This window comes from Phyllobates terribilis, unplaced genomic scaffold (assembly GCF_046119375.1).
Source record: "Phyllobates terribilis strain yellow unplaced genomic scaffold, ASM4611937v1 Scaffold_13__5_contigs__length_258822181, whole genome shotgun sequence".
Lineage (NCBI taxonomy): Eukaryota > Metazoa > Chordata > Amphibia > Anura > Dendrobatidae > Phyllobates > Phyllobates terribilis.
In genome coordinates this window covers 232,147,703-232,219,791 of record NW_027362773.1, presented here as the reverse complement: position 1 = coordinate 232,219,791, position 72,089 = coordinate 232,147,703, and positions in this window count along the sequence as shown.

The window sequence follows — 72,089 nt, the reverse complement described above, 5'->3', positions numbered from 1 at the left end:
TACACTTCAACCCATGCGGCCCTTACAGGGGAACGTGAAGTCTCCCATAACCATTGGCTGGAATGCCATGAGATGCAAAAATGAGAAGTGCAAGAGAAATTAAGTGTTATTGAATGTAACTGAGAAGTGCCCATGTATGCTTCATGCAAGAGAAACCTTTGTGAAGAAACATGCCTAGAATCTGATGTACATATTTGTTATCAAGTTCATGTTCAGTAAAAAGAAGTTTATTTTTAAACTTTGGTCTCAATCAATTCGTTCTCTAACATCTGGTCCTGGCCTGCCCTATCTAGTGGCACCATGCAGTCTGCAGAAGAGTATCGCTCAGGTAACAAGAGCACACACACAGCCAGGCCTCCATTTTCATGGAACATGCCAGGGTGTGGAAGACGAGTACCTCGCCACGGCTACTGGCATCATGATACAGGTCCATACTCATGTACTGCAACACTAAACTGCTATTTACTGTACTTTTCGGACCATAAGAAGCACTTTTTTTCCCTCAAATTTGGGAGGAAAATGGGGGGTGCATCTTATGGTCTCAACGTAGCTTACCAGATAGTTGCATTGGTGGTGGAGCGGGAACGCAGGGCCCTCTGGATAAGTCTTATGGTTCGGTGCGTCTTATAGTCTGAAAAATTGCGGTACTTGTGCTACATGTATAGAACCGTACTATTCTGTACTAAAGAACATATTGTAGTTACACCTCCTTGTACTATATTTACTGTAATGCTCTCTAACTGTACTACATTTATTGTACTGTTTTCTACCTGCACTATATGTACTATAGAGCTATTTACCTGTATGACCTGTACCATACTGCTCTCTACCTGCACATTATGTACTGTACTAATCTGATGCAACATGTATTGTCATCTACCGATTTGGTACTACTCTCTATGCTACAAGTTTAGCTGTTTTTTCTGACTTTTTATTTGATTTACACACTGTGTATACTTTACAGGACTCATAAGAAGTTTCTGTTCTCGACAGTGATTTACAGCTTCCAGTAGCGTTATCTGACTTAGATGTGGAAGGATTGTTTTAGCTCTACTGATGTCTGTACAGTTTATCCAGTTTAATACAATCGGAGAAAAGGATTAGGTTAATACATTTGTTTCACTCATTATCAAAAGACGAATATTGTTCATCTATACATAATAAAGAACACAGCCTTATTATCACATACAGTATTCATTTTACCATTTTGTAGAATAAATAATATTACTTTCACTTGCCAGAAGCATTGTCACAAAATGCAACAAGAGAAAATAAAATCCCATTTTCATAAATCTTTCTGTATATCATTTAGTGAAATACTGGCAATTATTTCCATTTTTCTTTTATTTCAATCAGAAGAAACACAGGTAATTTTAATGAAAAGTACTAGGGTTCCGTTAGCAATGCAATTTATTTGCCATCAACTTTTTACTATGGTTAAAATGACAGTCATTTACAAGCTGCCATAGATGTTCATGGCAGTTTTGTGAGCTAAATCTCATTTTGCTTTACATTCCAATGGTTTAAGTCAATTGAGTAAAATATTGTATTGTCAATTGAAGGGTTTCTTTCTTCTCTATTAGTCTTTCATCTTCAGTTATCAATTCCAGGAAAATTGTCCATATAACTATCACAAATAGCAAGGCAATTTCAAGTATAATGCATCTCTCCCTCACTGTTTTACTAAGTGCTGAGGAGAGCTACATAGCACGCTACAAAATAAAAATAAAGCATTTAAAAATCCCAGAGCTCTACCATCCCGCCTTCAAAAATCTAAAACACGTCTGTCAAAAATAATGCTTTTTGTTTAGAAAAATCTGAACATTTACATCAGCAGCTGCACCAGTTTGTTAGGCAACATTCATTTTAAAAATAAACCTTTCTACTTCATTGCCTGGAATTTTCAAAAATGTAAACATTGCATTATATTCTGTTATAGTCGTACATGCATGTTATGGATCCTAATTAATTCTGTTATTTATATTAAAAAACTTTGCCAATAATAATAATTTTAGTTATAAAGCGCCAACATATTCCACAGAAATTTATTGTTATGAACATGACATGTACAGACAACAAAGACATTACACATAATTCACCAGTTACAGGAGGAGTGAGGGCCCTGTTCGTAAGCTTACAATTTATAAGGAAATGGGGGGAAATAATAGGTAAGAAATGCTTATCGTGTATGGTCCAGCTAGCGATTTTCAAATAAAGCTGCATGATCCGGTCATCAGCCAGTATCTGTCTACGTGCAGTTACCAAGTGCTATTCGGCGCATGGAGGATGTGGAGACAGATGAAAAGGAGGGACCATATTCTCAAGAAAGTTTATAAAGAGGTAACAGGGAAGAGTTACTGTAGATTAGTAAAGTGAGGTGAGGTGATAGGCCTTAAAAATATAAGGGCTATGTATTAATCAGATTGTCTAGGGCAGTGCATTCCATAAAACTGGTACAGTATGAGAGAAGTCTTGAAGATAGAACTGGGAGGTTCAGATTATGGAGAATGTTAGTCTTAGATCAGTTGCAGAATGAAGAACATGGGTGGGGTGATAGAGAAGAGGATGGAGATGTATGGTGGTGAAAAACTGTGGGAAGCTTTGTGAGTGAGAGTGAGTTATGGTAGAACCACACAAGAAAATTGCAATATCTTGTATAGGTAGGTTAGTAGAGGGAGGAAACCCAAGAAGTTCAGTCTTGGAGAGATTCAGTTGAATTAGAGAGAGGATATGTTTTTAGAGACAGAAGACAGACAATAGCTGGTATTTTGTATTGAGGTGGGGGTCATGTCAGGAGACAATGTGTATAATTGGGTGTCATCAGCATAGAGATGGTAATGGAAATGAAATTGGATGTGTAGATAGAAGAAGAGGGGGCCTAGGACTCAACTTTGAGAAACCCAACACTAAGGGCAAGCCGAGAGGGAGAAAAGCGGGCAAATAATATACTGAAAGAGGGCTCTGAGAGGTAAAAGCTGAGCCGAGAGAGAGCAGTTTCTTTGAGGCTGAAAGAGAAAATCATAGTAAGAAGGAGCTGTTGGACCACAGTGTCAAATGCAGCAGAGAGATGCAGGAGAATCAGCAGAGAGTAGTGATCATTACATGAAGCTGCTAATAGATCATTAGAGACTGTCATGGCTCGACTCCGGGACTCGATCCAGTGATCTCTGGCTGTAGGTCAGTTTCCCTCTTGGTTTGTCCCATCACATCTTGGGATGGGCTATTTATACTCTCCTGGCACATGCAGTCTTTGATGATTATATTCCAAGAGAGATGGATGTTTGGAGTCCCAGCTCCCCAGTGAAAGTTTATCTTGCTGAGGTTTTCTCTATTGCTTCTCCTGCAGTTTGTTTGCATATTCCCCTTCTCAGCTTTTTTCCCATTTTATAACATTCAGGGTCTGGGGGTTTTCACATATACCAAAAGTATTTTTGGGTTCCTTTCTTCTCCTTCTGTCTTTCATTTATGACTGTGTGAACATGTCTTTAGCCCCTTGTCTCATCCTCTATCTGTGTGCACTCTTTTCTGTTTTTGTGGTTGTGCTGTGCTGTGGACCTCAAAGAAAGAATACATAAGAGATGATACTGGGGAGATAACCTGGAGAGCACATTGTGATGAAAGGAGCAGTCCAATATCTCCACCCTGTTTGCTCTAAGATCTGGGGGTATGGAAAAAGTGTAACCCACCATACAGGAGAGCAGCAGAGGAGGAGGTGTCTGACTGCTTGATCCAGGTTTCATTGAGAGCCAGAAGATTAAGAGAATTGGAAAGGAAAGAATTGTGGATATAGGTGAGTTTGTTACACAATGACTGAGTTCCAGAGGGGACAATTAAAAGAGACAGGAAACATTGTTAGAGTCGGTCAGAGCGCTACGGGATCACACTGTCAAATGTCAGTGTGATCCCGCAGCTGTCACTGTGACCCACGGTAAAAAGTTTACTGCAGATCACAGATGTGGGCTAATGAGACTACTACCCCCATCAGCTTATGCCTGCTGTCACTGTAAACAGCGAGCGCAGGTGCCGCTGATTCATCAGCCCCCCCCTGTGCTCTAAGTAAAAAAAAAGTTAAAATTAATATATATGTTTTCAAATAAAAATAAAAAACACAGTTAGGCTGAATGCCCACGTAGCGTTTTTCAAGCGTTTATGCTGCGGAATTTCCGCAGCGTAAACGCTTGTTAAACGCATGGTAATCTGCACCCCATGGTCCCCAAGGGGATTCTGCATGTTCTATGCACATGCTGCGGATTTTTCCGCAGCGTTTATGCTGCGTACAAAAATCCACAGCATGTCATTTAATTTTGCGGAAGCGCAGCGGAACTCCCGCCATTGACTTGCATTGAGACGCATAGAAACCGCGACTGTACATTTTTACCATCGGCTTCTATGCGTCTCTATGTGCAGATGGTACCCAGTTCTGGAGGAGAGGAGACTCTCATCCAGACCTGGGTACCATTCTACCTGTAAAAAAAGAATAAAATAACAAATAAAGTTTATATTCACCTGTCCGGCGGCTTCTCTCTGAATGCCGGCATCGCTTGAGGACCTGCGGTGATGTCACAGTCATGTGACCGCAGGCCCTTCACCGCTCTGTCTCGCGATATGCCGGCAGCCGGGAACCAGCCAGGAAGCAGCGCTGCAGCCACGCCGGGCATCGGGGGTGAGTATAGCTTTATTTGTTTTAATTTTTACGGTTCACACTGTATAAATCCATGCTGTTTGCATGGATTTATACAGTGTGACCTAGTTGTCAAGCACTTTCCAAGTGATGCTATCGCATGGAAAGCGCTTGTCAATCTGCATGCGGAAACGCAAGTGAATCCGCATGTGGATCCGCATGTATTCTGCAGGAAAAACGCATGCACAATCTGCATGCGTTTTTCCTGCCAGGGAGATGCAGAAATGTTGCAGAAATTTTCTGCTTCATTTCTGCATCGTGGGCACATAGCCTTATACTCACCTACACCAAATCACTGATGCACTTGTCCCCTGTAAAAAAAATAAATAAATAAAAATAATACTCACCTTAACACTTAATCCCTGATGCGCATGTCACCTGTAGAAAAAGAAAAAATAATAAACCATCATAATACTAACGTATCTGCTGTAATCCAGGTAATCCACACTGTCCCACACCAATCTCACTTGTCTCACTTGTAGAACAGTCACAGAAGTGACTGTTCTACCCAGCCGCCGGCTACACATTGATAGGTGCGTAATCACTCCCGCAGTGTATAACGCAGAGCTGCCGTGAGAGAGGTCACAGGAGTTTATCAGCTGATGAGCTCCAGTGATCTCACTTAGGGCACCACTGCTGCGTGAGAAAATTCTCACGCAGCGGTGGTGCCATAAGTGAGATCATCTGAGCTCATCAACTGATAAACTCTTGTGACCTCTCTCATGGCAGCACAGTGCTACACACTGCCAAGCGTCAGTGTGTAGCCTCCTGTTCTGTAGAGCAGTCACATCTGCTGATGTGACTGTTCTACAAGTGAGATCAGTGTGGGACAGTGTGGATTATTTCATCACGTCGGACAGGTGAGGGATATTGTTGTTTTACAGATGATAATTGCTTCAAATGGATTGAGCGTTAGGAGGTTATAAGGTTGCTTTTTTATTTTCTGCTTTTTTTACAGGGGAATGTCTTCAGGGATTAGGCATTAGGTAAATATAACTGTGTTTTTTATTTATAAATAAATATGTAAAAATGGTGTGGACTTTTATTTAAAATAAAGGATTTTATTCTTGCCATGTCTTTATTTAAAAACTTTTACTATGGGTTAGTAATGGGGGTTTACCATCACCGTTACTAACCTGGGCTTCATGTCAGCTCTCAATACAAGGCTGACATGAACCCCAACCCTATTACCCCAGCATGGGAAACCACAGATGTTCGGGCCTCCCATTCATATGAATGGTGTTTGGGTTCGAGTACTGCTCTAATAGCCGAACCCAAACTTTTAACAGTGTTCAGCTGAACCCATCGGACCCAAACATCCAGGGGTCCGCCCAACTCTAAAAAGGATATAAAAATATATTATGGGCAATAAACAATCTTCAAATATTACCGCAGCAAGAGACTTTTTTGAAGCAGCACAGCCAACCTTTTAAAGTGTTTTTATTCTGTTTTGTAAAGATGAAATCTTGGAATAACAATGGGAGATGTTCCCACTTGACAGGTGTCAGGCAGAAGAACAGTGAGTATATACCTGTATGAAGAGGAGAGATGAGTATTTTTTCAATATGTTTAAAAAAGCAACTGATTTTTAAGGGCACCCTCATTTAGCCCATAAAAGTCAAAGGATTGAATCTAAAAGTTAATGTGTCGGGATTCAATAGTTAACATGTCTGAATTAGTTATATATTTGTTTTTATTTCTGAAACATTCCAAAAACAGAAAAAAATAACTAAACAGGATATTCTGTATTGCTGATGTTGGCACATACCCATTGACAGGGGTGGATATACAGAGAAAGCAGGTAGCTGACAGCGCTCACATAGGTGGACGCACATCGAAATTCTCCAATGAACCCACTTCGAAGTATTCAGGCATACATAAAGGTAGACAACGTCCAATCCACTATAAATGTGAACAACGTTTTGATCTATTACAGGTCTTTATCAAGTACAAACAGTAAGACTGCGGGTGCATATAGTGTGGTTTACAGACATAAACCAATCACTTCAAAGAACCAGCCCGCTCAAATAAAATCAAGACATCAAATGCATGTATATTATATTACAAAAGACAAAGCCCCAACTCTAAAAAGAACAAGCGACAAAATGTAAAATAAATAGGTGAAATAATCCCCATGCAGAGTAACCCAAATATAATTTATTCAGACAGAATGCAAAAATCAGTCAATCTAAAGAAGATATCAGTGTTGCCATGGTGCAATCATTCAATCCTTGCATAGTACGCCATGAATATGCACACTAATTGTCACGATTCCACCCCTCAGTGTGTCTGGGATGCAGTTACTGATGGCTCAGCTGTCCAATCTGTCAGTACTTTGTTTGACAGCTCAGTGTCCAGTCTGGTGCAGGGGCGTGCTGAGCTGTCGGTGTTTTAATTGATAGCTCGGCCATCCAATCTGAGACTGGGAGGTGCTGGCTGTCTCCAGGTGTTCATTGTTTCAGGTGATTGCCCGGCTACTTAACTGGGCTGTTAGTCCCAGACCTCTGCCAGACGTACATTCAGCTTTTGTGTGGCTTGTATCTCTGTGCCTTGTGTTCTGTTTGTTGATCTTTCATTGCCTGACCTTGAACCTCATTCTGACCATCTGTCTGTTTAACCCTTTTGTTCTGATCCGCTATCTTCCTAGTATTTTGACTTCGGACCGTTACTTGACTACGCCTTTATCTCTACCTTCTGTTTATGATGTACCCTCCTGACTTTTTACCTCGGGCTCCTTGACTAACCTGACTCACGGCTTGTCCACTCAGCGTCACATTACGTCTGGCCGATACATTTTTCTTTTTCATCAGTAAGGATCCTGTTCACATGCTTAAAGCATGGATGCTACTGCGCATGCATTGGCCGCCGCAGCCATTTTGGGGGAATGTAAATTTCAATATGACACATAAATTACGCAGTCAGTACTTAAAATAGTAGGCAGGTCACTGAAAGCACAGTGACCTGTCACCAGGAAGAGATAGGCATACATGAATACATAATGAGAGCAACAGAGCACATGCATATCATTATGTCAGAAATGAAAGTAAAGATTATAAAAAGAACCACTGTACGGATTTCATCAACAAAGGTATCATTTTACTCAGTATAACGGTGCCCACCTGACAGTGTATGTGGTTTACTAAGTACAATCCTGCTGACAGGATGAGCTTTAATGACCAGGTGGAGAATTTGATGAAGATGACTCAGGATCTGGCTAAGGAATTCCAGAGTCTAGAGTCATCACAAAATCAGTTGCAGGGTCAGATAATAAATTTTATAAATATCTCCTATAGCCCTCCACTGCCGGCAGTGGCTGTGATGTCAGTACCCTATGATGTACAGTTGGTCTCTCCCGAACCTGTAATGGCCCTCCCTGATCAATTTTCAGGTGAGAAAGACCAGTTTATGTTATTCAGGGAGAACTGTAGGTTAATTTTTACCCTGCAACCCTGGTCATCAGGGGATGAGTTCTAGAACGTGGGAATAATCATGTTCCTATTACGAGGGATCCTCAGACATGGGCATTTTCCTTGTCCCCACAAGCCCCTGAACTGTCTTCTGTTGATGCCTTATTTGACAGTTTAGGTCTGATCTATGATGAACCCAACAGGATCCAGGTCACTTAGGCTAAGATCACGAATCTGGCACAGGTGGAAAGCACAGCTGAGTACTACTGCACTGAGTTCCGGCAGTGGTCCACTGAAGTTCTGTGGAACAATGCAACTCTCAGGTACCAGTTCCACAAAGGTCTTTCCAAAACTATTAAGAATGCTCTGGTCCTTCATGACTTCCCTACTTCTCTGGTGGAGGCCATGACCACAGCCATACGAATGGACCGCAGAATCCGTGAGAGATGTGGTGAACAGCAGGCTGCCTGTCATACTTCCCCGCAGTAGGTCCATTTACCAGAGGTGGAGCCATTGGAGGTTAGAGTTGCCAGTCTTCATGTTGTAGAGAAACTACACAGATAAGATCTTGGACTCTGTCTGTACTGTGGTCTCTCTGGACATTTTCTCAAGAATTGCCCAACTCATTCTCAGGCTAGCAAACCGTCGGGAGAACGTCTGAATTTGGGTGACAGCTGAGGAGGTTACCTTTTTCTTCCTCTGATAAAGTACTGATAAATATAGTGTTAACTTTCAATAACCAAGTGTTATTAACATTGGCGTTCATTGACTGTGTGTCTTCTGCTAACTTTTTTGATTTGGGACTGATTCTGAAGTTAGGATTAGGGATAGTTAGTTTGGAAAGACCCATTCAAATCTTTGCCCTTGACAAGACACTGTTAGCCTGGAATTTGGTCAAGAGGGTAATGGTGGATTTCACACTCCAAGTGGGAGCACACCACTCTGAATCCATCACCTGTTTTGTTCTGGATAATTTATCTTCTGGGTTGGTGTTGGAGCTTCCATGCTTGCAGATTCACAATCCTGTTATTGATTGGTGCCAGAAGAAGATTGTTAAATGGAGCCCCAATTGTTGCAAGAAATGTCTAAAATCTGTACAATTATGCTCTGCTAGTCTGAAGGGTCTGCAAGGGTACCTGAAGGACTTTGGAGATGTGTTGTCGAAAAAAGAAGCAGAGATACTACCTCACCATCATCCTTATGAATGTGCAATTAATCTTCTCCCTAATGCCAAATTACCTAAAGCTCGACTTTACAATTTGTCTGGGCCTTAAAGGAAAGTCATGAAAGAATATGTTAACAAAAGTTTACAGAAGGGTCATATCCATCCTTCCTCCTCTCCTGTAGTTGCCGGATTTTTCTTTGCAAAAAAGAAAGATGGAGGTCTTAGTCCTTGCTTCGATTTCTGAGAACTAAACAAAATCACAGTTAAAAATACTTACCCACTTCCATTCATCCCTGATCTATATAATCAGCTTCTGGGGGGCAGGGTGTTTTCTAAACTTGTCCTTAGAGGGGCTTACAATTTGATGCACATTTGGAAGGGTGTTGTTTGGAAAACAGCATTCTTAACGTCTGAAGGTCTATTTGAAAATCTTATCATGCCATTTAGGTTATCCAATGCACCTGCTGTGTTTCAAAATTTTATGAATGATATTTTCTCTAATCGCGTAGGAAGATATGTGGTGATTTACCTGGATGATTTTCTAATTTTCTTGCCCGATTTGGACTCTCACTAGGAACATGTCCGTGTTGTATTACAAAGGTTGAGGGAGAACTCTCTGTTTGCTAAATTAGAGAAATGTGTTTTTTCTGTTCAGGAAATTTCATTCTTGGGGTTTATCTTGTCAGCAGAAGGGTTTAAGATGGACCCTGGGAAGGTACAGGCCATAATTGATTGGGTTCTACCTCGTGATCTCTAGGCTTTGCAGAATTTTCTGGGATTGGACAACTATTATAAGAAATGTATCAAGGGTGTTTCTCAGATTGATAAACCTCTTACTGACCTTCCATGTAAGCAGGCGAATCTCAAGGTTTGGTCGCCGGGTGCTATCAGAGTTTTCGAAAAATTAAAAGAGTTTGTCTTGTCTGCACCCATTCTAATCCAACCCAATCTCCTTTCATTGTGGAGGTGGATGCTTCGGAGGTCAGGGTAGGTGCAGTTTTATTGCAGGGGCCGAAAACTCTGACTAACCTGCATTGATGTGCTCTTTTTTCTAAAAAATATTCTTGCTTTCAGGAACGGAAGCATTTGAGGAACGGAGGCATTTTTTGGAGGAGGTGGTTCATCCAGTTACTGTGGTCACTGATCACAAGAGTCTAGCTTACATTGAATCAGCTAAATGTTAGTGTTGCGCGAATGTGCTCGAATAAGGTGTAATCTGAGCACATTCGGGAACTAACAGAGTTTCTTCGGCGTGCTCGAAAAATATGTTTGTATTGCCGCGGCTGGATGTCTCGCGCCTGTTAGACAGCCGCAACATGCACACAGGCAATCCCTGCATGTGGTGCGGCTGTCTAATAGCCGTGCGACATGCAGCCATGGCGACGCAAGCATATTTTTCGAGCAAGCCAAAGATAATCTGTTAGCACCTGATGGCAACATGCGAAAGGGGGATTTCTTTCACCATCCCTGTATTGCAAAGCATTATTTTTATTAAGGAAAGATATATGTGCTCGTCAAATTTTGTATTTTACATTATCCCCCATCTATATGGGTTGATCTATGTGGGGGAGACTATAATGGAGATACAGGCTCGCATTAGCAAACACAAAAGTACTATTAAGACCGATCTCACGGAATTGCCTGTTCCAAAACATTTCTTGGAAAACAGACATTTGGTGAATCAACTGAGATTCAGGTTCTTGATAGTGCTCCAATACAGAGAAGAGGTGGGGACAGATGTAAACTCTTGAAAAAGGAGTTGAGGTGGATATTTGAATTGAAAAGTCTTGAATATTGAGTATAATCTATACAGTTGTAAGCCCTGATCTCTCCTTTTACATGTATCATCAGTATTTATTTACTCTCTCTTATACAGGAGGCATTCCTCCCTCTTCAGGGTGGAGGTGGATGAAGTTGTTGGGATGGAGGTTGGCATAAATTGCTGAAAACAGACATGGAATGTATTTTCATTATGGATATGATATAAGAATTGCTTATTTATCTTTCTGTCTGCACCTTCTTATGTCTCCTCCCCTAACCTATTCCACCTTCCCCCTGTTTTGGAGTATAGGTTGCTGTCATTCTTATTTTGGGACAATATGGGTAACCATTAGAGATGAGCGAACCTTCAAGGTTCAATTCGGCTCCGATCCACAAACTTACCGATGTTTGTCTAACAGTTTGTCGAAAATATCCGAATACCATTGCATTCAATGGGAGGCAAAGCCAAACACGTAGACAACACCTTCAAAGGGGCCCAAAAGCTGCCAAAACAGCTCAAATTAGGGACAGACACAGGGAAAAGTGGCATCAATTGACACACAGTACAAATTTTATAATGGCACAGCGGGCAGCCATGGGCCATGCATGAGGTATCAGGGTCTGGGCCAGCATTTACAGCTTTGAATTTAGCTTCAAATTAAGAAGGATCAGTGTACACCTGCTGTGCTGGAAGCCCTGATTCCTCATGCAACAGTTCAACCTGCTTTTCTGGTCAGCCCCACTCAGGTGTCACAAACATCAGTTTCATAGACTACTATTGATAGAAAAATTTAAGGATAACAACAAAGGTCGTTCACTGAAAGTAAGTGCAGGCCTTATAGTCTAGGAGCCCCACTGCTACAGGCAACACACATGAAGGAGACCCAAGTTGGAGTCTCCACATTTCAAAAAATTATTGCCATACACCACTAAAGTGGCATCAATTTCATCAGAGTAGGAATAGTATAATGGAGACTGACACCTCTTCCACTACAGGAAACACACCAGATGAAGGCCCAACCAGGAGTGCCCTCATTTCAAAAAATTAGGGGCAGACACCACCAAAGTGGCATCAATTTCATCAGAGAAGAAATAGTATAATGGGTACCAACACCCCTTCCACTACAGGAAACACACCAAATTGAAACCCAACCAGGAGTCACACAATTTCAAAAAATTGGGGGAAGACACCACCAAAGTGGCATCAATTTCACCAGAGTAGAAATAGTATAGTGTGGACCGACACCCCTTCCACTAGAGGGAACACACTAGATGGAGACCCAACCAGGAGTCTCCACATTTCAAAAAAATAGGGTCAGACACCATCAAAGTGGCATCAATTTCACCAGAGTAGAAACAGTATAATGGCGACCGACACCCCTTCCACTACAGGAAACACACCAGATGGAGACCAAGCCAGGAGTCTCCACATTTCAAAAAACTATTGCAGCAGCAACAGCAGGCACAGAAGCCACGACAAAGATATCACATACTGCAATAACGTGAGATCAATGCAGCACTTTAAAAACTACACCATCGCTTAGTCTGCACAGTCTGCGATTGGGGTGCAAAAGTCTTTGGAGATCCATGACTTGTTCATCTTTATGAAATTTAAGCAGTCTACACTTTCAGGGGACAGCCACACTCAGGTGGCAAAAAACATCAGATTCATATTAATGGTATAAAAATGTAAGGATAGTAACACAGGTAGTTGACTGAAGGTAAGTGCAGGCCTGCCAGTCTGGGAGCCCTACTGCTACAGGCAATGCACATGAAGGAGACCCAACTTGGAGTCTCCACATTTCAAAATATTATTGGCATACACCACAAAAGTGGCATAAGTTTCACCAGAGTAGAAATAGTATAATAGGACCGATACTCATTCCACTACAGGAAACACACTAGATGGAGACCCAACCAGGAGTCTCCACATTTTAAAAAATTAGGGGCAGACACCACCAAAGTGGCATCAATTTCACCAGAGTAGAAATAGTACAATGGGGACTGATACTCCTTCCACTACAGCCAACCCACCAGATGGAGACCAAACCAGGAGTCTCCACTTTTCAAAAAATTAGGGGCAGACACCACCAAAGTGCCATCAATTTCATCAGAGTAGAAATAGTATAATGAGGGCCGACACTCCTTCCACTACAAGAAACAAACCAGATGGAGACCCAGCCAGGAGTCTCCCCATTTCAAAAAGTTATTGATAACATTAGCAGCAGCAACAGCAGGCACAGAAGCCATGACCAAGATGTCACATACCGTAATAATGCGAGATCAATGCAGCACATGTAAAACTACACCATCGCCTAGTCTGCATAGTCTGCGATTGGAGTGCAAAAGTCTTTGGAGATCCATGACTTGTTCATCTTTATGAAAGTTCGGCGGTCTACACTTTCAGAGGACAGATGGATTCACTTTTCCATCAGGACACCACCTGCAGCACTGAAGACACGTTCTGATAGAACCCAGGCTGCCAAGCATGATAAAACCTCCAAGGCATGACAGGTGAGCTCAGGCCACTCTTCAACTTTTGAAGACAAAAATGGAAAAGGGTCCAAACCCTCCCTGATGGTATTAATATTGAGCTCGAGATACTCTTGCACCATCCTTTCCAGTCGTTCACTATGTGTCAGACTTGTACTCTGTTGTACTGGTGCATGGGCTGGTCTAAAAAATGTGTGAAAGGACTCACAGAAATTGCTTCTGCCACTTACACTGCTGCTGCTAATATTTTTACGTTGACAAATTGATTTTACCAGGGTTGGAAGTCTACAACTGCGATGCACATGGTGGATCTCACTGCTGTCTTGGTGAAAACCACTCATAAGGTTGTCTAAAAGCATGTTTCAATACTCCAGCATATGTGGGTTCCTTTCCAGGGCGGAAAGCATCTGGCAAAATGTACTTTTGTACTGTGGATCTAACACTATCCTAGCCAAAGTCCTAAAAAATACACTAGTGGAAACATGATCATTTATCGAACTTTGGCCGCTCATCTCTAGTAACCACATGTTTCCTGTTGCTATAGTGATGAGGCCATAGTTAGGATTGGCTGACCTCTGTGGTGTTTTCTCTGTGCCTTGACATCACCTGTGTTGCAGTCATGTCACCGCTCCCTGAGTGACGCTGAGGGGCTTTGCCTCGCGATGTGTGCTGGCCGCGCATGTGTGCTGTGTCCGAACGCCATCTGGATTACAATCATGTCACTTCTTCCCTGATGACATCTGCTGGCCTGGCCCTGCGGTTGGGCATTGCGCACACATGCGTATCTCTGTGATTGAAACGGCAATAGGGACTTAGTTACTGGGACAACCTTGATGCTCTCCTGCGATTGGAGGGTTTCAAACACACCTCTGGTATTGAACACAAACACATGGGCCACGCACACAGTGAACAAGTCTGTAGGACAGTGTTTACACCACCAAAAGACTGAAACACACAAAGACACAGTAAAACAAACGTATAAAAATACTCTGTTGTAAAAAGTAACAGTAAACAGCAAGTGCTAGTAAAAAGGTGATAAAAAACAGGGTATTTAGTTGACACATTTTTTGCAAAAAATGTATACTAAGCCGCTTTACCAACATCAAGATAACCCAGATCAGAGCAGTCCCTATCTGATGTATTTAAAAACTGATCATGTGTACTGTGCATGGCCCACAAGGGAGGGGTGGAGACCTCCCTGATCTTGCAAAAGCAAGAAACAAATTGAATTGAATACAAACACATGGGCCATGCACACAGTGAACAAGTCTGTAGGACAGTGTTCACACCACCAAAAGGTACCATACACATGATCAGTTTTTAAATACATCAGATAGGGACTGCTCTGATCTGGGTTACCTTGACGTTGGTAGAGCGGCTTAGTATACATTTTTTGCAAAAAACGTGTCAACTAAATACCCTGTTTTTTATCACCTTTTTACTAGCACTTGCTGTTTACTGTTACTTTTTACAACAGAGTATTTTTATACATTTATTTTACTGTGTCTTTGTGTGTTTCAGTCTTTTGGTGGTATGAACACTGTCCTACAGACTTGTTCACTGTGTACATGGCCCATGTGTTTGTATTCAATTCAATTTGTTTTTTGCTTTTGCAAGATTAGGGAGGTCTCCACTCCTCCCTTGTGGGCCATGCACATAAAATGCCGTCCTCTGTAGCGTCTCCACATGGACATTACCTGTTAGATCTTCTCATATAGGTACCATACACATGATCAGTTTTTAAATACATAAGATAGGGACTGCTCTGATCTTGGTTACCTTGACGTTGGTAGAGCGGCTTAGTATACATTTTTTGCAAAAAACGTGTCAACAAAATACCCTGTTTTTTATCACCTTTTTACTAGCACTTGCTGTTTACTGTTACTTTTTTACAACAGAGTATTTTTATATGTTTATTTTACTGTGTCTTTGTGTGTTATACCTCTGGTATGCCTCTATTTCCTTGAATTTTTGGCACAATTTTATTTATATCCTGTGATTGGATCTTTAGAAAGGATTAATGTGCATATCTACTATGTGTCATGCACGGTGTGGGAAAGACTAAGTGCAACATGAAAGGATGAGGGGAAGGTAGCCCAAATGCTAGGGAAAGGGGGAGTGGAGACCCCTAGGCAGATCTAATATCACCCTACCTATCTTACTGTCCCTATATAGGTTTCGCACCTATCGCCAAACAGGAAACCTAATCCCTGTATATCCCTAGAGCTAGGCCCTAGATACAGGGTGGGTGAGCACTGGTCAGTCCCCACTAAAAACTAAAGACAACACGGGAGACAAACAAAGGGGGAAACAGCTTGAGCAGACACCAGAGAGATAACACCAAACGTCCTCCAAAGGCACCATAAAGGAAGTTAGCTGACTGCTATAGCTCCAAGCCTGCACAAAGGAAAATGTGAATATCACCGGCGACTCCCTGAAGCAGACTAAGAGTTCATAAACACCCAGACCAGGATGTGTCAATCAGAGCAGGAGGGAGGTTGCTGCCGGCTTCAAAAGTAAGAAGGATTAAGAAGGCACCTGCAATGCCAAACACAGTCACCTTCTGCAGCCAGATTCTGAGCGACTGCTAGGATGGGATGATTGCAACCATGATTGCAACACTGATGTCTTCTTTAGATTGGCTGATTATCAATTTCTGTCTGAATATATGCTATTTAAGTTACTCTTTATGGGGACTTTTTCACCTATTTATTTTAAATTTTGCCGCTAGTTCTCATTAGAGCTGGGGCTTTGTCTTTTCTATTATAATATATATGCATTTTATATATTGTATATGAGGGTGCTGGTTCTTTGTAGTGATTGGTGTATGTCTGTAAACTACACTATACAAGCCCGCCTTGTGTCTTAGGGTATGTGCCCTAAATCAGGAATAGCAGTGATTTGTACGCAGCTCACCTACGCTGCATCCAATGTGCAGTATAAGTGAAATCCCATGTCCACTATATTTCTATTTGACGCTGCGGGTTTACGAGCCTCAGCATGACAATTTCTGTTGCTGAGATGCTAGTCTCCACAATAGAAATGTCCACAATAGAGTGTATTGAATGCAGTAAATCCGTATTGTTCAGTGAACACGTGGATTTAACTGCATGATTGAATGCAATATTTTGGACGCAGCGAAAATGTGAAGCTTCCAAAGAGTTGCTATTTCATGATCATAGACTCATAGCCTTACTGTTTGTACTTGATAATGTAATAAGTTGAAACGTTGTTCACATTTATAGCGGAATAAACTTCTCCAAGCAGTGACTCACTGCTTGGAGAAAGGCCAATTGTGATAGACCTTATAGGTGGCCAGAAACCAAGGCAACAAACAGTAAACTATAGAATTAAAAATATCTCTGTTCTCCAGAATGGATGGATTTGTAAAGTAAATTGCAAAAGTGCTTTATTTCCCAAGTACATTGCATTTTTATCCATTTATCATGATGAGACACACTGAAAAATACAAAAGTAAAATCAGTATTGGGTCTAACATGTCTTCATTGCGTTACAGACAATGCAAAAAAAAGTAAATCGTTTTTTCATAACACAACACTTAAAAAGTAATAAACCATGTTATTGTGAGCTGTTTTGCTACAAGGTGCACTACATCACTGCAAATTCTATGTGGAAACCCAGTTTATATTTACAGTGCAAAACAAGCAATGAACATGTGATATTTTTTTTCTCCTCACCCAAAGTATTTTCCATTTAAAAAGGAACAATAATGTTTTTCACTTTATGACTGGAGCCATGTTGTTCTGAATTACATGAAAATTACATTCTTCATAAAACCTCAAAATGTTACATAGCCAATTTAAGGCTGAATGAGAAGTGGATTGAAGTATCTTTCTGCATTTGTTTTACATCAAATGCAACTTCCCTAATTAGGACCCATCATAAAATCTTTAAAAAACAATCAGTCATTTATCTGGTAACATTTCTCATTGTGCATCAATGTTCTGCTCATAACAGTAAACACATTTTCCCAAATTGCAGCATTCCTCTCTTTCCTCTGAACATGTGGTTTATTATAACTGCACCTTCTATTTTCAATAAACTCTCCGAGTAAGAAAAACTAATTTACTCAGCGATGGCAGCTGCTGAATGCTGCATTGAATTGACATTTTGTTCCATCCTCATAATGTGTCAGCATCGAGAAGTTCACACATATCAAATGAAAGGATGTTCCACATTCCCATTGTTCTTGGCAAACTCTAATCATACATTGTATTTCTGAATATCTTATTTCTTCCTCATTGCCTTCTGATTATATTTGATTGATATTTTACATTGCAGAGCACTACAACAGGTCACATTATGCAGACATATACTAGAAGATTCTAGCTTGTGCACAGAAGCATTAGATTATTTTTCCTTTTTTTCATTTCATTTTCTGGTACTATTTTTTTTTTTTAAGAAAAAAATATAGTGTTCATCTACCAGAATATATTTATCTGCTTAGAGTTGTAATCCTATACACATGTAGCTGTACATCTGTACCGAGGCGCTACCTAACTCAACAAATCATATTGTTGCTTCCATCTTCCTAATATGATAACAAGTATCTGATTGCTTAAAACATTTCTGTTGTGCTTTATCTGTGCCTTCACATTTTCTCACAATCTCACTGCAAGTGATCCGGCTCTGCAAGTGATCACTGATCAGTACTGTATGCAATAAAACTGAGTTGAAATTTGCGAAATTGTGATTAAAAATCTTAAAAATGTTTTAAAAGGTTACGCCTGGATACATTTTAGGCAGGCTAATTCATAGGAAATCACAAGTTATCGGATTCCTGCTGTAAAATTCTAGTATAGCTCGAAAATTTCAGAAATTGTAACTCCAGGCAAAGAAACACAGCTTTTGGCTAGAATCATAGAATTCAACTGGTATTTTAATGTTAAGTTGCTCAACTGATGGAATAACAATGATCTCTTGCCATTATTATTCATCTTCTTTTCAAGATATCACACTAATAAAATAAGGTACAACAATGGGCTCAATCTTCGCCTCAAGCACTATGACCCTGATTCTTCAGGCAGTTTTCTCCAAAATTCTGGAGTACAAATGCTTAAAATATTGCCAAATTATTTAGCAAATCGCATTTGTGCAAAAATTGTGCATTTTCACTCCAGTTATGGCCAGCTGTGACAGTGGTCGAAAGGTGGGCAAGTTGGCCTGATAAATTCATCATAGTTTACACCAAAAAGTGGCATAAATTACAACAGAAATACATTTTTTGTCGTAGTACACATCAATTGAAATGTGTGCCAATTTTTTTACTGAGTAGCCTGCCTCTAAATAAATTTGGTATATCTAACTACAGCGATCCTTTCATTATGACTAATGTGAAAAAACGCTATTATCATGCAGATATGGGATTAATCTGCAGGTTAATAGCGTTCTGAACTTTCCCAGAGCCCCTGTACTTAGAGCTCTGTTGCCTGGAAGAAATTAACTTTATTCCTCCTGGCAGCATTCGGCATTCAGTCACAGGGGTGGTGCCAGCGCAGGTGCAGTCACCACTCTGTGTATAGAGAACTGTGGCTGTAACTGACAGCAGCTCATCATTAGGGCCAGCTATCAGTCAGTGCCAGAAGCGCAGTTATATGTGCCACTCTCTATACACAGAGAGGTGACTGGACCCTCGCCGGTGTGACCCCCATTACTGAACACTGAATGCTACCAAGATGAATAAAGTTAATTTCCTCTTGGCAGCGGGACTCTAAGGTTATGTGCACACTTTCAGTATTTGGTGCAGAAATTTCAGCACCATTTCTGCATCTCTTCGTAGGACAATGCGGTGGCATAAATGCATATTTTTGCTGCGCTTTTGATGCACTTTTGCAGCATTAATGACATACAAAAATGCTGAAAACATTGACATGCTGCAGTTTAAATCTGCACTAGTGATGAGCTACTGCTCAGTGCTCGCCCAAGCATCTTTCTGCTCGAGATACTCGGCGCTCGCTGAGTATTTCCGGAATTTCTCGGCAGGAGCTCGGGTCTCCTCCCTGCATGTTTGGGGCACTTTAGAGCACCAATGAACTTGCAGAGGTTGCCTGCCACTCACTGTAATGCCGCAGCCATGTTGGTTGTGGCATTACAGTGATTGGCTGGCAGTACAGCGTCATCAGGTCTATATCAGACCTGGCGCCGCCATGCTCGTCACAGTCACTCCGGAATCAGACAGTGTAGGGAGAGGTGCTGCTGAGCTAGGGAGAGATTTGCTTTTTTCTAGTTAGTGTACCTGTACCAAACTATATTAGGGACACATATCCAACTCAACAAACAGTCCTTCTGAGGACTAATCCATCTGCAGAGATATCAGGCAGGCAGTGTATATAGGCAGGGAGGCAGGGTATATAGCAGACTGCAGTGCATATAGCACAAGAGGCTCCATTCCAATTCTGCCTTCTGCTGCTGTTAGATATTTCTAGACAAAGGCCCAGGTCTCAGGGGCCAGGAATAATTTTTTTTTGGATCTTAATCCTCATTATTTGCTTAAAAAGCAATCCAGAGAACACCGTTTTTCTGTGCCATTTGCTTGTGTTGGCACTGCAGAATACAGCCAGGTCCTTTCCATATTACAGCGCTAAAAATCCAGCTATTGAAAACTGTGGTTTGTCCGTCAACGGATCACATATACGTTTTCAGAAAATACTGCCATTTCTGGCCTCCATTAAAAATTTGTTTCAGTGTGTCAGTGAAGCAATTGACAAAAGTTTGCTGTTCAAAATAGTTACCTACAGGCCTGGTATTTAAAACCGTCACACGGATCACATATAAGTTTGCGACAAATTCAGTCATTTGTAGTGAGCGTGGAAGATACTGTTCTCCATTTAAAATGGGCAAGGCACGTGGCAAGGGACGGGGAACTGGACATGATAGTGATGATGGTTGCATGCAGAGGCCGAGGCCGTGGGCAAGCTGAAATTGTGCCACAAAAACACCCACATCTTCTCACTCGACCTTCCTGTCCCAATTAATAGGGGACCACAGAACACCACTAAAGTTTGGGAAGATGCTGAGGGAGTACCTTGCCGACCATACCAACGTCCTCCGTGATTCCTCTGTGCCTTATAATTATTGTGTATCCAAGCTGGATATGTGGAATGAACTGGCTCTCTACGCTTGGAGGTCTTGGGCTGCCCTGCCGCCAGCATTTTATCAGAGCGGGTTTTTAGTGCCGCTGGTGGAATTATGACTGATAAGAACATCCGCCTGTCAACTGAAAATGCTGACAGGCTGACTCTTATAATAATGAACAAGGGCTGGATTGGGCCAGACTTCTCAACACCACCGAATGATCAAAAACGCTACATGTAAACATAGCCCAAGGTGTGGAGGAGTATTTTTGGTTTTGGTTATTTATTTTGCCTTATTTACAAGTCATTACCCTGGAAAATGTGTTCCTTAACATATTTCCAGGAAAATCCATTTTGGATTAGTTTTTGTATGTTTTATTGTGAGTCCGTAAAAGTGGCGTAATACTCTGACAACGTTGTTGACAGCAGTGACCTGGGAGTCATAAATGCTTCCAGGGGTCTTCCCCATGCTGTTCCCATGTAATTTGAACACTGTTCCCATCGATTTGTGCAATTTTTAGGCCCTCTGCAGACCGCCGGGGGGAGCCGCCTGAAAAATGCTCGAGTTTCCCATAGACTTACATTGGGCTCTTTGCTCGGGTCGAGCACCCGAGTATTCCAATTTGCTAGACCTGAGCATCGAGCACCCGAGCAGTTTAGTGCTCGCCCATCACTAATCTGCACCAAATCTGCAAGTAAAAAATAAAAACGTGTGCATGAGACTTCAGGATTTTCATTCACTTTGCTGGAATCAGGAATCCCTTCAGGTTTTGTGACAAATCTGCGCAGAAAAAAGTGACAAATCTGCAACGTGTGCACAGGCACTAAGCGCGGGCACTGGCAGGTCCAGAGCGCTATTAGCCTGCAGACTTACCCCATATCTGTAGGTTAATAACATTTTTTTTTCGCACCTGTTCCCTTTAAAGAATCAAAACACAAATATCTCTTTTTTAAATTGTTTTAAAAGGCAGAAGACTCTTCTACCTGTTCCAAAGTGGAATTCTTAAACTACCTAAATTATACTGAGGGTGATTTATTAGAGATCTATAATTAATTCAGCATCATTGTATATTGGCATTAAGGCTACATCACCATACATACTATTTAAGCAGCAGAAAAACATTGGACAATGTAAGATAAAATATTTGCTTTTACTGGATAACGTCATTATACTTAATGCAAGATCCAATTAATCGTTCATTAATCAGCTATTTTACAAGATATACGGTTAAAGAAGCCCCTTTATCCCTAAGCCTATATATATGTGTATGAAGTTTACTGTCAGTGTGTTAATAAACTAACCTACTGTCGTCTTCTCCAGTGTCCAGTGCCATTCTGGTCCTCTTCTGAGCAACATCACCGTTCTTCAGATTTTCCAGGTCACGCGTTGCTCTGCGTGACCCAGTAGTGGCTTTTACACCTTATGTCTTTGAAGCATCAGAACAAAACTATATAGACTTACTGTACATTGTAAAAAAAGACACCCAGCTCATGCATACAGTGATCCGTAGAGTCTGAAGACTGGTGACATCAGAAGAGTACTGCACTGGTGCTGAATACTGGAGAGGATGGCGGTGAGTACACTAACATACACACACTACTTTACATATACATATACATAGATTTAGAGGGAAAACAGTTCACGAGAGGGCTTATTTAAGATGCTTGCCTAGACATTGGTAATCTTCAGTCATGAGCAGTTTTAAAGGATAATAATAAAATAATTTAATAGTAAATATTTTGCGGCATCTATACGTAAAGTCATTGTCTCATTTACACTTAACTATATATGACAATTATTTTTAAATCAGAGAGGAGCAGTGATGTAAAGCTCATTTGCTAGGTTCCAGTTACCTTTAGACATTACCTCTGCAAAATAATTAATTTCATGACGTTTATTTTAAGTCAAATTTCACAGTTGTCTTAACTCTTTCCACTGTTAGCTGTAACTTGACAGAGATCTAAACTTAAGCCTCAGACAAAATTGACATTTGCAGGTTGAATACAGTTTATCCAAATCTTCTCCGCTGAAGTCATTTTTGCAGGTGTGCAGGAAACAGAGATCTTGAAGTATACTCAGAAACACTCAAAGATAATTTTGGATAAATTATGTTCTACCTGGACCTTTAAAAGATGCTTTTGGTATTTGTTTTCCTGCACTTAGGATGCCACTTCTTTCCTCTTTTGTGACTATTGGTTGTAATGTTTTCTAAAGCCCATGTTTTTTTCTGCTGTGGCCAAAAGAGATATTCTCAGTCACTGCAGCCTAGTGTCTAATGTCATAGAAGTTGCAAATGGATCAATCAGTAGAGAGAAATAAGTGTGGAGTTTTTAGTGTATCTGACTACAAAGGAGATTCTACTACCAATTCATTAGATATGCTTTCTTATATAGTGCGAACATATTCTGCATCGCTTTACAATTACACACAGTCTTTACTGGAGATCACAAACTGAATCCATCATTATCCATTAAGTATGTCTTTTTTAGAGTGTTGGAGGAAATTAGAGCACCCAGAAAAAAACCCACACAATCACAACAAGAACATATGAACTCCTGGCGTATGTTGAACTTGGTTGGAGTAGAACCAACAACCTCAGCTGTAACCACTGAACCACCATGCTATTTCTAGACTGTTCCTAGTAGGTGTTACACTAGTTAACCACAAGATACATTTGTATCCAGGGCCGGTTTTAGACAAAGTGTGGGCCAGGCAAAAGCTAAAAGTGGGAACCCAAATGTTAACATACTGTACTGCACACAAATATTTTAATTGCATTTACACAAGTCAACACTTTCACCCCCAGCCTGTTTTCATCTTCATGAGCAGGCCAAATTTTACAATTCTGACCAGTGTCATTTTATGTGGTAATAACTCTGGAATGCTTCAACGAATCTCAGTGATTCCAAGATTTTTTTTTGTGACACATTGTACTTTATGTTAGTGGTAAATTTAGGTCTATATTTTTTGCATTTATTTGTGAAAATATTAGAATTTTGCCAAAAATTTAGAAAATGACGCAATTTTTAAAATTTTATTTTTATGCCCTTAAACCAGATACGTATATCACACAAAATAGTTAATAAATAAAATTTACCACATGTCTACTTTACAACAGCCTAATTTTTGAAACATAACTTGTTTTTGTTAGGAAGCTAGAAGGTTTAAAAGTTGACCAGGATTTTCTCATTTTTCCAACAAAATTTACAAAACCAACTTTTTTGAAGTGGCTTTTACAGCCTATGTTACAGAAAACACCCAAAAAGTGACACTATTCTAAAAACTGCACCCCTCGAACTGCTCAAAACCACAACCAAGAAGTTTATTAACCCTTCAGGTGTTTCACAGGAATTAAAGAAGTCTGTAAGGAAAACATGAAAATGTAACTTTTTCTCATAAAAATGATGTTTAGCCCCAAATTCTTCATTTTCACAATGGTAACATGAGAAAATGGACCATACAATTTGGTTTTCAATTTCTCCTGAGCACACTGATACTCTGTATGTGGTGGAAAACCACTGTTTGGGCACACAGCAGGGCTCATAAGGGAAGGGGCACCATTTAACTTTTTGAACTCAAAATTGGCTGAAATAGATAGCGGATATCATGTTGTGTTTGCAAAGCCCCCAATGTGCCAGTGGAAACCCCCCCAAAAGTGACCCCATTTTAGAAACTACACCCATCAAGGAAGTTATCTAGAGGTATGATGAGCACCTTGAACCTGCATGTGCTCCACAGAATTTTAAAATGTTGAGCCATGAAAATAATAAAATCATATTTTTCCCACAAAAATGTTGCTTTAGCCCCACATTTTTTATTTTACCAAAATTAACAGGAAAAAATGAACCCAAAAATTTGTTCAGTAATTTCACCTGAGCACTCTGATACCCCATATGTGGTGAAAAAACTACTGTTTGGGTGCATGGAAGGGCTTGGAATGGAAGGAGCGCCATTTGAATTTTGGAACGCCATCTTGGCTGAAATAAATTGCGGACTCCATGTCATATTTGAAGAGCTCCTGACATGCCAAAATATCATAAACACAAGTGACCTCATTTTGGAAACTACACCTCTTGAAAAGTTCATCTAGGTGACTAGGGAGCATTTTTAAACCTCAGACGATTAACAGAATTGTATAACATTAGGCTGAGTAAATGGAAAATTACCATTTTTTCCACAAAAATGTTGCTTTGACCTAAAGGTTTTAATTTTCTGAAGGGGTAATAGGAGAAAATGCACCATAAAATTTGTTGTGCAATTTCTCTTCAGTGCGCCAATACCCCATATGTGGTTGAAAACTACTTTTGAGGCATAGTGCAAAGGTCAGAAGGGAAGGAGTGCTATATTGGAGTGCAGATTTTACTGAAATGGTTTGAGAGTTCCAAGTCACATTGGCACAGCCCCTGAGGTCCCAGAACAGCAGAATCCCCCAATAAGTGACTACCTTGTAAACTACACCTCTCAATGAATTAATCTAGGGGTGCAGTAAGCATATTAACATCACCCGTGCCTCACAGAATTTTATACCATTGGCTGGTGAAGAAAGAATATTTACCACTAAAATGTTGTTTTAGCCCCAAATTTTTAATTGTTATAAGGTCGAATAGGAAAAAATGGAACTTACAGTTTGTTGAGCCGTTTCACCTGAGTGCGCCATTACCCTACATATATTCGGGAAATACTTTTCAGGCCCAATGGAAAGCTAAGAAGGGAAGGAGTGCCATATTATAGTGAAGATTTAGTTAGTTCCATGACCCACTGGAAGAGCCCCAGGTGCCAGAACAGCAGAACTTGCCATAAGTGACCCCATTTTACAAACTACACCTCTCTATAAATTTATCTAAGGATTCAGTCATTATATTGACAACATGGATGTGTCACAGAATTTTTACCATTGGGCAGTGAAGAAAAAATAGTTACATTTTTACCGCAAAAATTTGTTTTAGCCCCACATTTTACATTTTCAAATGGGGAAATGGGGAAAAAAGGTACCAAAATTTGTCATACAATTTCTGCTGAATGTGAAAATACCTCATATGTGGTGGCTGCACAGCACTGCTTAGCCACACATCGAGACTCTGGTGGGCCGGAGCGCTATTTGACTCTAAGAGAACTAACTATCGTAGAATAGTTTGCAGACTCCATATACAGAGCCCCTAAGTGCCAGAAGAGCAGAATCCATTAAGTGACCCCATTTTGGAAATTACACCCCTCTGGGAATTTATCTATAGGCATAGTGACAATTTTGACTCCATGGGTGTATTCCAGAAAAAGCAGCAGTGGATGTTGCTGAGTGAAAATTGCAAATTTGTCATTGCAGTGCCCGTATGTTCTAGTGACCAGTATGTTATAGTTCCCAGTATGTTGTAGTGCCCATATATTGTGCCCAGCTTGTGCTTCTGGTGACATGGACCCCATTAATTAAGCAGGATCTCATCACTACAGACATGCCAAACGTGAATGCTAACTGTGGTTTAGGCACACTATGGGACTCAGTAGGGAGAGGGGCATTAGGATTTGGGAGTGCATAATTTACTGGATTTATTTTGGGGGTTGAGTAGCCATAGCTCTTTTCCAAAATCTTTGTGCTATCAGTAACGTGGAAGCCTCCTATATTTCCATTGACAGATGACGGATGTGAATAGGGACTTGTTTTTTTTGTGGATTGAGTTGAAGCTTTTATTGGGAACATTTTACATAACATTTTGGATCACATTTATCCTGTGCTCTATGCTGAGCACTTACATGGGGGTTTCTATCTAAATCTCTGAATGACACTATTAGGGCTGCCACCAGGAATTTCAGGGGCCCAAACTTGCAATATTATTGGGCCCCCTTGAGACTCCACTTAGGCTCCACCCCAGCTCCGCCTCCACCCCTCAAACCTTCCACAGTCCCACCGCCCACTCTTACTACCACATAGTGACCAAATAATACCATATACAAGGAACAAATACCACCACACCATCACTAGACAACATAGTACTATCACATAGTGACCGAATAATACCACATACAATGAACAAATACCACCACACCATGACCAAATCACATATTACCACCCCATAGTGACAAAATTATACCACTTACAAAGAATCAATATCGCCACACCATGACCAGATTACATATTACCACCACATAGTGACCGAACAATACCACATACAAGGAACAAATACCACCACACCATGACTAGATCACATATTGCCACCACATAGTGACCAAATGATACCACATACAAGGAACAAATACGGCCACACCATGACCAGACTATATATTACCACCACATAGTGATAGAATAATACCATATTCAATGAACAAATAGCACCACACCATGACCCGACCACATGTTACCATCACATAGTGACCGAATAATACCACATACAGGGACAAATACCACCAAACCGTGACCAGACCACATATTGTCACTACATAGTGACCAAATACTACAATACTGATCATTAATAAAAAACACAAAACTAATATTACCTTAAGTACCATTATACACAGGAACTCTGTACATATTATGCAGTGTATAGTGTAAGTATACAGGTAATTCAGGGACTCACCAGTGACTTTATACACAGAAGCTCTGTATATAGTGTAAAGGTAATACAGGGATCACTAGTGACATTATAGACAGGAGCTCCATATATAGTGTATAGTATACAGGTAATACAGTGACTCACCAATGACATTATACACAGGAGTTCTGTATATAGTGTATAGGTAATAAAGTGACTCACAAGTGACATTATACACAAGAGCTCTGTATATAGTGTCAGTGTACAGGTAATACGGTGACTCACCAGTGACATTATACACAGGAGCTCTGTATATAGGGTATAGCATACAAGTAATACAATGACATTATAAACAGGAGCTCTGTATATAGTGCATAGTGTACAGGTAATACAGTGACTCACCAGTGACATTATACACAGAAGCTCTGTGTTAGGCATCGGTCTGGTGCTGGATTTGAAAAGGGTCCAGGACCTTCTGTGGTCTCCCATTTTGGTCCAGCCAGGACACAAAAATAGGGCGAAGCCCCATGAATTTATTTTTTAATTATTTCATGAACTTCATGAAATAATTTAAAAAAAAGGGCTTCCCTATATTGTTGTGTCCGGCCAGGTACAAATAGGCAGCTGGTGGTTGGGGGCAGCCCATTCCTGCCTGCTGTACCTGGCTGGACACAAAAATAGGGCAAAGCCCCAAGTATTTTTTTTTTCATTATTTCATGAAATTCATGAAATAATTAAAAAAAATTGACGTGGGGCTTCGCCCTATTTTTGTGTCCAGCCAGGTACAGCAGGCAGGAACGGGCTGCCCCCAACCACCAGCTGCCTATTTGTACCTGGCCGGACACAACAATATAGGGAAGCCCTTTTTTTCTTAATTATTTCATGAAGTTCATGAAATAATTTAAAAAAAAAATACGTGGGGCTTCGCCCTATTTTTGTGTCCAGCCAGGTACAACTAGGCAGCTGGGGGCTGGAATCCGCAGCGCATGGAGGCCCAAGCTTTCTGGGCCCCCCCCCACCGCTGCAAATTGCAGTCCGCAGCCACCCCAGAAAATGGTGCGTTCATAGAAGCGCCATCTTCTGGTGCTCTACCCAACTCATTCAGGGCCCTGGTGCGGTGGCTCACTGGGTAATAATGGGGTTAGGGCCAGCTTGGTATTATCAGCTGGCCCTAAGCCCGAAATTCATGGGGTCACGCCAATATTAGACATGACAGCCATGAATTTCTAGTAAAGTATTTTAAAAAAACACAACACCCAGAATAAAGTCCTTTAATTGAAATAAACACACAATTTTTTAATGTTCTAAATTAAACCATACTTACCATCACGCCCATTCCAGCTGAAGCCAATGTCTTCTGCAATAAAAGTAAAATAATAAAGCAACCTCATCCTTACCTTTCCATGGTTCCCAGAATGGCTCCACCTGTGCTACATTCACATGACAAGCTGGATCGCAGCCGAAAGCTGCCATCCAGCTTGCCATGCCGCAGACACTGAGAAGCACAGGCATGCTTGCGCTCCTCAGTGTCTCGCTGTGACGGCATCCAGATGAGCCGAGATCATGTCCAATGAACTCAGCACACCTCATGCACGTCACTGACAGCGTGGGAAAATTCTCCTGCACTTGCGCTTGCCGTGACAGCTGGAGAATTCTCTCACGCTCACTGCATGCGCAGGAGAATTCTCCCACGCTGTCAGTGACGTGCATGAGGTGAGCTGAGTTCATTGGACATGACCTCGGCTCATCTTTATGCAGTCACAGCAAGACACTGAGGAGCACAAGCATGCCTGCGCTTCTCAGTGTCTGCGGCATGGCAAGCTGGGTGGCAGCTTTCTGCTACGATCCAGCCTGTCATGTGAATGTAGAAGACCTGGAGCCGTTCTGGGAACTATGGAAAGGTAAGGATGATGTTGGTTTATTATTTTATTTTTATTGCAGGAGATCGTTGGCTTCAGCTGGAATGGGTGTGATGGTAGGTATGGTTTAATTCAGAACAATAAAGAATTGTGTGTTTATTTCAATTAAAGGATTTTATTCTGGGTGTTGTGGTTTTTTTTTAACTTTGACTATGGGGTTAGTAATGGGGGTGTCTTATAGACGCCTCTCCATTACTAACCTGGGCTTGATGTCAGCTTGCATTATAAGCTGACATCAACCCCAGCCCTATTACCCCACTGCCACCGCTACAGGGCAGTGGGAAGAGCGAGGCTAAGTGCCAGAATTGGCGCATCCTATGGATGCGCCATTTCTGGGGCGGCTGACGGCTGGTATTTCTAGCCTGGGAGGGGGTCAATATTCATGGCACCCTTCCTGGGCTATTAATATCAGCCCCCAGCTGTCTGCCTAGCCTTTGCTAGCTATTAAAATAGGGGGGACCCCACGTCATTCTTTGGGGGGAACCCCATTTTAATAGCTAGTAAAGGCTAGGTATTCAGCTGGGGGATGATATTAGTAGCCTGGGAAACTCCGTGGGTATTACCCCCTTCCCAGGCTTCAAACATCTGCCCCAGCCATCTTCTTAACCTCCGCTAGGGTCTAAAATTACGGGGAACCCCACGCCAATTTTTTTTTTTAATAAATCCTTTATTTTAACACTAAATGACAAGTACAGTAATCAACACTATCACTGTACTTATTATATATGTGACTGACATGCTTCTATCTATCTAATCAATGTGTGATGCTCTATTCTTTCTTTTCTAAATGGTCGGGAACGGATGCTGAATTGCCGGCCGGCTTTTTTAAAGAGACGGTGCATGAAAACACTATTATTTTTTTTAATAAATCCTTTAACACTAAATGACAAGTACAGTAAGCAACACTGTCACTGTACTTCTTATATATGTGACTGACATGTTTCTATCTATCTAATCTATGTGTGATGCTCTATTCTTTCTCTTCTAAATTGTCGGGTACCGATGCTGAATTGCCGGCCGGCTTTTTTAAAGAGAGTGTCTTCTGAGCAGTTTGTCAGCTTTTGGACACCTTTGAAGGTGTTTTCTATGTGTTTTTATTTGCCTGCCATTGGTTTTAACAGTGTTCGACGTTGTTCGACAGTGTTCGACGAACATCCCGGTGTTCGACGAACTGAACCCGAACACTACGGGGGTGGCGCAACACTAATTTTAACAGAACGTGTGTCCAAGGACACTCATTCAGTTACTTAATCGGCCGACTCCTCCACTGGGGCCTGGTAAGCAGAAGAAAAATTGGAGAGCCCGGACCAGGAAATTTTTGCCATGACACTAGCCACATCCCAATTCACACACATTTACCATTTCTTTCTCCCCTGGCAGGAGGAGATGTCAGAGGGCGGTCACAGTGCGGAACATTCAGTAGATGCCCGAGACTGCAGGGCATAGACCCAAATCCAGGGGACTGTGGTACAGCATCCAGGGATGTGGTAACTGGCAACTGGATGGGAGGCTGCAAATCTCTTACCTTTTGGTGTCCCCGATGCGGCTTTTGATTAGCCAGGGCTGGTGCAACCTCATGTGTACTTCCTGCTCATTTCTAAATGGGACCTGTGGATTTATTTTTTGTTCATTCATTCAGAGTTGGAGCCGCCAGAACTTTCTTATCTTTATTTAGTTTCACTATATGACATCTGACTTTTTTGTGTCTGTAAGGCTGTGTTCACATGTTGCATAAACACTGTGGTTTTTGTTTTCTGCATCCGCACCAAACTACTCAATAACAATCTTCTCTCCCTTATTTGATGCGTTTCTTTGCAGATGTGAAGCCGTGTTTTTAATGTGTTTTCTATAGTACAGAAAAGTTTTGATTCTGCACTTAAAAAATTAAATGCAGTTTTTTACATGTGTGTTTTTAGGCTCCACATAGAGACAAGAGAGGAAAAAAAGCACCAAAACTGCACAGTTCAGCAGCGTCTTTAGACCACAGCGGCCACAGTTCTCATGAAATCACATCCACTTTGCTTGGGCAGTTAAACGGCAGAATTTCTGTGCAAATAGATCAGCAGAAAATATTACAACATTTATGCTACATGTGAACAAGGTCTAAATTTTTAAGCAAATATGATTTCATGCAATCTCCTCCCTCTGTGTGTCTAAAGACGCTGCTGAACTCTGCAGTTTTGGTGCATTTTTTCTCTATAGGCTTCTTCTGAAATAAACACATGAAAAAAAAACTGCTGCATTTTTAAGCGCAAAATTAAAGCTTTTCTGTACTATTAAAAAGAGTTAAAAACACCTTCAAATCTGTCCCAAAATTATATCAAATAAGGGGAAAAACGCATAAACGAAACATAGCAAAGATGCATCAGAGAAGCTTGTTACTGCGTTGTGTGATGAGGACACCTGCAGAAAAAAGCAGGAGAAAGAAAGCAGCATTTATGCTATGTGTGACCACGGCTTCAGCATTACAGTTTTATTACATTTTTTATGGGTTTAATAGAGAAAAAATATCAATCACGCCATTTTTTATGCCATTTACTGATGCCCATAAATAATCTGATCGCTGTGTTGCGTGGGTCGTTACGATTACAGGGACTCCAAATATGTCAGTGTTATTTGCTGATTTGTGATGCTTATTATTTTTTAAAAAAACACATTCAAAATTACATAATTTTTTTCATTATGAAGTGTTTGTCATTATTATTTTTTAGTAATTTTATAGGATGAAAAAAAGTTTTATTCTCCCTCTGCAAAGCAGATCAAGTACAAAAAAATCTTCCTATAACATCATCAGAGCTTGTGGCTCAGTAGCTTAAGTGTCTGCCTGTAATGTTAAGTTTGAGGGTTCATGACCCGGCAGACTCATGAAAATAGAGAAAATTATATTTTTGTAATTTTTTATTATTTTTACTACTTTTGTAGGAACAAAAAAAAATTTTTTCTTCATCTCAGTATAGAGGGAACATGGAAATACCTTGTTATTTATACAATGTAACTCTATGGACATGTATAATCTGCTTCTGGGTTGACTGCCTGAAATAGAGGTCAAGAAATTTCTCACTGTGCTAGCAGTGATCTCATTGGCTCACACTGAGCTGCCCGTGGGAACCGCAGCTTCAGAGTCCTGCGGTAACCTCAATGACATCACCGCAGGTCACTGAAGCTGAGTCCCTAGTGCAGTTCAGTGTCTTCCTGAACTTATGACTGAGTGGTCGCATCTTGCCACCACTCAGCCATGAAATCCAGATGTAGCAGAGATGGATTACGATGTGGAACATATGGTTTATCGTCAGACAGGTGAGAAATATGTTTTTTTTTTCTTTTTCATTTTATACTAATAAATAGGTAAACGAGGGTGGGGAGTGTTTATTTCACAGAAAGGAGTCTGCGTCTTTCTTTCAATTAAAGGACTTTATTCTGGATGTGTATTTTAAACAATTTGACTATGGGGTTAGTAATGGAGGCATCTTATAGACGCTTCTCCATTACTAACCCCTGGGCTTGATTTCAGTGGTCATAAAACAGCTGACATCAACCCCAACCCTATTACTCCACTTGCCACCACACCAGTGCAAGTGGGAAGAGCGAGGCTAAGAGTCAGATTTGGCACATCTTATTGATGCACCATTTTTGGGCCCGCTGAGAGCTGATGTTATTCGCCTGGGAGGGGGGGCCAGTATCCATGGCCCATTCCATGGCTATTAATATCAACCCACAGCTGTTTGTTTAGCCTTTGCTGGTTAGAATTTATAGGGGGACGTCATTTTTTCCTGGGGTATCCCTGTAAAATAACCAGTAACGGCTAACCAAACAGCTTTAAGCAGTTATTAATAGCCTGGAAACATTTAGGGCTAATGGCTCCTTTCCCTGGCTATTAATATCAGCCCCCAGTGGGCTGCTTTCCCTCTGCTGGTTATGAAAAATATGTGGGAGTCCACTCAGTTTTTTTTATTTATTTTTTTATTTTACACACAATGTACACAGCGGGTGCTGAATACAGCTTCCATCGTTGTCGCCTGGTCGAGCTGATCTCAGGGAGACCAGGCGACAATGATATGATCTGGCTTCAGCACCCGGCACCTGGAAGCAGCACGAACTGTACCGCTTTTTCCCAGGCGCCGGTATGTGTCATACTGATGCGGCACAGGGACGCCACTCATATGCCACGCGAACATACGAACACAGATATCTCCAGTATTGTTTTTTATGTTACCAGAAATAGCAAGACGTGTGAAAGGGGCCTTAAAAAGGGACCAGAGGGAATGGATCACTGTAAAATAAAGAAAGGAGCATGATGACTGCCTAACGCTCCAGTTATGCAGTCACCTGACTGTTCAGGCCACTGTTTGGGTCAAATATTGATGGATCAAACATCATGATTACCTATCTATCAGTTACCTAACCCTGCACTCAATCAGTGGCCCTAAAGTTTTTTTACTTTTTTTTATCCTTTCCTTATTTTGAAAAAGTGGAGTGAAAACCCCTTAATTCTGAACTTTATTAGTCAACTTAGGAAACTCATCTATGGCTACCCATATGTCGCTGGCATGCCATCCATTCCTGCTCTCTGCACATTTGAGTGTATGTTTGCTTTAAAGCTAAATGAATAAAATGTAACCAATATATTCATTTTTCTTTCCTTCAATTTAATTTTATGAAAAATCTTACAATAAAGAAAATCTAATACACAAGGCACATTTGCCAGAGACATTGATGGATATGTTACAAAAGCCCAATGCAAACAATCATCTCATTGTGCTAATCCCCATTTCTTCTCTAAATATATATATATATATATATATATATATATATATATAACTATATAGTTCAAGAACAAATTCAATATTCATTCTTCTATGAAGTGAAACTCTTTAAGTTTGAGGTATTTTGTTTTAACTGAAAAGAAAACAAGTAAAGTGAGATGGAAATGTATTGTAAATGTCAGACTGTGTTTGATCAACTCTCAGTGACCTTAAAATGCCATCTTATCAGGTTTAATTTAACAAGCATGATTTCTTGAAAATATCAAATATTTGACGGGAAAGAATATATATTGAGCTATTGCAATGAACAGATGAGAAATATTTGATATGTCAGTTTCTGACAATTTTAGGTTTATTCTGAAGAAAGCCTTTTCTTTGAATTTAACCCAATCAAAGCGTCCTGCCGCCTTCGTCTTTAAAAAGAACAAGTTACATTTCGGTTTTACTGCACACATTGTAATTTAATGTATACAATTGTCTTTAATTCTTGACATAGGAGAATAAGGCACATGTATACATTAACTACACCAGAAAATTGGCATGATAGCCCCGATTCATCAAAACGATTATGCCGAAATTCTCTTTAAAATGTTGGAAATTTTTTACGCAACACAGTTTTGCCCACCTCTGCCAACATGTGCAGAGACAAAGTGGGACCGGGGCATGACAGGGGCGTGACACCACATCTCGACAAATTTGTGACATACCCTATGTTAGAATTCTTATTCCATTCCCTGACTGGAGTGAGGTGTATAGTGAGGAGCACTTTTCAGATGCACCTGCTTCATTAAGAGGCAACTGCTTCTTAAAAGTCATCTGTCAGCAGGCTTTTGCTATGTAATCTGAGGGCAGCATGAGGTAGGGGTTAAAACACAAAATTCAACGATGTGTCATATGTCCAGCTATGTGCTGTTGTTTATTTACACTGAAGGTTTTATCACCTGTTGATTATTAGTGGGGTGACTAGCTGGAGCGGGATTGCAAGTCTGACTCCTTCCCTTCTGTGATAAGCAGCTCATGGTCTATTGACTTTGTATATAGAGAGCCTGATGTGGGTGGGGTTAGTTTTTTCAGCTCTGCTGTATTGCTACATCTAAAAGTTCTGATTTTGTTAGAAAGGCTGCACCCAGTAAACTGAGTGATACATCACTGGAATCAGGGTCTGATTGCCTACATCATTCTGCTCTCAGATGGCATAGCAAAAACCTGCTGACAGATTCCTTTTGATGAAATAGGAGAGTCTGACTCCAACACACTCTTCATCAGGCGTTGTTCTCATCAGTGTTGATGAATGGGAGCCAATGCATTTTAGAAAAAATACTAACTCATGAATAACAGATTAGGACATAACAGAAAACCTTGGCATGCTTTGGCTTATTTAATAAGATACAACTTTTCAGACTAGTGGACTAAACTTAATGAAAGGGGCATCGTCGAGTGCAGGCCAACAAAGTTAACATGTATCAGATGATGCCAGGTACTGCAGATCAGCTCTTATTTAAAATAATAGAAGCGGCTCTGCTGTTCTCGGCAGCGGCTGCTACACATTGAATGGAGCCATGGAGTTCAGCCTCATGCACTGTTGACAGTCAGCTAGTGCTGATAACAACTGATCGGTGGGTGTATCAGATGTCAGACTACCACTGATCTTATATTAATGACTAGAGATGAGCGGTGTTCGACTCAAACTGTTCGCCAATCTCAAATTCGAGCTGTTTTGGGCGGTGTTTGAGCCGTTCGGCGAACACGAACAATTTGAAAAAAATTCGGCTGTTTGAGGTTATGTTCGATAACTGTTCGTGCACCAAAATCATGACTGGATTTTTTCTCAGTAATGCTGAAAATTAATGTTAATACGCAGTTTGAATGTACAGCGGGGCGGGGGGAGGGACAGGGGATGGATCTCTGCATAAATAATGAAGATCTCCATTTTTTTTTCTCTTTCCCGCATTTACAGTGGGGAGGTGCAATCTGTCAGCCTATCAGCAGCGCACACACGGAGCGAAGTGCTTTTTTTCACACAAGCAAGGGCATGTGTCATTGGCAGTGTATGTCACATGTCCTTGCCCTATAAGACCCAGCCATTTTCCCCGTCGCCACCATTTTCTCACTGCTGTAGCTGCGTGTTAGACGGCAGCGCTGTTGCTGTGTGCGCTATACTTTCAGTGTTAATTTCAAGCCAATTTTCGCACAAATCTACAGATAGCTTGGGAGTAGGGAATATTTGTGATTGCAGTCCTTTTGAGGGCTAGGTTACATCATTTCCTTCGACTTTTATCAGGCAGGTCTGTGCTCTTGAATAGATAGGTTGGGATTAAAGACTAATTGTAATTGCAGTCCTTTTGAGGGCTAGGTTACATCAGTTCCTATCACTTTTATCAGGCAGGTCTGTGCTCTTAAATAGATAGGTTGTGGGAGTAAAGACTAATTGTAATTGGAGTCCTTTTCAGGACTAGGTTACATCAGTTCCTATCACTTTTTGCCAGGCAGGTCTGTGCCAGTGCTGTGCAAGTTTTTTTCACAGCATTTGGCTAAATCTAACAAAGCAAATCCTTTTTGGCCTCTTGCAGTGTGTGTTAGTAAGTGGAGTAGCCTATCTGTGTTGCAAGCTACACTACCTGTGTATAGAATACAATTTTTTTTACTGCACCTAGTGAAGTAAAACCTTTTGGGCATAGCATCATTCTATTAGTCCATCTATACTAACCTCCACCAGGTTGCAAATTCAAAATAATTTTTATCTGCATCTAGCTCTGAAAAAATATTTGGGCTTGGGCTTGTAGCAGTGTGTGGGACTTGTTCTATTAGTCCATCTATACAAACCTCCAGCAGGTTGCAAATTCAATATAATTTTTATCTGCATCTAGCTCTGAAAAAATATTTGGGCTTCGGCTTGTAGCAGTGTGTGGGACTTGTTCTATTAGTCCATCTATACAAACCTCCACCAGGTTGCAAATACAAAATAATTTTTATGTGCATCTGGCTCTGAAAAAATATTTTGGCTTGGGCTTGTAGCAGTGTGTGGGACTTGTTCTATTAGTCCATCTATATTAACCTCCACCAGGTTGCAAATTCAAAATAATTTTTATCTGCATCTAGCTCTGAAAAAATATTTAGGCTTCGGCTTGTAGCAGTGTGTGGGACTTGTTCTATTAGTCCATCTATACTAACCTCCACCAGGTTGCAAATTCAAAATAATTTTTATCTGCATCTAACCCAGCCAATATTTTTGGGCTAATACCACAGTTTGGCCACTAGCCTGGGAATCAGAGGTCGGCTCCAGTGCTTCTGTGAATCCAGACGAGGAAATGATCTGCACTGATGCCCAGAATCTTTATGAGTCGGATCCAGGACCAGACGCAGAAGGTTCTGACCATAATGTAGACCCTCGTTCCCAAACTGTAACTCCTGTTGGTGGAGACAATGAGGATGACGATGATGAGACTCAAATACCTGATTGGAGCGACAACTTTAGTTTTTTGTCAGGGCAGGAAGAGGTTGGCTCTGAGGACGACAGGTATGATAACACACAGGGTGATGATGACGAGGTTGGAGATCCCACTTACTGTCAACCCACAGTCAGCCAGTCGATGAGGTCAGCAGAGGAGGTGGAGGAGGATGCTAGTGACGACGAGGTCAGGTTGCGCCTTCCTGGACAGAGACGTAGTACTGGAAGAACATCAACAACTGCATCCTCAAACACAACTCTGCCTCTGACCACAAGTCGTGGTGGCTCTTCAGGTCGCATGGGTGCTAAACCTTGCATAGCCTGGGCATTTTTTCAGATAGATAAGGATGACCCAACTCGTGTTATCTATAACATTTGTCAGCAAAAGCTAAGTAGAGGCCAAAAAAAACATAGTTTGAGTACTTCGTGCATGAACCGGCACATGGATATGAAGCATAAGTTGCAGTGGGAAGCTCACTGTGCTACAATGCGGGCTAGTCGGTCGGGCCAACCACCGTCTGCCACATCTTGTGCATCCGCGGCCTCTTCATCCTCTGTGACTGGGGGGACAGCAGTCACACCTGTTTTGGGATGCAGACCTGCCACCTCTTTACCCGCAACAGCCAGCGTGATTGGCAGGTCATCATTTTCTTTGGAGGTGGAAACACCAGCTGGTGTTCAGCGCTGTCCGACATCGATAGCACCACCTTTGGATCAAGGCAACCTAACATGTCCGCCAGCATCTTCCTCACAGACCGACAGTTTGCCGGGGACACCCTCCTCAACCCCGTCTAAGCACAACAGCCAGCCCTCGGTCCCTCAGATGTGGACAACTAAAAGACCATTTCCTCCTAGCTAAGAGGTTGAATTTCACCATCTGCAAGCTCTTGGCTACAGAAATGCTGCCTTTCTGCCTGGTGGACACAGAGGATTTTCGAGACCTTATGTCCGTCGCAGTGCCCCAGTACCAGATGCCCAGTCGGCACTACTTCTCAAAGAAAGGTGTACCTGCGCTCCACCAGCATGTCGCACACAACATCACCCCTTCTTTGAGAAACTCTGTGTGTGACAGGGTGCATTTCACCACAGACACTTGGAAGAGTAGGCATGGACAGGGGCGTTACATGTCGCTGACTGGGCACTGGGTAACTATGGTGACAGCAGGACAAGGGGCTGCTGTCCAAGTCTTGCCGTCCCCATGAGTTGTGCGTCAATCCTCTTTATCTAGAAGTTCCTCCACTGCTTCTGCCTCCTCAACCTGCTCTCAGTCCTCCACCTGCACCCAAAGTCTGTCTGGTCATGCCACAAGCTTTCTAACTGCGCAGAAGGGATCCTGCACACCTCCTTACTATGCTGGCAGCAGGGCTCAACGTCATCAGGCGGTTTTTACTTTGAAATGTCTGGGAAATGTGAGTCACACAGCTGAGGAGTTTCATGAAGGGTTGTCTCCATTGGACCTGAAACCAGGGAAGGCCGTGTGCGACAATGCTGCAAACCTGGGTGCGGCCCTTCGCCGGGGAAAAGTCACACACGAGCCTTGTATGGCTCAAGTGTTGAACCTGGTTGTCCAGCAATCTTTAGCCCACTATCCCGGACTAGATGGCCTTCTGCAGAGGGCACGGTCGCTGTGTGCTCACTTCCGCCATTCGCATCCCGCAGCTCAGCGACTTACATCTCTACAGAAGTCGTTGGGCCTGCCACTTCACCGGCTAAAATGCGATGTGCCTACCCCGGTGGAATTCAACTCTGCACATGTTGCAGCGACTGTGGCAGCACCGACAAGCCCTGGTGCAATACGTTCTGACGTATAGCCTGGGCCAACGAGATCCAGAGGTGGGGCAAATCACGCTAGAGGAGTGGTCTCAGATCAGGGACCTATGCACCCTTCTGCACAGTTTTGAAATGGCGACGAAGATGTTTAGTGCTGACGTTGCCATTATCAGCATGACTATTCCGGTGATTTACATGCTGGAGCACATGTTAAACAGAATTCGGAGTCAGGTGGTGGCACAAGAGGAGGTGGAGGAAGTAGAGGAGGAGGAGTTGTATGCGGAAGGGCTAACATCTGCAAGGTCCAGACGGTCGGCAGCACCAAGGCGGCAGGCATGTGAGGGTGGGGAAGATTGTTTTACCAGGGCGCATGGTAGCAGCCAAACTTGTGAGGAAGGTGCAGGAGCCCAGGAAGAAGTGGAGGATGAACTGATGGAAGACTCATCAGATGAGGGAGACCTTGATCACATTTCTGTTGTGCGAGGTTGGGCGGAGAGGGCAGAGGAAGGAAGCATGATTGTTACCTCGCCACCAACACAACAGGGACTTGGTGCTCCTGGATGCGCAAGACACATGAGTGCCTTCTTGCTGCACTACCTGCAACATGACCCTCGAATTGTGAGAATTAGAAATAATCCTGACTACTGGGTTGCCACACTCTTAGATCCCCAGTACAAAAGTAAATTTTCAGAAATTATTCCTGCCATAGAAAGAGATGCACGCATGCAGGAGTATCAGCAGAGACTGTTGCAGAATCTTACATGTGCTTTTCCACAAAACACTAGTGGTGCACGTACTGAATCTCACAGTTCCAACTTGCCAACCGTGGGACCGTCGAGTGTTCAGCACTCAAAACGTAACAGAAACACAGTATCTGCTGGTAACATCAATTTTGCAGAATCATTTCACCACTTTTTTAGCCCATCCTTTGCAAGGCCACAGGAGACAAGAAGTCTGACACATAGTCAACGCCTAGAGACGATGGTACAGGAGTATCTCCAAGTAAACATTGAAGCCATGACAGTGTCACTGGACCCTTGCTCTTTTTAGGCTTCCAATCTGGATAAATGGCCGGAGCTTGCCAATTACGCCTTGGAGATCTTGTCATGACCCGCAGCCAGCGTTCTGTCTGAACGTGTGTTCAGTGCTGCTGGTGGTGTGCTGACAGATAAGCGCATGCAGCTCTCCACTGATAATGTAGACAGACTCACGTTCATAAAGATGAACAAATCATGGATCCGAAACGACTTTTCTACCACTGTGTCATCCTGGGGAGAGTAAAAGCTTGATGATTTGTTAAAATCACCTCACCAACCATTTTAAACTTTCAAATTAATAATCATGTTTATCTGTATCTTGGCTGGAAACTAATTTGGGCCTTGTAGCAGTGTGCAGTACTGATTCTATTAGGCCATCATTTTAATAAAGATCAAAAAAATGGTAATTTTTGAAATTATTAGCATTAGCAGGTTATTAGAAACTGAAATCAAACAGTTTTCAACTCAAAACTTTATTTTAGGTGATGTTACATTTCCACATAGGACCCCTTGTTCGAAAGGAGCTTCTAAACTCCTCGTCCATTGAATTTGTCAGGTTTTGGATGGTTTCTGCTTCAATTGTTTTGCATGAGGACAGAATACCCTCCCAGAGCTGTTGCTTAGATGTGAACTGCCTCCCGCCATCATAGACATTCCTTTTGATGATGCTCCAGAGGTTCTCAATGGGGTTGAGGTCAGGGGAACATGGGAGTCACACCATAAGTTTGTCCCCTTTTATGCCCATATCAGCCAGAGATGCAGATGTGTTATATGCAGCATGAGACGGTGCATTATCATGCATGAAAATGATCTTGCTGCGGAATACACAGTTCTTCTTCTTGAAACATGGCAGGAAGTGCTGTTTGAGAATCTCCACATACATTATGGAGTTCATCTTTACCCCTTCAGGGATCCCAAAGGGCCCGCAATCTCTCTCCCCATGATTCCAGCCCAAAACATTACTCCACCTCCTCCTTGTTGGTGCCGTAGCCTTGTTTGCATGGGGTGTCCATCAACCAGCCATCCTCCACTCCATCCATCTGGACCATCGAGCGTTTCACGGCACTCATCGGTGAACAAAACAGTTTTGAAGTCAGTCTTCATGTATTGTTTGGCCCACTGGAGCCGTTTCTGCTTGTGTGAAGTGGATAGAGGAGGTCAACAGGATGGCTTACACACAGGTGCAAACCTCTGAAGGACCCTGCATCTTGTTGTTCTGGGGACGTTGGAGGCACCAGCAGCTTCAAAAACTTGTCTGCTGCTATGACAAGGCTTTTTTGCCGCTGCTCTTTTAACCTGACGTAATTGCCTGTAGGAAAGAGTCCTCAATTTGCCCTTATCAGCACGCACACGTGTGTACTGTGAATCAGCTACATACTTCTTGATTGTGCGATGATCAGGATGAAGTGTCTTGGCAATGTTGATTGTAGTCATGCCTTGACCTAAACACTCCACAATTTGTTGCTTCTCAGCAGCCGACACATCCTTTTTCTTTCCCATTTTGGCAGAAAATGTAGGCTGCTTAATAATGTGGGACAGCCTTCTTAAGTAGTCTTGACTTTCATTGGACACACCTGCCAAACTAATTAGCACAGGTGTCTGCAATTGCTTACAGTGATATAAAGAGCCCTGACCCACATCACCATCAATGAGTTTAACTGACAAACAAAAAAATTCTTACCTTATCACTCCTAAACAATTTTTGCATAATAATTTGGAACACAGTGTACATGTGCTTTTCCACAAAACACCAGTGGTTCACGTAGTGAATCTTACAGTTCTAACTTGCCAACTGTGGTCTGTATGGAGTTGTTCAATAAAGGGTCCAAAATTAAGATAACATAGATGGGAGAGGTCTCTATGAATACAAATTCCTAAGTATTTGATACCCTGTGAGGGCCAGGCAAAGGGAAAGTTGGACTGGATGGAATCCTGTATGGATTTGGGGAGGGAGACATCGAGGGCCTCAGACTTCGCTGCATTGATTTTAAAATTTGACCATGTAACAAAGTGATCTATTTCAGCCATAACAGCAGGGATGGATATATGTGATTGAGTGATATATACTAGGACATCAGCAGCAAATGCAGAGCACTTGTACTCGGTGCCTCCCACCTCAATCCACCTAATATTGGGGTTATGGCGAATTGATGAGAGCAGGTGCTCTATCACTAGGATGTATAAGAGAGGGGACAGAGGACATCCCTGCCTTGTCCCATTGGTGATTATGAAAGGTGATGAAAATGTTCCATTTATCTTCAGCCTAGGTGACGTATTGCGATACAGGGCCGTGATTTTGCCTATAAAAGGGTCCCCTAGACCCCTACCCCAAGCTTTTTAAGAGAAAAATATATGGCGTGCCAAGAGACCCTATGGAATGCTTTCTCAGCATCCAACGAGAGTATCTAATTACAAATTTTTAACTGCATCTAGCCCAGGAAATACTTTATGCCTAGTAGCAGTGTCTGCTAGTCAACGGATTATCCCAGCTGTTAAGCAAGCTACACCACCTGTAGTTTGGACACTTAATTTTTTCAAAGGAACTGCTTCGGGCCCCCGGGACACTCAGTCAAGAGCATCGGGGAGGCACCCCAAGGCACAGTGGCTGGGACTGGCGGAAGGACGCCTTGCGGTGGACCGACAAGCTCGATCCTTATAAAAGCTTTTTAACTGCAGCAGCTTTAGTGGATGCTACTGGAGCTGGAATTACCGCGGCTGCTGGCATGAGACTTGCCCTCCAATAGATCCTTGTAAAAGGATTTAAAGTGTACTCATTCAAATTAGGGAGACAATTTAAATTAAAAAGATTAGACCTGCCTCCACCGCAGGGGGGCTCGCTCGACCCACCAGCGGACAAGAACCAGTATTGGGAGAGGGGGGCTGGCCGTCAGGGTCCACCGCAGCTCTGGCACAAACCCGGCGACATGGAGGTCGCACGGGCAGGAACGGACTGGCCGTGTCGGCTTCGCACTTTTTTGGTTTTAGAAGGGCATGACATGCCTATATCTGTGTCTCCCCCTCCTTTTACTCCTCCATCTCTTTTCTTTTCGCATGACTATATGTACTTGTCACTTTTCCCTGTGTTAGTTGAGTCTTCTGAGTAGTTTGTCAGCTTTTGGACACCTTTTAAGGTGTTTTCTATGTGTTTCTATGTGTTTTTGTTTGCCTGCCATTGGTTTTAACGGTGTTCGAAGGTGTTCGACGAACAGTTCGGCGAACATACGGGTGTTCACCGAACCGAACTCGAACACTACGGAGGTGGCTCAACACTATTAATGACCTTTTCAAAGGATAGATCATCAATATTATATGTTGGGAAAACCATTTTAAGTCTCTGTAGTACAGGCCTTATGCTGTCATACAAGACTGCAACTCATATATTATGATGACAAAACTCAAGAAAAAACAAAAACAAAAAGAGCATATACCCTACAGCAAGTAAATAAGAAAATAGTAATAGTACATGGAAATAACATAATACCAAATGTGTGTATTTTTTATTTTTTTAATTGTTTCATTTTTAATGGAGCAAAAGGGAGGTGATTTGAACCTTTGTGTTGTTTTATACTTTTAAATAATTTTTCTCACAATTTTTCAATTTTTACTGGCTTCAATAGTCCCCATAGGAGACTTGAAGCTGAGATCCTTCAGCGCGTACAGTATAGCAAAAATCATGATCTCCAATGAACGCTGGCCATGAGCCAGTGTTCACAGGAGATTCACAATGACAGGCACAGGGGTCTTCTGCAGACCCCCAGCTGTCATAACAGCCCATCGGAGGCACGCAATAACGTGACAGGGTCGCCGATGGGTGGGATTTGTGACCCCTTTCCGGTCGGTCCGTGTTAAATCCGACTGTCAATCACTGACAGCGTAATTTAATAGGTCAACAGCCATGGGAGGAGCAGAACTCCCCCTGTGGCTGTTAAAGGCACTTGACAGCTGATAAAATTAGCCATCAAGCGCGGTAAAAAATGCAGGCTCAGCATTGAAGGCAGGGACACGACCTTTGACGTACCAGTACGTCAAAAGTCATGAAGGAGTTAAAAATGCTCCTTATACTGTACATACAACTATTGTCACTACATACTGGATAAATAAATAATGATGGCTTATACATTGCACACAACTAATGCCAACATACTGAATGTTACACATGTAAATGAAACCACTATATGCTATACAAAAAAATCAGCCTGTACATACCGTACACGCAGGTAATGGTGTCATATACTGTCCCCAAATAATATGGCTTTATTGTACTGTATGTACAAAAGTTAGTGATGATAGAGCGTGCTCAGTTAACCCTTTCATGTTCGAGTGCTGCCTAATTATTTTCTGCGTGCTCGACAACTGTGTTCGAGCTGCCGCGGCTGCATGTGTTGCGGCTGTTAGACAGTTGCGACACATGCAGGGATTGCCTCTTTGTTAGGCAATCCCTGCATGTGTCGCAACTGTCTAACAGCCACGGTGACTCAAACATAGATGTTGAGTACGCCGAAAATACTCGGGCAGCACCCGAGCATGAAAGGGTTCACCGAGCACACTCGATCATCACTAATAAAAATGCTTCCATGTTTTTCACAATATAATAATGATGCACTATGCTGTATTGATTGGAGATGACCATTTGAATTTGGCATCATTGAATTTTCCCCCAAAATTTGATTTGAGACTAATAACTTTGCTGTGAATCGCTATATTGAAAAAGCGTATAATTGCACAGAAAATACGTGTGTAACGCTCTGAAGTCTCCAAGCACAGTGCTGAGTATTGCACTGAATGCCCAATAGTTTGTTTTCTTGGTACAGTTAATAACATTATTGCTCTATACACCACCAAAGAAAAAGAAAAATTATAATATAGTTTATATAAACTACCGATGGTCTGTACGTTGAACACATGCAGCACAACAAAGTATAGACTGTCTTTACTGAACTGAATGTACTATAGGTGTATTGACCACTAGATGCAATAAGTATATTTTAATGTGACTGACTATTTTATACAATAATTCAGGTGGTTAAAAATATTAAGAAAATGAGCACAATATACAATGATGAAATATTTCAACACAGTGCTGTCACCAAGTAATTGTATGATTACAAAATGTAAAAGAACATGACCAGAAATCCACATTTGTGCATACACGTGTGCGCCCACATTTGTATTGTCAGTGCCAAATAACATGTTGTTTTATAGTCATTTCATGGTTCTTGCTGCAAATTTCACAGACTCAATGCAAAAACACTTGAAAATGATTGATACGAATGTGATGTGTGATTATACCCTTTTGACATTATTGGATAAGCCAGACAAAAACATCTTTGCTGAAAGCAAAGAACTTGATTAGCCTTTAAGGACTTGTTCACCAGCTCCTTTTTTGCCGTGTTTTTTTCTGCAAGTTTTTGCTGCAGAAAAAGTGCAGCAATTTTTTTTCCTTGCATATCTCAACCATCAAAACATTTTTTTCAGATCTGCAGCATACCAATTCTTTCGGCATTTTTGCAGCAATTTTCACCCTTTCAAATGACTGTGAAAAAAAAAATCAAAAACATAAGCAAAAAGACATCAAAGACACATCAAAAATGTTTTACGACGCATTGTTCCTGCCAACACTCTATTTTTGCTCCAGAAAAATCTACTGCAAATATTCAACACGTACATGTTCCCTCATATTACCATCAAAAGCTTCCATAATCAGGACCAGGCAAATGGAAGGCACTTTCACCATACTGTGAGTCGTGTCCTCCTCCTCTTCACTGTTGACTACTCGAGCACTTGACTGGAGTATATGGGGTAAAATTTCTCCTTGCTGAGAGTGACAAGTCAAGCATGACAGTGTAAGGAGGCTTATAAGCCATATAGTATGGGTACTGCAAATTGAGATTCTGATTTGGCTTTTATACTGAGACATATGGCAAGGCTCGATAAAGGGTAGATATTGACTATTTCCACTAGAGTTCAAGTTCTTTTCCTCTCTGAAGACGCAGTTTGCATGGCTGGAGTAGAGAGCTTGGGTTTTAGAAAACAAGCCTTTGGGCTGATTGGCAAAAGTTTCTGCCTAGACAGAGGGCAGAAGGTCGGATTTTGTTTGCTGATGGGATGTGGTGGAGAAATTAATATAGCAACCAATTGTGTGTCACCTTTTAAATGTGACAGAAGTGTCAGACCCATTTCTGTAAATGGATCTCTAATTCTCTATATTTGGAAAGGGTTCAAATTTAGATAACCCAACCATCTCTGAACAAGACAAAGAAACGTCAATACTGGGCCAAGAAATATTTGAAGACAGATTTTTCAAAGGTTTTATGGACTGATGAGATGAGAGTGACTCTTGATGGACCAGATGAATGGGCCTTGGCTGGATCATTAAAGAAGTTGTCCACTGCTTTATATGAATGTATCCCCCTGGGGCCCAGAAGTGTTTTTGTAAATACCTTGCGGTACCTTTTCTGCATCTGAGCTGCGCTATCGCTGGCCGCTCAGAGGCATCACGTGACCCGTCACTGATGTCACGTCAAGTGAGGTGTGACATCAGTGAGGCGCTCCCAGCGGTGGACGCTGGGCTGTGGGCGGGGTTACCCATTGCGTCACACCCAGCATCCACCATGCATTTTCCCAGTGAATGAGGAGAGGGAGAGCGTGGGATAACCCCGCCCACAACCCTGCAGCCACTAGTGGAACGCGGAAGAGGTACCCTCGGCTGCAGCCTGGACTTGTCATGACGTCAGAGGATGTCAGAGCCGGCTGCAGCCAGGGGGTCACGTGATGCCTGTGAGCAGCCAGTGATAGCGCCGCTCACAGGCAGAAAAGGCACCACAAGGTATTTAGAGAAACCTTATGGGCCCTGGGGGAATACATTGGGGGATCATATAAAGTAGTGGACAACCCCTTTTATGGGCACAGACCTCCACTTTAACAAAGATGCCAGTAAGGTGGAGGTGGTGTATTGCTATCAGCTGATATTATTAAAAATGAGCTAGTGATGAGCTAGTTCGAGTAGTTTTTAGAAGACATTTTCGTCAAGCAGTGGTACAGGGAAACGTCTGCATCTTTAAAAAAAAACATGATTTTTCTGCAGGACAATACTCCATCGTAGGCATCGAAGTCTGCACTACTTGGCTGCCAGTAAAGGTCTTAATGATGAAAGAATAATGACATGGCCCCTTCCTCAGTCCTTCATAATGATTATTCTGCATACATGGATATTCTCTGAAGAAAGACAAAACCTCACTTCTTTGTCTTAAATATTCAGGTTTTATGTTTATTAACCTTTTGGATTGACCAACAGCTCTGTAATTGTGCAGTAACAAAATTAATCGCCAAAAATAAAAATTGCCTAATATTTGTGCATTCAGTGTAGAAAGTCTCATGGAACTGTAAAATTCTATTAGTTTCTGCTTTATAAACTGCCCTATCCTAGATGTCTGTTCCTCCACCTTTGTCAGCAATCCAAAATTTTCTACTAGCATTAGACTACTTTGTCCAATGGAGAATTTTTTTTATAGACATTATAAATCATTGAACCCCAAACTGAAAACATATAAATAGCGTGATGTAAATGAAAAAGCTGAGTTCACACAAGTGTGGATGGTTTGAGGAACCAAGGGTGAATTGTCTTGTAAGCATAAATAAAAATGCACAGAAATTGTAACACCCAGGGGTATAGGCTGTAAGGTTATGTAAATCAGAGAGGCAGCATTTGTCTTTACGTTATGGAAATTATCACATTTTGAAGCACCTAACTTATGGCATATGGGAGGGTCATAACAGCCAGATTGAAAAAAAAATATTTTTTTAAACCACAGTAAACCTAAAAAATTGGATTGTCTTGTGGGTTGTTTTTGCAATACCTCCTGTTTGGTGACATACCAATTTTTGTTACTCACTTGTCGTAAGCTGAGAGTTGCTCATTTTCTCCTTCTACTCTGCTAATTCTTCTGGTATCCTTTGGGTCTATGACATCACGTGATTAGAAACTGACTAGCGGAATCTTTCTAAGCTCTATGCAGGAACAGGAAATCTATTTTCCTTGCGTGAGTCATAAGGCACTGCAAAAGTCTGCAGCAGGGGTGAGGGGGAGCAACTGGGTCAGGAGTTGAAGAGAGGAATGATTCATACAACGAAAAGAGACTTCCTGTTTCTACATAGAGCAGAGAAAAGAGAAGAATTAGCTGGGTAGAAGGGCAAAATGAGCAATTGTCAGTGCACAGTGACTGCAATATATTAAGGATATAAAATCTTTGATGGGAGTGCTTCTTTAATAATTTAATAACAGAGAACTGGTGACTATATGTGGAAGTAAAAGTAACTATGTTAAAAATATCATGATTTTTGTCATCTTCACTTTTTTTTCTTTTAACATGTCATTCCTGTCTATTTTTTTTGTGCAACTTTGTTCTCTCTTTTTAGCATTCAGTCTGGATATTTGCGTTCATGTAGTCTCCTATCAATTTTCTTCGTTTTGTGTAAACATCTTGATTCTAGCCTGTTATTTTGTATAATTCTAAGGAGCTCACCAACCAGAATATTTTTAATGACATGATACTTGCATAATTACAATGCCTCATTGGAGACGTCAACATATTCTTGACTGACGCAATTTTAGAACTCATTAGGGCTATTCTGTAAATGTTGATATTTCACAGCAAAGCTATAGTAAAGTCAATATTATGCTTTTCAGTACAACTGCATGCAAAAAGCTTACCAAGTGGAATATCTTATGGAATTTTATGATAAATTTATGCAGTAGTATTGGAATACAGTTGTAGTGTTGCTTTGTTCAAAGTACATGAGACTTGCAGCCTAATACTTATTTTATTTGAAAAAACTTCATTTTCTCTAGAGACTTTTTTCAAGAATAATGAAGGTATTATTGCAGTGAAATAATTTTAATATATAATTATAAGAAGTTATGTTGTTCACTAACTCAAACAGAAGTCAGAGATCCAAGAAAGGAACATTCTGATAGTTATTGACAGAGAGAAATTTACACATACATAGCATTATTCATAATTTATTAGCTAATGTTAAGTTTTCCCTATGGAATGCATCAAAAAAGTGATATCGACCGGCGTGTAATGATTTTTACTCCTGCATCAAAGCAAAGCGCATGTGCAAGCTGCAAACCAGCAGATAAAAAGAATATTTTATGAGCCCGTGTATGATGATTTTATGTGAACCTGATTTTGACAAGATGGTAGAATGTTTGTGAAGATGAAAAGAAGGCGGGCAAAGAGGTTAGAGAATAGAAAAAAGTGAGGTCTTAATCTTTGAAAATGTGCTATGGAGATTGATTGTTAGAAGAGCGAGATAAAGGTGGGTAAATCACAGAAAAGCTAGATTCACACACAGCGATTTTCAGTAGTATTTGCAGTGTTTTGCTGCATTTTGATTTTACTGCTTTTTTAAATAATAACAAGTCCACATACACAGGGTATATAGTAGATTTGAAATTACAGCAAAAAGGAATGCAAAATTGTTTAAAGGGAGCCTGTCGCCACCAATACTCAACTTAAGCATTTATAAATTCATATAGAGGCTTTAGCCCATATGAAAATCTCACTTTTGTTACATATTTTAATTTTATTTTAGGTAAAAACAGTTTTACTACATACAGTATGTACATTTGGGAGTTTCAGTGTATCCTTGACATGGCCAAAGGATTGGTGCACCTATCCACCCCCCAATTACAATCTTCTGCCCCTCTCCTTGTGGTGATTGACAGCACTCCAAAGAGCGTTGCTTGTATTAAGTCCTCAACCCACAAACATTGACATTAAGTGAGTGTCATGCATCTGGGTTCGAACCCTTGAGCCTTTGCTTTGTGGTCGGCTTCTCTGTCCACCGAGCCACAGCAATTATACCTTTTCTCCAGGTGTTTAGTTTTTGGTATCCTTGCTTCAGTCTTTTTGGGGTAGCAGATATTTTCATTTACTCATTTGCCTGTCCTATCACCTTTTGGGTGCGGCTTTATCCCCCTGCTGGTATTTCCTGCTAGTTATAGTCTCATTTTGATGTCAAGCCATCCTGCTGTAGTTTAAGCCAGTCAGTTAAAAAACAGCTATGGTTTATCTCTGTGCTGTTTATGTTAGTTTCCCTGCACTAATCTTCTGTTTCTCTTTAGGAAGAAGGCAGCATTTTCTCTAACAGTATGTACTTAATTCTTTATTTTGTATTTTATGATTTGTTTTACTCATTCTGGGATCTCTTTCTATTTCAGCACACTTTCCCTTCTGTAGGTAATTTGCACTCTGCTCTGAGCTCTGTTACTGTAGGAGGAACGTAAAGCGTTCAATGGCCTTTCAGGCAGCATGGGTTTGAGTTGCAATCATTTAGTCTGTGGTTAGGGCTATCTCAGCTCACTCAGGAACCACTAGGGACTGCGCATTTAGGATCTCTAATCTGTACAGGAACCGTCAGTGTCGCTTGCAGTTTTTAGTGTGTTGCCTATTTTTCCAAATGAGTTTCTACACTATCATAACAGGGAGCTTTCAGCCAGGTGGGCTGCAGTCTATAATTTTTCCCCCATCTCCAAGGTTTGAGTGAGTTAGTGATATAGAGATTATGTGATATATACAGCAGTCTCATTGTATCCAGTATGATGTATGCAAAAGAGGCTCAGTGTAGCCTATGTGATTATAGAGCAAAGTGTCAGTGTACCCTATGTGATGTATACTGCAGATTTTCAGTATGTATTATGGCATGTATACAGCAAATTCTAAGTGTATTCTATGTCATGTAAGCAACAGAGTCTCCATGTATTCTTTGTGATGTTTAGAGTAGAGTCTTAGTGTTTCCTATGAGATATATACAGCAGAGTCTCAGGGTATCCCATGTGATGTTTAGAGTAGAGTCTTAGTGTTTCCTATGAGATATATACAGCAGAGTCTCAGGGTATCCCATGTGATGTATAGAGTAGAGTCTTAGTGTATCCTATGAGATATATACAGCAGAGTCTCAGGGTATCCCATGTGATGTTTATACAGCAGCCTCAGTTTATCCTACTGATGTATATAGCAAAATCTAAGTGTATCCTATTTGATGCACACAGCAGTCTCAGTGTATCCTGTGTGATGTCTACAACAGTGTCTCAGTGTATCCTATGTGATGTATATATAGCAGTCTTGATGTATCCTGAATGATGAATACAACAGAGTCGCATTGTATCTCTGTGATGTATACAGCAGGGTCTCAGTGTCTTCTATGTGATGTATAGAGTAGAGTCTCAGTTTATCCTATGAGGTATATACAGAAGAGGCTCAGTGTTTCCTATGTGATGTATATACAGCAGGCTCAGTGTCTCTTATGTGATATATATAGCAGTCTCAGTGTCTCTTATGAGATGTATACAGCAATCTCAGTGTATACTATGAGATGTATATAGAAGAGTCTTAGTGTATCCTATGTTACACACGTCGTCAAAATTGTTAGTACCCCTCTTTTAATGAAAAAAAAGCCCACAATGGTCACAGAAATAACTTGAATCTGACAAAAGTAATAATAAATTAAAAATCTATGAAAAAGAACAAATGAAAGTCAGGCATTGCTTTTCAACCCTGCTTCCACAGAATTAAAAAAAAAGTAAACTCATGAAATAGGCCTGGACAGAAATGCTAATAGCTAAACCCAGTTAATTGTTCTAAAGGGATGAGCAACTAGTTTTTAGGAGCAATAGACGTGTTTCTAAAGTAAGTCTCTTTGGCTACGAAACGAATCCTTTTCTGTTTCCCGAAAATGTGCCCCCTTTGGTTTCGTCACAAAAAGAACAACAATCAAGTGTCAACAATGTTTGGAAAGATTCCCGGCCTTGTAAGAAAACCAAATGTCTCCAATGCATACAAGAGAAATCTGCACTTGTTACCCATTTCATCTACTGTGGAGCTGCATGTCTCAATTAACCACATTCTGGTGAATGGTGTTGTAACTCTAACCTCAATTGTCAGAAGATCAATGTAATCAGTAGGGATGAGCGAACACAAGCGGTAAAGTTCGGGGTTCGTACCGAACACCTAGTGTCCATGCTTGGACTCCCAACATGAACTTTTTACTGTATGTCCAGTTTCCTGTTCGAGTTCGGCAGCACAAACATCTGTAGATAACAGCGTGAGCCAGCAGCTCTGACCGGTGGTAAAAAAGTTACTGCCGGTCACAGGAGTCGGCTGACGAGGCTACTACACTCATCATCCTATGCCTGATATCGCTGACAGCAGAGAAAGCAGGTCTATGATGATGGGAGTATTCACCAGCTGGCGCCTCTGCAATAAATAAATTAAAAACAATTTAAAAATGATGTGCGGTTCCTCTATTTTTGACAAACAGCACAGGCAAAACCGACAGCTGTGGGCTGCAGTCCCCAGCTGTCAGCTTCTTTATCATGGCTGGTTATCAAGAATGGAGGGGTCCCAAACAGTTTTTTTTTTCAATTATTTAAATAAATAATGAAAAAAAGGTGTAGGATTCCCCCCATTTTTGACAACCAGCCAAGCTAAAGCGGACAGCTGGGGCCTGGTATTCTCAGACTGGGAAGGGACCATGCATATTGGCTCTCTCCAGCCTAAAGATAGCAGCCTGCAGTTTCCCCAGAAAAGGTGCACCTATTATATTCGCCAATTCTGGTGCTTTGTCCAGCTCTTCCCACTTGCCGTTGTGCAGTGGCAAGTAGGGTAATTGGTTTGGGGTTGATGTCAGCTGTTTTATGGCCACTGACATCCAGCCCTGGGGTTAGTAATAGAGAGGCATCTATAAGATGCCCCCATTACTAACCCCATAGTCAAATTGTTAAAAATACACATCCAGAAGAAAGACACAGACTGTTTGATTTGAAATAAACACTTTGCACCTCAATAACCCTATTTATTAGTGTAAAATTAAAAATAATAAAAATAATTATTCCTCACCTGTCCGACGATAATACATATGTCCTACGTCATAATCCATCTCTGCTACATCTGAATTTCATGGCTGAGTGGTGGCAAGATGCGACAGCTCAGTCAAGAATACCAAACCCATAGTTAGATTGTAAAAAGAACCCTGGCAGAATAAAGTCCTTTAAATGAAATAAAGACACCGACACCTTTATTTTAAATAAAAATAAAAACGCAAAGTTATACTCACCTTTATGCCTAATCCACTGAAGCCCATGTCCCCTGTAAAAGATAGTGATGCAAACGCTATCCACGTCAGTCGGCTCACACTGTGACAGGAGCATGAGAATGCTCCTGCAGTGTGTAACGGTGATGTGAGAAAGATCATCGGGGTTCATAGCTGATGAACTCGGATCATCTCACTTATGGCACATCTAGCTGCATGAAAAAGTTCTCACGCAGGAAGCGGTGCCGTAAATGAGGTGAGCGGGGTTCATCAGCTATGAAATCCGGTGACTTTTCTCACAGCAGTGCTGCACACTGCAGTAGCGCAATCACACTCCTGGGTCAGTGTGAGCTGGCTGGTGGGGAGAGCAGTCACTAATGTGAATGCTCTATAAATCATCCATATCATCGTGGGACAGATATCGATTATCTTCTCGTCGGGCAGGTGAGGAATATGGTGGTTTATTATTTTTTGTCTTTTACGGGGACATCAGCTTCAGTGGATTAGGCGTAAGGGTAGGTATAAGTTTGCATTTTTTATTTTTTGTGATTAAATGAGTAAAAGAGGATGGGGAGTTTTATTTCTAATAAAGGTGTTAGGTGTCTTTCTTTCAATTAAAGGATTTTATTCTTGCTGTGTCTTTATTACAATCTGACTATGGGGTTAGTAATGGGGGTGTCTTATAGATGCCTTTCCATTACTATATAATGACTATCACCACCATAAAGAATACAGAACTCTCATATATAGTTTAATAAAGATATCATAAAGTTTATTGATTACAAAAACATACTTAAGAATAGAGAACCTATAAAATTGCCCCTAAAAAACACAATTTAAAGTAATTGGGCAATGTGGTTCCAGATGACAGTAATTAATTGGCATAGATATTTTATAATAGTATAAGTGGCATACCAAACATGATTTTTTTACATATATTAATTGATTATACACAGGGGAAGAATTCCAATTATACATATAATGAGATAATGAATTTATAATAATATAGATGGCACAACAAACATGATTTTTATGTATTAATTAATTATACACAGTGGAAGCATTCCAGGTTTACATATGATCAACAAGTACCACACATTTCATATATTTACATGTACAGTGTTTTTAACACAAGGTGCCACAGAAAAGATATAAGAATAAATAATGCAGTCATAGAGGAATTGTCCAGTAACCATCAAACTCCAATATCTGAAGGGCAACCATCAGTGATGTTTAATGCCTATATTGCAAAGAATATACAGACCATGTGCCAAAGTGTTGGACCACACTGCCAAGTACCCCAATGCACGTTTCGCGTTCAGCTTCATCAGCGGGTACTGAGGCAGTGTTAAAGCTGAACATATATAGTGGAGAACATATAGATGGATCACCTGTAAGCAATCCATGATTGTGGGCGCTTGTATTCCGCCCATGTCAGCACAGCGGACATTCCGATTGGTGGCTGGGCAGGTGAGGAGAGGTCACGATGACGCGGCACACACGCGTGCCAACGGAGAGTCTCAAGGTGCCATTTGTAAATCGGGCACATGCCCTGACAGACAGTAAGGACAATCATAATGCGTTATGATAGTTCTAATGCATTGTCCCTTATATCAGGAAGACAGCAGCATATTCTTATTGCTCCCTTTAGCTTTTATTACATGGATATTGAATAGAGTTTTCGTGAACGAAGGGCCATCTTGTGGTTGGATTTCACATTACACCTTAAACTAAAGAAAGTAGACATAGGGATGATTAAATGACAACAAAGTGGAATATATACCATATATATTTATATAAGTGGACTAGTTTATCATTACCAGATTTATATGGCTTGTTGATAAGGCAGCATAGTACAGTATAATGTAGTGTCCATGCCCAAAAGAATTTTAAAGCCATGCATCACATCGTAATATCCCACTATTCATAATATTAATATATTTTCAACACAGTATCCATACGTTAAACCACATATATGTCCAGAAAAAACAATTACATTAATAATAGATGGTAATGAACAGCATAACTCGCCACAAATCTGTTCACAGCAGTGTCGTGGCTTCACAGGAAATGGAGCAAAACTCGCGAGATCATTTAAGCCCTTAGGCTTAATAGTATCTAAGATGGTGATTCATTTTGTTTCTCTTTGTTGTAATAATTTTTTAACATTTTTTCCTCTTGCTGCAAGTTGAATTTTGTCAATCCCACTGAAGCTTAGAAGATGGCAATTACAATTATGAAATTCTCAAAAATGTTTGAGAATAATTTTAATTTACCAATTTTCTCCATTTCTTCAATTTTGTCAGCATTTTTAATATCCATAATTCTGAAATGGAACTCCTTAGAAGTAAGGCCAATATAAATTAATTTACAAGGACAAATTGCCCAGTAAATCACCTCTGTTGACCGACAGTTTATATATTGAAGAATCTTAAAAGTTCGAGTATCCGTGGAGTCATGAAAATCAAATGCCCTATCAACCTGGAGATAGGCTCCACATGAACCACAGGGATAACAACCCCATTTTGGACCCGAAGATCCTGGGGAAAACACTTGTGGCGGTGGTATATAGTGGCTCCATACAAGTATATCCTTTAGTGTTTGTAATCTCTTTGGAGTTATAAGGGGTCTAGCTGGTATGACATTTTTTAATGTAGGATCAGAGAGTAGAATTGGCCAGTATCTTTTGTCAGACATTTCCCGCCTGCACAGTAAAAGGTTATCAATTTCACCTGGTCATCCTTCTTCTTTTGTTTTGTTATCAAGAGTTGGTCCCTCGAGGTGGATATCGCTCTATTATATCCCTGTTGGAAGACATCATTATTGTAATGACGGGCTTGGAAGCTCTTTTGCTTGATTCTCAAACAGAACATTGGTAGAACATATACGTCACGTCTTTAGGAACTGTCCCGTGGGTATCGATCTAATTAGCTATGGAGGGTGAGAGGATTTTGCATTCAGTAGGGAATTTACAGCTGTCTTTTTCCTATAGATAGTGATCTGACCATCCTCGTCTTTCCTAATTTTTAGATCTAGAAATTCAATTTCTACGAGGCTCGACATATATGTAAGCCGAATGTTCTGTTGATTGTCATTACGTTTTTGAAAGAAACAATTTAGTTGGTGCAGATTCCCTTGCCAGACAACAAAAAGATCATCTACTAAGTGGACCCACATATGGACAGCTCCATTTATCTCATCAGGGAAATTGATGTTATGTTCGAAATACCTCAGGAAGAGGCACGCATATGAGGGTGCACAAGATGCCCCCATAGCGGTACCGCTTTTCCTGCAGTTATATCTTATTCTTAAAGAGGAAAAAATTATGTGTAAGTATGTATCACAATAATTGAAGAAATAAATCTATTAATTGATGATTCAGTTTAGTCAGACTTAGGAAAAATCTTACTGCTTTTATACAAGCCTCGTGATTAATTGACGTGTATAAGGACTCCACGTCGGCAGTAGCCTTGATAATGTCATGATCGAATATTATGTCCTAGGGTCTGACCAAAAGGTCAGTTGAATCTCTGATATATGACGGGAGATTCTGCACCAATGGCTTCAAATAATAATCAAATTTACATGCAGGTTCACATAGCGTGTTGGTCGCAGACACGATGGGCCTTCCCGGGGGTTCGACAATATCCTTATGCACTTTCGGAATTAGGTATAAGGTGGGTATGGTAGGATTATTTACATTTAGCCCCTCCCAAACCGATTTAGGGATAACATTCTTATCTAGTGCTTCAATCAGGATATCCATCAGTTCTCTATTTAATTTTGATGTTGGATTACTATCAAGTCTCCGGTAGCATGATGGATCCGAGAGCTGCCTAAAGGCTTCTCTCATATTTATTTATTAGCCATATAACGAAATTGCCTCCCTTGTCTACCCTTTTTATTACAATATCTCTCATTGATTTAAGTTCTTTTAATGCAACATGTTGTTTGGGGTTAAGATTATCATGAGATCTTATATTTGGAAGTGATCTCAGATCTTGTATGACCAATTTGGTGAATAATTCAATTGGGGGGCAGGCGGACAAGGGAGGAAAGGTCGTCGATCAGTTTTTGATATATGGCGGAAATACAGAATTGGCTCCTTTTCTGCAAGTATTAAAACTGCTTCTCTTTCATCCCCTGTAGCACTTTGGAAAAACTCATCTTCCAATCTAAAGAAATATTTTTTAAAAAGCAATTTACAACTAAATAATTGGACATCTTTTATTGCTGTAAAGCAATTAAAATTAGAGAAAGGCGAGAACATCAACCCTTTGGTAAGCACTTCTAATTGTTCTTTGGTAAGATTTTTTAATTAATCTTTATCTGCTGATCCTTCCAAGTTGACCCGGTCTTTTTTTTGTTGTTGGATGCAGTATTATGGGTTTCCATTCTTCCACCCTGTTTTGGACCTGGGTCGTCCTCTGAGGTTTGGAGCTTGTCTAAAAAATGGACCGCAGAGGAACTATCACTGAAAGAAAATGAGTCATGTCTAGAATATGAGCAGAATCTTGGATTATATTGATTATTGTGATGCCACTTGAATACACGACCATTTTGGTAGTCTGATAAGTCCCTTTAGTATTTCTTCATTTTAGATTGTTTGATATTTGCTTCCCACTTTTCAAAGTTTTACACAGTTCCTTATCAAAGATATCTAGAGCTTAATAAAGATTTTTTAAGCTCTTTTTGTATTTCATAAATTTCTGCCTTTTGTATATCGAGTTGTTTTTTATCTAAGCCAACCAATAATTCAAGCATTGTACCAGAGCAGGTTTTACTAGCTTCTTCCCATCGTATTTTAAAATGGGCGTCTTCTATGGGGAACGACAGAAACACTTGAACCCTGAGACCCCAAGGTATAATATCTTTATTTAGATATTGTTCTAATGAAGCCTTATTCCACATGTACACAGTGGAAGCATTCCAGGCTTATAATCAATAAGTACCACACATTCCATATATTTACATGCACAGTGTTTTTAACACAAAGTGGCACAGAAAATATATAAGAATATATACTTACTAACCTGTGGGCTTGATGTCAGTTGAAATTACAAAGCTGACATAAACCCCACAACTATTACCCCATTTGCCACCGCACTAGGGCAAGTGGGAACAGCAAGGTTAGGCACCAGAACTGGTGCATCTAATGGATGCACCATTTCTGGGGTGGCTGAGAGCCGATGATTTTAGTCTGGGAGGGGGCCAATATCCATGGCCCTTACCTAGGCTATTAATATCAGTATACAGCTGTCTGTTTTGCCTTTTCTGGATATTGACTATAGGGGGGAGAAGTTGGGGGGGAGAGGGAGAGTCAGCTCAGCGGAGATGTGAAGACTGGGCACAGGTGATGACTCTGCACAGAGTGGTCTAGGATCAAACCAGGCATCATATAGCAAAAGAGAGAAGATTTCAACTGAAAAAATTGTAAATAAAATCTTGTATAGAAAAAAGGTTTTGCACTAGCTCTGTTTGTTAGTTTGTTAACTTCCAAGCTGCAAACTCAAGGGCACCTTTGCTTAAAGGAGTTGTCCACTACTTTTACATTGAAGCCCTATCCATAGGATAGGGCATCAATGTATGATCGGCCGGGGTCCCGCACGCGGCACCTCCGCCGATCAATTGTTATCGGTGCCAGCGGCGGCAGGCGGCCGGAAGTGTTCACCTGCGGGGCTCCGCCGTCAAGTGGTAGTGGCCGCCGTGGTGTACTGCACATCCGCCTCCTATTCAATTGAATGGGAGGTGGATCTGCAGTACACCACGACGGCCACTACCACTTGACGGCGGAGCACCGCTGGTGAGCACTTCCGGCAGGCGGGCGCCGCAGCCAGCACCGATAACAGCTGATCGGCGGGGGTGCCGCGGGCGGGACCCCGGCCGATCATACAGATCCTACGGATAGGGCATCAATGTAAAAGTAGTGGACAACCCCTTTAAGTGCAGACTAGTAAAACCAGTAAAAAATCCAATGTAAAAAGTTATAGATGCACTAAGAAGTAAATCCAAAACTAAAATATAGAAATAATATCGGTATTTCATATGAATATAAACCAATTGGATATATAGGTAAAATGATGTTTCCTACCTTTTTGTTATCTTCTGGCACTATTTATCTGTGTCATATGAAAGTTCCTATGGATATATCCGTATGATGATCCTTTTGTTCGCTCAAAATGAACTGTCCTGCAGAGCGTTGCACTTTGCTCAATAGAGATCCTGGCAAATGTCATGCAGATCTTTGCACTACGTTCAATAGAGATCCTGGCAAAATGCCAAAAAAAAGTCTGTCCCGTTATACCAGGTACTGGATTGTGTGTCCGTGTGTCACAATCTTTGGTGCACTCGTGGAGTGTATGTGTCCACAATCCACGTGATGGACAAGGAGCTGAGCAATATGGATGTGGTGCCAGACGGTCACTGTATATCTCGCAGTGATTCCAACAGGCTGCCACCTTTGCAGGTAAGTGACGCCATTCAGGCAATATGGACTCTCCGTCAGGAAATGAATTCTGGAGTGAGTACCTTTCTTACACATTTTAGCGGTTACGAGCGCCTTCATCAGAGATGGTGCTTGTGACCAATGGCGGTGTTTATATTGGTGCCTGTTTGAACTCTGGGATTTGGGTTCAGATTATTCTTAGAAAGTGAATAGTTCAATCTCACTATTGAGACCAAATGGTCTCAGCGTGTTTAAAGGGAAGGTCCATCTACTTTCTATTTTTGACATTTGTTTAACTTTATCCCTTCCTCTCCAGTGTTTTTCAACTTTCTCTATCCCCCAAAAGGAAATTCCAGATATATTACCATTATGTGCAGTTTTATAATGCTGTGATAATGGATGCCCTGTGAATTGTCTCTTATTATTTTAATGATGTTCTTTTAGTCTGATTCTTAGTTCACGTTTTGTCCTACCTATGTAGAATTTTTGGCAAGGGCATTTAATACAATATGTCATGCTTTTTGTACGCCATGTAATGTGGGATTTTATTGTACATTGATTGATTGAAGTTTTGACAGTGTGTATTGGTTCCTGTTTTTTTGTCATTCTGCACATGACACAATTTTTGCATAAAAAAAAAACTTTTTCTCTGTTTGTACCATTAGTCCTGTGTTGATTTCTTACGACTGTGGGTGCTATTTTACTCGCTAAATTAGGAGCTTTTCTATATATAAAGTTTGGTTTGGATGGAATTTACTTTTTAGCGCATCTGTAACTTTTTACAGTAACTAAAATCTGTTTTTTTATTAGAATTTTTTTTTAAAAGACAATGGCACTACATTTCCAGCAGGCACACTGACAAACCAAAATGTTTTTAATAGAAATATAGATTTTATTTACTATTTTTCCACTGGAATTTTCTCCTCTCTTTTGTTAAATTATTTAGACTCAGTTTTAGGCTATGTGCCCACGTTGCATTTATGAAGCAGAAAATTTCTGCTGCATAAATGCAAGTCCTCTCCCGGAAAAACGCATGCGGAATTCCGCACACGTTTATCGCGCATTTTTCGCGCGTTTATCACGCGTTTTCCACATGCGGAATTGCCTTGCGTTTTTTATGCATTGGACAAAGGCAATTCCGCTTGCGGAAACGCAAAATTAAATCACATGCTGCGGATTTTTGAACGCGGCATAAACGCTGCGGAAAAATCCGCAGCATGTGCATAGAACTTGCGGAATCCCATTGGGGACCATGGGGTGCGGATATACATGCGTTTTTCAAGCGTTTACGCTGCGGAAATTCCGCAGCATATACGCTTGAAAAATGCTACGTGGGCACACAGCCTTAGGCTGTGTGCCCACGATGCATTTTTTAAGCGTTTCCGCAGCGGCAAAAATGCTGCCGAAACGCTTAAAAAACGCATGGTAGAAGGTCTGCCATGTTCCCCAATGATAATCCACATGTGCTGTGCACATGCTGCTAAAATTTCCGCTGCGGATTATCATTGCGGAAAAAAACACAGCACTACCAATTATTTTGCAGAAGTGCTGCGTTTTCGCCGCCATTGACTTGCATTGGAACGCTTGCAGCGTTTCAATGTGCAGATGGTACCCGGGTTTGGAGAAGAGGAGACTCTCCTCCGGACCCAGGTACCATAGTACCTGTAAAAAAAAGAATAAAATAAAAAATAAATATTATATTTACCTTCTGGTACCCGGGTTTGGAGAAGAGGAGACTCTCCTCCGGACCCAGGTACCATAGTACCTGTAAAAAAAAGAATAAAATAAAAAATAAATATTATATTTACCTTCTGATGGCCCCCGGTCTCCTTGTCTTCACTTGCCGGCAGCTCGTTGTTGACTCAAGGACCTGCGCTGACGTCATTTAGTCATGTGACGGCAGGTCCTTCAGTGTACCGCAAGCTGCCGGCAAGCGAGGACGGAGCGAAGCAAGACTGCGGGGGCCATCAGAAGGTAAGTATAGATTTATTTTTTTATTTTTTTCCATTCTTTGGTGTCACACTATATAAATCCATGCCGTTTGCATAGATTTATATAATGTGACCAAGTTGTCAAGCACTTTCCAAGTGATGCTAAAATCGCTTGGAAAGCGCTTGTCAACCCGCATGCGGAAATGCCAGTGAAGAACGCTTCACATCCGCATGTCTCTGGCAGGAAAATGCATGTACAATCCGCATGTACAATCCGCATGTACAATCCGCATGCGTTTTTTTTGCCTGGGAGATGCAGAAACGCTCAGGAAAAATCCGGAGCATTTCTGCATCGTGGGCACAAAGCCTTATGCTACATAATGGCCTTTAATGATTAGTTCTTGTAGTTCTTTGCAGGCATTTTATATTTCTTTGTTAATTATTGATGATAACAAACAAAATCTCAACTTGTTATTCTTTGCAACATGCTAATTTCTTGATTTTCTGTGTACAAGGTTACATTTCGAAATTCCTGTTTTTTTACATAATTCTTATGTAAGCAGTTTTCTTAGGTCTGGAGTTATGCAGGGGCAATTAGTTAAATGTTGTATGGTATATATACTGTTATTTGTAGAATAAATGTAACATTTGTTGTCATTGTGAGATTTATTTGCTCTCCAGCAGCCATTGTAATCTGAGGATTCCCAAGAGGACACTGTCAGTAGGGATACCCTAACACCAGCAAAATCTAAGTGAAAATAACAGGACATCTGTCCATGAGCTGTATCTCAAATGAACATAGGTTATGCCACAAGACAATGACTCAAAACACTAAAGTCTTCTACAAAATGTGAGAGCAGGATTTATAATTTATCTATCCTGACTCCATTTTGATTTTTGTACGTGTAAGGCTATGTGCCCACGTAGCAGATTTGATGCAGAGCGTTTTTGCCTCTCTCTGGCAGAAAAAAACGCATGCAGATTTACAAGCGTTTTTTCTGCCAGAGAGAAGCGTCTTTTCAGCGTTTTCGCATGCGTTTTTTCAAGCAGATTTCCAGGCGATTTTGAGCATCACTTGGAAAAGTGCTTGACAAGTTGGTCACACAATATAAATTCATGCAACCGGCATGGATTTATAATGTGTGAACAACTGATGCTTTAAATGCAGCATCTACAGTAAAAAAAAAGGATTAAAACGTTAAAAATAAAAAAAAAACCTGTATACTCACCTCTCCGGTAGTGTTGAGCCACCCCCGTAGTGTTCGAGTTCGGTTCGGTTCGTCGAACACCCGTGTGTTCGCCGAACTGTTCGTCGAACTGTTCGTCGAACACCTTCGAACACCGTTAAAACCAATGGCAGGCAAACAAAAACACATAGAAACACATAGAAAACACCTTCAAAGGTGTCCAAAAGCTGACAAACTGCTCAGAAGACATAACTAACACATGGAAAAGCGACATGTACATATAGTCATGCGAAAATAAAAGAGGTGGAGGAGTAAAAGGAGGGGGAGACACAGATATAGGCATGTCATGCCCTTCTAAAATCCAAAAAGTGAGAAGCCGACACGGCCAGTCCGCTCCTGCCCGTGCCACCTCCGTGTCGCCGGGTTTGTGCCAGAGCCGCGGTGAACCCTGATGGCCAGCCCCCCTCTCCCAATACTGGTGCCTGTCCGCTGGTGGGTCGAGCGAGCCCCCCTGTGGTGGAGGCAGCTCTAAGCTTTTTAATTTAAATTGTCTCTCTAATTTGAATGAATACACTTTAAATCCATTTACAAGGATCTATTGGAGGGCAAGTCTCATGCCAGCAGCCGCGTAATTCCAGCTCCAGTAGCGTCCACTAAAGCTGCTGCAGTTAAAAAGCTTTTATAAGGATCTAGCTCGGCTGTCCACCGCAAGGCATCCTACTGCCAGTCCCAGCCCCTATGCCTTGGGGTGCCTCCTGATGCTCTTCACTGAGTATCCCATGGTCCCGAAGCATTTCCTTTGAAAAAATTAAGTGTCTAAACTACAGGTGGTGTAGCTTGCTTAACAGCCGGGATAATCCGCTGACTAGCAGACACTGCTACTAGGCACAAAGTATTTCCTGGGCTAGATGCAGTTAAAAATTTGTAATTAGATACTCTCGTTGGATGCTGAGAAAGCATTCCATAGAGTCTCCTGGCACGCCATATATGATTCTCTTAAAAAGCTTGGGGTAGGGGTCTAGGGGACCCTTTTATAGCCAAAATCACGGCCCTGTATCACAATACGTCACCTAGGCTGAAGATAAATGGAACTGTAGCACCCTGAGGGCTCGGTTGCTACAGAGGTATTGCACTTCACCCAGAGGTGTGATATCTCACTCTCAGGTAAGGATGGAGTGTGGATCAGGACCCGACACCTGCATGCATTACACCACATTGCCGTGGGGCAGGGCGACCAATATGCCTCTGAGATGGGCACGACAGTCCCTGTCCCTGGCTGGAGTGGGGGGAGGGAACACTGAGGAAGGGGAAACCTGTAGTGCAGGAGCAGGGAGGAAGCAGTTCCTGGGTGCATTGAGAAGGGAATATAAAAGGTGGGCACCATCTTAGTTCAGTGCAGAGAAGTCTGAGCAGAAGTGGCAGGGAGCAGGGGCTCTGCATGAGCTCTGCTCCGGAAGCGGGCCTAGTAACAGAGGCCCAGGCCTGGAAGAGGGAGAAGGAAGGAAGAGGAGCGGAGAAGGCTCCAGGAACGAGGAATGAAGGGATCCCAGGGGTGCGGACGGGCGAGTCGCCACCGCACGCCCGAATCCACCTGCGTGGAGGGGTCAGGCCAAAGGGGGAGACCGGTCCCCGAAACTAGTGGAGGCAGGAAACGACCCTCAGCTAGAAACCGGAGGCTGTGACATTTTATGTGGCGCAGCCCCTCGCTACACCCGCTAGGAAGGCACCACATAGGGTCAGGGAAACTGGCGCCAAGTTTACCAAGAGGAGGCCCGAGGCAGCCGGACAGAAGGGTTGGTAAGAAAGGCCAGACAAAGAACACACAAAGGGGGTCCTGTGAAGCGCTCCAAAGTTATCTGGGAGTTGTCTGAGCCCCTCACCTGGTGAGCACAGTACGACGTGGGCAGCCGTTACCTGCAGACGTGGTCTGGATAATAAGAACTGTGAGTAAAGGCCCTGGACTGCATCACTGACTCTGTGTCGTTACTGCTGCTGCCCTGCACCATCACCCCCATCCTCCGCATACACTGCCCTGAGGCTATACTCCTCCCGTGGGGAGTTATGCTACACTCTGCTGCACCCACAACACCAGCCTCAGCGGTCTGCCCTGCAGCGGCGGTTCACTCTGACCGCAATCCACGGGTGGCGTAGTCGGACATTTAAACATCAAAACCACATAAATAGTTCCGCCACTGGTTTGACCACCCTGAGCCACGGAACCGGGTTGCCGCCACGAAGACTACAACCACCAGCATCCACCAAAAAGGGTCCGGCTCCGGGTGTCCCAAGGCCCAGGGGGTGCATCAGAACATTTTCATCACCTTTCACAATCACCAATGGGACAAGGCAGGGATGTCCTCTGTCCCCTCTCTTATACATCCTAGTGACGGAGCACCTGCTCTCATCAATTCGCCATAACCCCAATATTAGGTGGATTGAGGTGGGAGGCACCGAGTACAAGTGCTCTCTATTTGCTGATGATGTCCTAGTATATATCACTCAATCACATATATCCATCCATGCTGTTATGGCTGAAATAGATCACTTTGTTACATGGTCAAATTTTAAAATCAATGCAGCGAAGTCTGAGGCCCTTGATGTCTCCCTCCCCAAATCCATATAGGATTCCATCCAGTCCAACTTTCCCTTTGCCTGGCCCTCACAGGGTATCAAATACTTAGGAATTCCTATTCATAGAGACCTCTCCCATCTATGTTATCTTAATTTTGGGCCCTTTATTGAACAACTCCATACAGACCACGGTTGGCAAGTTAGAACTGTAAGATTCACTACGTGAACCACTGGTGTTTTGTGGAAAAGCACATGTACACTGCGTTCCAAATTATTATGCAAAAAGTGTTTAGGAGTGATAAGGGAAGAATTTGTTTGTTTGTCAGTTAAACTCATTGATGGCGATGTGTGTCAGGGCTCTTTATATCACTGTAAGCAATTGCAGACACCTGTGCTAATTAGTTTGGCAGGTGTGTCCAATGAAAGGCAAGACTACTTAAGAAGGTTGTCTCACGTTATTAAGCAGCCTATATTTTCTGCCAAAATGGGAAAGAAAAAGGATGTGTCGGCTGCTGAGAATCAACAAATTGTGGAGTGTTTAGGTCAAGGCATGACTACAATCAACATTGTGCGATGATCAGGATGAAGTGTCTTGGCAATCAAGAAGTATGTAGCTGATTCACAGTACACACGTGTGCGTGCTGATAAGGGCAAATTGAGGACTCTTTCCTACAGGCAATTACGTCAGGTTGAAAGAGCAGCGGCAAAAAAGCCTTGTCATAGCAGCAGACAAGTTTTTGAAGCTGCTTGTGCCTCCAACGTCCCCCGAACAACAAGATGCAGGGTCCTTCAGAGGTTTGCAGCTGTGCATACGCCATCCTGTCGACCTCCTCTATCCACTTCACACAAGCAGAAACGGCTCCAGTGGGCCAAACATTACATGAAGACTGATTTCAAAACTGTTTTGTTCACGGATGAGTGCCGTGCAGCGCTCGATGGTCCAGATGGATTGAGTGGAGGATGGCTGGTTGATGGACACCCCATGCAAACACGGCTACAGCGCCAACAAGGAGGAGGTGGAGTAATGTTTTGGGCTGGAATCATGGGGAGAGATATTGTCGGCCCCTTTAGGATCCCTGAAGGCGCTAAAGATGAACCCCATAATGTATGTGGATTTTCTCAAACAGCACTTCCTGCCATGGTTCAAGAAGAAGAACCGTGTATTTCACAGCAAGATCATTTTTCTGCATGATAATGCACCATCTCATGCTGCACATAAAACATCTGCATCTCTGGCTGATATGGGCATAAAAGGGGACAAACTTATGGTGTGACCCCCATGCTCCCCTGACCTGTACCCCATTCAGAACCTTTGGAGCATCATTAAAAGGAGTGTCTATGATGGCGGGAGGCAGTTCACATCTAAGCAACAGCTCTGGGAGGGTATTCTGTCCTCATGCAAAACAATTGAAGCAGAAACCATCCAAAACCTGACAAATTCAATGGACGAGAGAGTTCAGAAGCTCATTTCGAACAAGGGGTCCTATGTGAAAATGTAACATCACCTAGAATAAAGTTTTGAGTTGAAAACTGTTTGATTTCAGTTTCTAACAACCTGCTAATGCTTATAATTTCAAAAATGTACATTTTTTTGGTCTTTATTAAAATGAAAAGGCTGATCGAAAAGTTTGGGGGATCTAAGAGTGTGGCAACCCAGTAGTCATGATTACTTCGAATTCTGACAATATGAGGGTCATGCTGCAGGTAGTGCAGCAAGAAGGCACTTTTGTGTCTTGCGCAACTCGGAGCCCCAAAATTATTTTCCGGGCTAGATGCAGCTAAAAATTATTAGTAATTTTAAATCTGGTGAAGCTTTAGTATAGATGGCCTAATAGGATCAGTGCTGCACACTGCTACAAAGCCCAAATTATTTTCCAGTCAAGATACAGATAAACATGATTAGTAATTTTAAATCTGGTGGAGCTTATTATAGATGGCCTAAGAGAATCAGTGCGGCACACTGCTACAAAGCCCAAATTATTTTCCAGCCAAGATACAGATAAACATGATTAGTAATTTGAAAGCTTAAAACGGTTGGTAGGGTGATTTTAACCAATCATCAAGCTTTTACTCTCCCCAGGATGACACAGGGGTAGAAAAGTCGTTTCGGATCCATGATTTGTTCATCTTTATGAACGTGAGTCTGTCTACATTATCAGTGGAGAGCCGCGTGCGCTTATCTGTCAGCACACCACCAGCAGCGCTGAACACACGTTCAGACAGAACGCTGGCTGCGGGGCATGACAAGATCTCCAAGGCGTAAGTGGCTAGCTCCGGCCATTTATCCAGATTGGAAGCCCAAAAAGAGCAAGGGTCCAGTGACACAGTCGTGGCTTCAATGTTTGCTTGGAGATACTCCTGTACCATCGTCTCTAGGCGTTGACTATGTGTCAGACTTCTTGTCTCCTGTGGCCTTGCAAAGGATGGGCTAAAAAAGTGGTGAAATGATTCCGCAAAATTGATGTTACCAGCAGATACTGTGGTTCTGTTACGGTTTGAGTGCTGAACACTTGACGGTCCCACGGTTGGCAAGTTGGAACTGTGAGATTCACTACGTGCACCACTGGTATTTTGTGGAAAAGCACATGTAAGATTCTGCAACAGTCTCTGCTGATACTCCTGCATGCGTGCATCCCTTTCTATGGCAGGAATAATTTCTGCAAATTTACTTTTGTACCGGGGATCTAACAGTATGGCAACCCAGTAGTCAGGATTATTTCTAATTCTCACAATTCGAGGGTCATGTTGCAGGTAGTGCAGCAAGAAGGCACTCATGTGTGTTGCGCATCCAGGAGCACCAAGTCCCTGTTGTGTTGGTGGCGAGGTAACAATCATGCTTCCTTCCTCTGTCCTCTCCCCCAAACCTCGCACAACAGAAATGTGATCAAGGTCTCCCTCATCTGATGAGTCTTCCATCAGTTCGTCCTCCACTTCTTCCTGGGCTCCTGCACCTTCCTCACTAGTTTGGATGCTACCATGCACCCTGGTAAAACCATCTCCCCCACCCTCACATGCCTGCCGCCTTGGTGCTGCCGACCGTCTGGACCTTGCAGATGTTAGCCCTTCCGCATACAACTCCTCCTCCTCTACTTCCTCCACCTCCTCTTGTGCCACCACCTGACTCCGAATTCTGTTTAACATGTGCTCCAGCATGTAAATCACCAGAATAGTCATGCTGATAATAGCATCGTCAGCACTAAACATCTTCGTCGCCATTTCAAAACTGTGCAGAAGGGTGTAAAGGTCCCTGATCTGAGACCACTCCTCCAGCGTGATTTGCCCCACCTCTGAATCTCGTTGGCCCAGGCTATACGTCAGAACGTATTGCACCAGGGCTTGTCGGTGCTGCCACAGTCGCTGCAACATGTGCAGAGTTGAATTCCACCGGGTAGGCACATCGCATTTTAGCCGGTGAAGTGGCAGGCCCAACGACTTCTGTAGAGATGTAAGTCGCTGAGCTGCGGGATGCGAACGGCAGAAGTGAGCACACAGTGACCGTGCCCTCTGCAGAAGGCCATCTAGTCTGGGATAGTGGGCTAAAAATTGCTGGACAACCAGGTTCAACACGTGAGCCATACAAGGCACGTGTGTGACATTGCCCCGGCGAAGGGCCGCACCCAGGTTTGCAGCATTGTCGCACACGGCCTTCCTGGTTTCAGGTCCAGTGGAGACAACCATTCATGAAATTGGTTCTCCAGAGCTGACCACAACTCCTCAGCTGTGTGACTCACATTTCCCAGACATTTCAATGTAAAAACCGCCTGATGACGTTGAGCCCTACTGCCAGCATAGTAAGGAGGTGTGCAGGATCCCTTCTGCGCAGTTAGAAAGCTTGTGGCATGACCAGACAGGCTTTGGGTGCAGGTGGAAGACCGAGAGGAGGTTGAGGAGGCAGAAGCAGTGGAGGAACTTTGACATAAAGAGGATTGACGCACAACTCGTAGGGATGGCAAGACTTGGACAGCAGCCCCTTGTCCTGCTGTCACCATAGTTACCCAGTGCCCAGTCAGTGACATGTAATGCCCCTGTCCATGCCTACTCGTCCAAGTGTCTGTGGTGAAATGCACCCTGTCACACACAGAGTTTCTCAAAGAAGCGGTGATGTTGTGTGCGACATGCTGGTGGAGCGCAGGCACACCTTTCTTTGAGAAGTAGTGCCGACTGGGCATCTGGTACTGGGGCACTGCGACGGACATAAGGTCTCGAAAATCCTCTGTGTCCACCAGGCGGAAAGGCAGCATTTCTGTAGCCAAGAGCTTGCAGATGGTGAAATTCAACCTCTTAGCTTTCTCGTGGCTAGGAGGAAATGGTCTTTTACTTGTCCACATCTGAGGGACCGAGGGCTGGCTATTGTGCTTAGACGGGGTTGATAAGGGTGTCCCCAGCAAACTGCCGGTCTGTGAGGAAGATGCAGGCGGACATGTTAGGTTGCCTTGATCCAAAGGTGGTGCTATCGATGTCGGACAGCGCTCAACACCAGCTGGTGTTACCACCTCCAAAGAAAATGATGACCTGCCAATCACGCTGGCTGTTGCGGGTAAAGAGGTGGCAGGTCTGCGCCCCAAAACAGGTGTGACTGCTGTCCCCCCAGTCACAGAGGATGAAGAGGCCGCGGATGCACAAGATATGGCAGACGGTGGTTGGCCAGGCCGGCTAGGCCGCATTGTAGCACACTGAGCTTCCCACTGCAACTTATGCTTCATGTCCATGTGCCGGTTCATGCATGAAGTACTCAAACTATGTATTTTTTGGCCTCTACTTAGCTTTTGCTGACAAATGTTACAGATAACACGAGTTGGGTCATCTTTATCGATCTGAAAAAATGCCCAGGCTATGCAAAGCTTAGCACCCATGCGACCTGAAGAGCCACCACGACTTGTGGTGAGAGGCAGAGTTGTGTTTGAGGATGCAGTTGTTGACGTGCTTCCAGTACTACGTCTCTGTCCAGGAAGGCGCAACCTGACCTCGTCGTCACTAGCATCTTCCTCCACCTCCTCTGCTGACCTCATCTCTTGGCTGACTGTGGGTTGACAGTAAGTGGGATCTCCAACCTCATCATCATCACCCTGTGCGTTATCACACCCGTCGTCCTCAGAGCCAACCTGTTCCTGCCCTGACAAAAAACTAAAGTTGTCGCTCCAATCAGGTATTTGAGTCTTATCATCATCTTCCTCATTGTCTCCACCAACAGGAGTTACAGTTTGGGAATGAGGGTCTACATTATGGTCAGAACCTTCTGCGTCTGGTCCTGGATCCGACTCATAAAGATTCTGGGCATCAGTGCAGATCATTTCCTCGTCTGGATTCACAGAAGCGCTGAAGTCGACCTCTGATTCCCAGGCTATAGTATGAGTAAACAGCTCTGCAGACTCAACCATCTGTTCTACCTCATACTCAGACGGGCAGCTGGAGATTTGGGAGCTGTGAGGAAGCAAGTGCGATTGGGGTGACACCTTTGAGGACTGGAGTATTTGTGATGTTGAAGTTGATGTGGAGGAGAGCCCACTTAAAGGAGCACTTGATATCCGTTGAAGCACCTGCTGTTTTTGTGCCTCATCTGGAATTTGTAGCGATTGGCGTGGCCGTAAGAAAGGGATCTTATCACATTGTCCGCTAAAAGAAGTGGACATTTTAGTTTGGCTGGAAGATGGTCTTTCTTCTGCAGATGTTACTGTTGCTTTAACACCTACCCCACGGACACAACCTTTTTTCCCCTTCCCAACACGCCTATTCCCCTTTCCACCAGCAGCAGGCCTTTTTCCACTCATTTTGGTGGTTAACTAATTCACAACTCTGGAGTTGTTTGCACAAAAAAACAATGGATGGGAACCGAGCAGAGCTGAGTGGCCAAACTGTGGTATTAGGCCAAAACTATTGGCTGGGTTAGATGCAGAAAAAAATTATTTTGAATTTGCAACCTGATGGAGGTCAGTATAGATGGACTAATAGACCAAGTCCCACACACCGCTAGAAGCCCAAATATTTTTTCAGAGCTAGATGCAGAAAAAAATTATATTCAATTTGCAACCTGCTGGAGGTCAGTATAGAAGGACTAATAGAACAAGTCCCACACACTGCTAGAAGGCCAAATATTTTTTCAGAGCTAGATGCAGAAAAAAATTATTTTTAATTTGCAACCTGATGGAGGTCAGTATAGATGGACTAATAGACCAAGTCCCACACACCGCTAGAAGCCCAACTATTTTTTCAGAGCTAGATGCAGAAAAAAATTATATTCAATTTGCAACCTGCTGGAGGTCAGTATAGAAGGACTAATAGAACAAGTCCCACACACTGCTAGAAGCCCAAATATTTTTTCAGAGCTAAATGAAGAAAAAAATTATTTTTAATTTGCAACCTGATTTAGGTCAGTATAGATGGACTAATAGACCAAGTCCCACACACTGCTAGAAGCCCAAATATTTTTTCAGAGCTAGATGCAGAAAAAAATTATTTTTAATTTGCAACCTGATGGAGGTCTGTATAGATGGATTAATAGAACAAGTCCCACACACAGCTAGAAGCCCAATATTTTTTCAGAGGTAGATGCAGAAAAAAATATATTCAGTTTGCAACCTGATGGAGGTCAGTATAGATGGACTAATACAACAAGTCCCACACACAGCTAGAAGCCCAATATTTTTTCAGAGGTAGATGCAGAAAAAAAATATATTCAGTTTGCAACCTGATGGAGGTCTGTATAGATGGATTAATAGAACAAGTCCCACACACAGCTAGAAGCCCAATATTTTTTCAGAGGTAGATGCAGAAAAAAATATATTCAGTTTGCAACCTGATGG